General features: G+C 40.3%; 1 protein-coding gene across 1 annotated transcript; it reads right to left on the bottom strand.

The window, feature by feature from the left end:
- Positions 1-13,681: 13,681 nt before the first annotated feature.
- On the bottom strand, positions 13,682-57,160 carry LOC124619342 (molybdenum cofactor biosynthesis protein 1-like). The gene is made up of 4 exons (XM_047145659.1): positions 56,951-57,160; positions 47,606-47,751; positions 36,016-36,101; positions 13,682-13,737 (listed from the first exon to the last, which is right to left on the bottom strand). Exons 1-4 carry the CDS (start codon positions 57,158-57,160, stop codon positions 13,682-13,684), a joined length of 498 nt encoding a protein of 165 aa, XP_047001615.1.
- Between the last annotated feature and the right edge of the window lie 14,929 nt (positions 57,161-72,089).

Raw genomic sequence — 72,089 nt, 5'->3', positions numbered from 1 at the left:
AAAGGGACAATAGCTACATACGTACAAGAAGAGTGAATCTTCTAAGGGTTTGTGCATTGAGCGGCTCCTGGGAGACCAGTATTACATTCCGATGTACCAGTGTATCGGTACTGTATCCCTTGGACCTTCACATTGACCATGAAACACAGAAATTGCATCGGGATTGAATACAAAATGCACAATGCCAACTTAAGTGCAAAATGAGTGAATTTTCTAAAAGTTTGTGATTTGAGAGGCTCTTCGGAGACCAGTAATAGATTCCGATGCACCAGTGCAGGTTTACCGTATCCCTTGGATCTTCACATTGACCATGAAACACCGAAATTGCTTCAGGAGGGAATACATAAGGGACAATGACGACTCAAGTAGAAGAAGGGTGAATTTTTAAGAGTTTGTGATTTGGGCGGCTCCTGGGAGACCAGTATTAAATTCCGATGCACCAGTGCAGGTGTACTGTATCCCTTGGACCTTCCCAATGACCATGAAACACAGGAATAGTATTGGCATTGAATGCAAAAGGGACTACCGACTTAAGTACAAGAAGAGTTAATCATCTAAGAGTTTGTGCTCTGAGCGGCTCCTGAGAGACCAGTACTTGATTCCGATGCAACAGTGCAGGTTTACTCTATCCCTTGGACCTTCACATTGACCATGAAACACAGAAACTTCGTCGGGATTGCATACAAATTGGACAATGCCGACATAAGTACAAGATGAGAGAATTTTCTAAGAGTTTGTGGTTTGAGCTGCTCCTGGGAGACCAGTATTAGATTCCGATGAACCAGTGCAGGTTTATTGTATCCCTTGGACCTTCACATTGACCAAGAATACACGGAAATCGCATCGGGATTGAATACAAAATGCACAATGCCGACTTGGGTACAAGAAGAGTGAATCTTCTAGGAGTTTGTGCTTTCAGCGACTCCTGGGAGACCAGTATTAGATTCCGATGCACCAGTACAGGTTTACTGTATCCCTTGGACCTTCACATTGACCATGAAACACACAAATTGCATTCGGACCAATACAAAAGATACAATGTCGACTTAAGTACAAGAAGACTGAATCTTCTAATAGTTTGTGCTTTGAGTGGCTCATGGGAGACCAGTATAAGATTCCGATGCACCAGTACTGGTAAACTGTATCCCTTGGCCCTTCACAATGACCATGAAACACAGAAATTGCATCGGGATTAGAACATAAGGCACAGTGCTGTTTTAAGTACAAGAAGAGTGAATCTTCTAAGAGTTTCTGCTCTGAGCGGCCCCTGGAAGACCAGTATTAGATTCCGTTGCACCAGTGCAGGTTTCCTCTATCCCTTGGACCTTCACATTGACCATGAAACACAGAAACTGCATTGGGGGATGAATCCAAAGAGGACAATGCCGACCTAAGTACAATAAGAGTTTTTTTCTAAGAGGTAGTGGTTTGAGCGGCTCGTGGTGGGCCAGTGATAGATACCATGGCACCAGTGCAGGTTTACTATATCCCTTGGACCTTTACATTGACCATGAAACACAGAGATTGCATCGGGATTGAATACAAAAGGGACAATGCCGACTTAAGTACAAGATGGGTGATTCTTATAAGAGATTGTGCTTTGAGCGGCTCCTGGGAGACGAGTATAAAATTCCGATGCACAAGTACTAGTTAACTGTAGTCCTTGGACCTCCATATTGACCATGAAACACAGAAATTGCATCAGGATTGAATACAAAAGAGACAATGCCGACTTAAGCACAAGAAGCCTGAATCTTCTAACAGTTTGTGCTTTGAGCGGCTCCTGTGGGACCAGTATTAGGTTCCAAAGCACCGGTGAGGTTTTACCGTATCCCTTGGTCCTTCACATTGACGATGAAACACAGATATTGATTCGGGATTGAATACAAAAGGGACAATGCCGACGTAAGTTCAAGAAGAGTGAATCACTTCAGAGTTTGTGCTTTGAGCGGCCCCTGGGATACCAGTATTAGATTCCGATGCACAAGTGCAGGTTTACTGTATCCCTTGGAACTTCACATTGACCATGAAACACAGAAATTGCATCGGGATTTAATACAAAAGGGACTGCCGACTTAAGTACAAGAAGAGTTATTCATCTAAGAGTTTGTACTTTGAGCGGCTCTTGGGAGACCAGTATTAGATTCCGATGCACCAGTGCAGGTTTAGTGCATCCCTTGGCCCTCAACATTGACCATGTAACACAGAAATTGCATCGGGATTGAATACAAAATGCACAATGCCGATAAGTACAAGAAGAGTGAATCTTCTAATAGTTTGTGATTTGGGCGGCTCCTGGGAGACTAGTATTAAATTCCAATGCACCAGTGAAGGTTTACAGTATCCCTTGGACCGCCACATTCACCATGAAATTCAGAATTCGAATCAGGAATGAATACAAGGGGAACAATGCCGTCTTAAGTACTAGAAGAGTGAATCTTCTAAGAGTTTGTGATTTGCGCGGCTCCTGGGAGACCAGTATTAGATTCCGATGCACCAGTGCAGGTTTACTGTATCCCTCGGACCTTCACAATGACCATCAAACTCAGATATTGCATCGGGATAGAATACAAAAGGCACAATTCCGCCTTAAGTACAAGAGGAGTTAATCTTCTAACAGTTTGTGCTTTCAGCGGCGCCTGGGAGACCAGTATCAGATTCCGATGCTCCAGTGTAGGTTTACTGTATCGCTTGGACCTTCACATAGACCATGAAACACAGAAATTGCAACGGGATTAAATACAATAGGCACAATGCCGTCTTTAGTACAAGAAGAGTGAATCTTCTAAGATATTGTGCTTTGAGCGGCTCCTAGGAGACCTGTATTAGATTCCGATGCACCTGTGTTGATTTGTTGTATCCCTTGGACCCTCACATGGACCATCAAACACAGATATTGCATGGGGATTGAAAACAAAATGCACAATGCCCACTTAAGTATAAGAAGAGTGAATCTTGTAAGAGTTTGTGCTTTGAGCGGGTCCTGGGAGACCAGTAGTAGATTCCGAAACACCAGTGCAGGGCTACTGTATCCCTTGAACCTTCACATTGACCATGAAACACAGAAATTGCATCGGGATTGAATACAAAAGGGACAATGCCGACTTAAGTACAAGAAAAGTTAATCATCTAAGAGTTTGTGCTTTGAGCGGCTCCTGGGAGACCAGTATTAGATTCCGATGCTCCAGTGCAGGTGTACCGTATCCCTTGGACCTTCACATTGACCATGAAACGCAGAAATTGCGTCGGGATTGAATACAAAATGCACAATGCCGACTTACGTACAAGAAGAGTAAATCATCTAAGAGTTTGTGCTTTGAGCGGCTCATGGGAGACCAGTATTAGATTCCGATGCACCAGGGCAGGTTTACTGTATCCCTTCAACATTCACATTGACCATGAAACACAGAAATTGCATCGGGATTGAATTCAAATGGGACAATGCCGACTTAAGTACAAGAAGAGTGAATCTTACAAGAGTTTAAGATTTGAGTGGCTCCTGGGTGTCCAGTATTAGATTTTGATGCACCTGTGCAGATTTACTGTATCCCTTACACCTTCACATTGACCATGAAACACAGCAATTGCATTGGGATTGAATACAAAGGGAACAATAACTACATAAGTACAAGAAGAGTGAATCTTGTAAGGGTTTGTGCTTTGAGCGGCTCCTGGGAGACCAGTATTACATTCCGATGTACCAGTGCAGGTTTACTGTATCCCTTGGACCTTCACATTGACCATGAAACACAGAAATTGCATCGGGATTGAATACAAAAGAGACAATGCCAACTTAAGTACAAGAGGAGAGAATCTTATAAGAGTTTGTGGATTGAGCGGCCGCCGGGAGACCAGTACTAGATTCCGATGCACCAATGCAAGTTTACCGTGTCACGTGGACCTTCACATTGACCATGAAACACAGAAATTGCATCGGGATTGAATACAAAAGGCACAATGCCTACATAAGTACAAGGAGAGTGATTCTTCTAAGAGTTTGTGCTTTGAGCGGCTCATGGGAGACCAGTATTAGTTTCTGATGCACCAGTGCAGGTTTACTGTACCCCTTCAACATTCACATTGACAATGAAACACAGAAATTGCATCGGGATTGAATTCAAATGGGACAATGCCGACTTAAGTACAAGAAGAGTGAATTTTACAAGTATATAAGATTTGTGTGGCTCCTGGGCGTCCAGTATTAGATTTCGATGCACCTGTGCAGATTTACTGTATCCCTTAGACCTTCACATTGACCATGAAACACAGAAATTGCATTGGGATTGAATACAAAGGGAACAATAACTACATAAGTACAAGAAGAGTGAATCTTGTAAGGGTTTGTGCTTCGAGCGGCTCGTGGGAGACCAGTATTACATTCCAATGTACCAGTGCAGGTTTACTGTATCCCGTGGACCTTCACATTGACCATGAAACACAGAAATTGCATCGGGATTGATTACAAAATGCACAATGCCCATTACGTACAAGAAGAGTAAATCTTCTAAGAGTTTGTGCTTTAGCGACTCATGGGAGACCTGTATTAGATTCCGATGCACTAGTGCAGGTTTACCGTATCCTTTGGACCTTCACATTGACCATGAAACACCGAAATTGCTTCGGGAGGGAATACATTAGGGACAATGCCAACTCAAGTAGAAGAAAAGTGAATTTTTAAGAGTTTGTGCTTTGAGCGGCTCCTAGGAGACCAGTATTAAATTTCGATGTACCAGTGCAGGTTTACTGTATCCCTTGGACCTTCACATTGACCAAGAAACACAGAAATTGCACCGGGATTGAATTCAAAACGGACAATGCCGACTTAAGTACAATAAGAGTGAATTTTCTAAGAGTTTGTGGTTTGAGCGGCACCTGCTAGACCAGTATTAGGTTCCGATGCACCAGTGCAGGTTTACTGTACCCCTTGGTCCTTCACATTGACCATGAAACACAGATATTGCATCGGGATTGAATACAAAAAGGACAATGCCGACTTAAGTACAAGAATAGTGAATCACTTCAGAGTTTGTGCTTTGAGCGGCTCCTGGGATACCAGTATTAGATTCCGATGCACCAGTGCAGGTTTACTGTATCCCTTGGAATTTCACATTGATCATGAAACACAGAAATTGCATCGGGATTGAATACAAAACGCACAATGCCTACGTAAATACAAGAAGAGTGAATCTTTTAAGAGTTTGTGATTTGAGCGGCTCCTGAAAGACCAGTATTAGATTCCGATGCACCAGCGCAGGTTTACTGTTTCCCTTGGACCTTCACATTGTCCATGAAACACAGAAATTTCATCGGGATTGAGTACAAAATGGTCAATGCCGACATAAGTACAGGATGAGAGAATTTTCCAAGCGTTTGTGGTTTGAGCTGCTCCTGGGAGACCAGTAGTAGATTCCGTTGAACCAGTGCAGGTTTATTGTATCCCTTGACCTTCACATTGACCATGAAACACAGAAATCACATCGGGATTGAATAAAAAACGCACAATGCCGACTTGAGTACAAGAAGAGTGAATCTTCTAAGAGTTGTGCTTTCAGCGGCTCCTGGGAGGCCAGTATTAGATTGGGATGCACCAGTACAGGTTTACTGTATCCCTTGGACCTTCACATTGACCATGAAACACACAAATTGCCTTCGGACCAATACGAAAGATACAATGTCGACTTAAGTACAAGAAGAGTTAATCTTCTAGTAATTTGTGAATTGAGCGGCTCCTGGGAGACCAGTATTGAAGTCCGATGCACCAGTGCAGGTTTACTGTATCCCTTGGACCATCACATTGACCATGAAACACAGAAATCGCATCGGCATTGAATACAAGGGGCACAATGCCGACTTAAGAACAAGAGGAGTGAATCTTCTAAGAGTTTGTACTTTGAACGGCTTCAGAAAGTCCTGAATTAGTTTCCGATTCACCAGCGATGGTTTACTGTAACCCTTAGACCTTCACATTGAGCATGAAACAGAGATATTGCTTCGGGATTGAATACAAAAGGGACAATGTCGACCTAAGTACAAGAAGAGTGATTCATCTAAGAGTTTGTGCTTTGAACGGCACCTGGGGGCCAGTGTGAGATTCCGATGCCCCAGTGTAGGTTTGCTGTATCCCTTGGACCTTCACATTGACCATGAAACATAGAAATTACATCGGGATTGAATACAAAGGGACAACCGAACTTAAGTACAAGAAGAGATAATCTTCTAACAGTTTGTGCTTTGAGCGGCTCCTGGGAGTCTAGTGTTAGATTCTGATGCACTAGTGCAGGATTACTATATACCCTTGGACTTCCACATTGACCATGAATGACAGATATCGCATCGGGATTGAATACAAAAGGCACAATGCCGACTTAAGTACCAGAAGAGCGAATCTTCTAAGATTTTGTGCTTTGAGCAACTCCTGGGGGAACAGTACTAGATTCCAATGCACCAGTGCAGGTTTACTATATCCCTTGGACCTTCACATTAACCCGGAAACACAGAAATTGCATCGACATTGTATACAAAAAGGACAATTCTGACTAATGTACAAGAACAGTGAGTTTTCTAAGAGATTGTGGTTTGAGCGGTACCTGCGAGACCAGTATTAGAATCCGATGCACCAGTGCAGGTTTACTGTATCCAATGGACATTCACATTGACCATGAAACGCAGAAATCGCATCGGGATTGGATACAAACGGTACAATTCCGACTTAAGTACCAGAAGTGCGAATCTTCTAAGAATTTAAGCGGCTCCTGGGAGATCAGTATTAGATTCCGATGCTCCTGTGCAGGTTTACTGTATCCCTTTTGTCCTTCACATTGACCATGAAACACAGAAATTGCATGGGGATTGAATACAAAAGGGACAATGCCGACTTAAGTATAAGAAGAGTGAATTTTCTAAGATATTGTGGTTTGAGCGGCTCCTGCGAGACCAGAATTAGAGTCCGATGCACCAGTGCAGGTTTACTGTATCCCTTGGACCTTCACATTGAACATGAAACACAGAAATCGCATCGGGATTGAATACTAAATGCACAATGCCGACTTAAGTACAAGAAGAGTGAATCTTCTAAGAGTTTGTGGTTTGAGCGGCTCATGGGAGACCAGTATTAGATTCCGATGAACCAGTGCCAGTTTACTGTATCCCTTGGACGATCATATTGACCATGAAACACAGAAATTTCATCGGGATTGAATACAAAATGGACAATGCCGACTGAAGTACAAGATGAGAAAATTTTCTAAGATTTTGCGGTTTGAGCTGCTCCTGGGAGACCAGTATTAGATTCCGATGCACCAGTGCAGGTTTACTGTATTCCTTGAACCTTCACATTGACCATGAACCACAGAAATGGCATCGGGGTGAATACAAAACTCACAATGCCATCTTTAGTACAAAAAGAGTGGATCTTCGAAGAGTTTGTGATTTGAGCGCCTCCTGGGAGACCAGTATTAGATTCCGATGCACCAGTGCACGTTTACTGTATCCCTTTTGACCTTCACATTGACCATGAAACACAGATATTGCATGGGGATTGAATACAAAAGGGACAATGCCGACTTAAGTATAAGAAGAGTGAGTTTTCTAAGAGATTGTGGTTTGAGCGGCTCCTGCGAGACCAGTATTAGATTCCGATGCACCAGTGCAGGTTTACTGTATCCCTTGGACCTTCGCATTGACCATGAAACACAGAAATAGCATCGGGATTGAATACTAAATGCACAATGCCGACTTAAGTACAAGAAGAGTGAATCTTCTAAGAGTTTGTGGTTTGAGCGGCTCATGGGAGACCAGTATTAGATTCCGATGAACCAGTGCAGGTTTACAGTATCCCTTGGAACTTCTCAATGACCATGAAACACAGAAATTGCATCGGCATTGAATACAAATGCACAATGCCTACTTAAGTACAAGAAGAGTGAGTCTTCTAAGAGTATGTGCTTTGAGCGGCTCCTGGGAGACCAGTATTAGATTCCAATTCACCAGTGCAGGTTTACTGTATCCCTTGGAGCTTCACATTGATCATGAAACACAGAATTGGCATCGGGATTGAATTCAAAAGGCACAATGACGACTTAAGTACAAGAAGAGTGATCGTGTAAGAGTTTGTGTTTTGAACGGCACCTGGGGGCCAGTATGCGATTCCGATGCACCAGTGCAGGTACACTGTATCCCTTGGACCTTCACATTGACCATGAAACACAGAAATTTCATCGGGATTGAATACAAAAGGCACAAAGCCAAAGTAAGTACAAGAAGAGTGAATCTTAAAGAGTTTGTGGTATGAGCGGCTCCTGGGCGACCAGTATTATATCCCGATGACCCAATGCGGGTTTACTGTATCCATCGGGCCTTCACATGGACCATCAAACACAGAAATTGCATCGGGATTGAAAACAAAAACCACAATGCCGACTTAAGTACAAGAAGAGTGAATCTTCTAAGAGTTTGGGCTTTGAGCGATTCCTGGGAGACCAGTATTAGATTCCAATGCACCAGTGCAGGTTTACTGTATCCCTTGGACATTCACATTGACCATAAAACACAGAAATTGCATTGGGATTGAATAGAAAAGGGACTACCAACTTAAGTACAAGAAGAGTTAATCATCTAAGAAATTGATTTGAGCGGCTCCTTGGAGACCAGTATTGGATTCTGATGCTCCAGTGCAGGTGTACTGTATCCCTTGGACCTTCACATTGACCATGAAAGGCAGAAATTGGATTGGGATTGAATACCAAATGCACAATGCCGACTTACATACAAGAAGAGTAAATCTTCTAAGAGTTTGTTATTTGAGCGGCTCCTAGAAGACCAGTATTAGATTCCGATTCACCAGTGCAGGTTTACTGTATCTCTTGGACCTTCACATTGACTATGAAACACAGAAATCGCATCGGGATTGAATACTAAATGCACAATGCCGACTTAAGTACAAGAAGAGTGAATCTTCTAAGAGTTTGTGGTTTGAGCGGCTCATGGGAGACCAGTATTGGATTCCGATGAACCAGTGCAGGTTTACTGTATCCCTTGGAACTTCTCAATGACCATGAAACACAGAAATTGCATCGCGATTGAAATCAAATGCACAATGCCAACTTAAGTACAAGAAGAGTGAATCTTCTAAGAGTTTGTGCTTTGAGCGGCTCCTGGGAAACCAGTATTACATTCCCATTCACCAGTGCAGGTTGACTCTATCATTTGGACCTTCACATTGACCATGAAACACAGTAATTGCATCGGGATTAAATACAAAATGGACAATGCCAATTTAAGTACAAGAAGAATGAATCTTCTAGGAATTTGTGCTTTCAGCGGCTCCTGGGAGAATAGTATTAGATTCCGATGCACCAGTGTAAGTTTACTGTATCCCTTGGATCTCCACATTGACCATGAAACACAGAAATTGCATCGGGATTGTGTACAAAAGGCACAATGCTGACTTAAGTACAAGGAGAGTGAATCTTCTAAGAGTTTGTCGTTTGAGCGGCTCCTGGGAGACCAGTATTAGATTCTGATGCACCAGTGCACGTTAAATGTATCCCTTTGACCTTCACATTGACCATGAAACACAGAAATCGCATCGGGATTGAATACTTAATGCACAATGCTGACTTACGTACAAGAAGATTGAATCTTCTAAGAGTTTGTGCTTTGAGCGGCTCCTGGGAGACCAGTATTAGATTCCGATGTACCAGCGCAGGTTCACTGTATCCCTTCGACCTTCACATTGAAGATGAAACACAGAAATTGCATCGAGATTGAATAGAAACGGGACAAAGCCGACTTAAGTACAAGAAGAGTGAATTTTCTAAGCGGTTGTGGGTTGAGCAGCTCCATGGAGACCAGTATTATATTCTGATGCACCAGTACTGGTTTACTGTATCCCTTGGACCTTTACATTGCCCATGAAACACAGAAATTTCATCGGGATTGAATACAAAAGGGACAATGCCGACTTAAGTACAAGAAGAGTGAATCTTCTAACTGTTTGTGTTTTGAGCGGCTCCTGGGAGACCAGTATTAGATTCCGATTCACCAGTGCAGGTTTACTGTATCCCTTGGACCTTCACATTGACCATGAAACACAGAAATTGCATCAGGATTGAATACAAGAGGGACAATGCCGACTTAAGTACAAGAAGAGTGAATCTTCTAAGAGTTAGTGCTTTGAGCCGCGCTTGGGAGACCAGTATCAAATTCCAATGCAGCAGTGCGGGTTTACTGTATCCCTTGGATCTTCACATTACCATGAAACACAAAAATTGCACCGGGATTGAATACAAAAGGGACTGCCGACTTAAGTACAAGAAGAGTTAATCTTCTAAGAGTTTGTGCTTTGAGCGGCTCCTGGGAAACCAGTATTACATTCCCATTCACCAGTGCAGGTTGACTCTATCATTTGGACCTTCACATTGACCATGAAATACAGATATTGCATCGGGATTGAATGCAAATAGGACAATGATGACTTAAGTACAAGAAGAGTGAATCCTCTAGGAGTTTGTGCTTTCAGCGGCTCCTGGGAGACCAGTATTGGATTCGGATGCACCAGCGCAGGTTTACTGTATCCCTTGGACCTTCTCATTGACCATGAATCACAGAAATCGCAACGGGATTGAATACAAAAGGCACAATGACGACTTAAGTACAAGAAGAGTGATCGTCTAAGAGTTTGTGCTTTGAGCGGCTCCTGGGAGGCCGGTACTACATTCCGATGCACCAGTGCAAGTTTACTGTATCCCTTGGATCTTCACATTGACCATGAAACACAGATATTGCATCGGGATTGTGTACAAAAGGCACAATGCCAACTTAAGTGCAAGGAGAGTGAATCTTCTAAGAGTTTGTGGTTTGAGCGGCTCCTGGGAGACCAGTATTAGATTCTGATGCACCAGTGCACGTTAAATGTATCCCTTTGACCTTCACATTGACCATGAAATACAGAAATTGCATCGGGATTGAATACAAAAGGAACAATGCCGACTTAAGTACAAGAAGAGTGAATTTTCTAAGAGTTTGTGGTTTGAGCGGCTCCTGGGAGACCAGTATTAGTTTCCGATGCACCAGTGCAGGTTTACTGTATCCCTTGGTCCTTCACATTGACCATGAATCATAGAAATTGCATCGGGATTGAATACAAAAGGCACAATGCCAATTAAGTAAAAGAAGAGTGAATCTTCTAAGCGTTTGTGGTTTGAGCGGCTCCTGGGAGACCTGTATTAGATTCCGATGCACCAGTGAACGTTAAATGTATCCCTTTGACCTTCACATTGACCATGAAACACAGAAATCGCATCGGGATTGAATACTTAATGCACAATGCTGACTTACGTACAAGAAGATTGAATCTTCTAAGAGTTTGTGCTTTCAGCGGCTCCTATGAGACCAGTATTAGATTCCGATGCACCAGTGCTGGTTTACTGTATTACTTGGACCTTCACATTGACCATGAAACACAGTAATTGCATCGGGATTGAATACAAATGAGACAATGTAGCCTTAAGTACAAGAAGAGTGAATCTTCTTATAGTTTGTGCTTTCAGTGGCTCCTGGGAGACCAGTATTGGATTCTGATGCACCAGTGCAGGTTTTCTGTATCCCTTGGACCTTCACATTGACTATGAAACACAGAAATTGCATTGGGATTGAATACAAAAGTGACAATGCTGACTTAAGTACAAGAAGAGTGAATCTTCTAAGAGTTTGTGGTTTGAGAGGTTCCTGGGAGCTAACTCGTTACAATACACCCAGGAAGTGGAGAGGAACCCGCACTGGACACCTCAAAAGGCTGAACATTGGGAATAATTGTAGATGTAGCTAAATGGAATATCTGAAGGGAAGTAACAAAATAATGTGTACTAGGATATGACAAACCTGCCCAAGTCCTCTACAAAGGATACCAAGGGTCTAAATAATTTTTTGATAACATTTTGTATTTAAAAATATTTGTGTGTATAAATTGTTCATGTTGATGTAAATTTGACAATTTAAGAAATGGTCATGCTTAGGAACAATATAAGAAATAGGCGTTATGTAAAAGCCAGTGTGCTTTTGTTTGAAACGAAAATGGCTATGGAGAGTGGAAAAGGTTCGGAAGGCGAATTGGCGTGCTACCTTGAGCAAGTGCGGGAAGTAAGTCACACAGTCTGTAGGCAGCAGTGATTGAGGTAACTCCTTTGTGGAGCAGAAGCTTTGCCTGCAAATTTTCATAAAAATGCCTCGGTTGAAGACTGCAAACAGCTTGCAGCATAGCTGCGAGTTGTTGAGCTACTGTATGTAGAACTGAATGAAGCCAAGTAGAGAAATTGAGCCCATACAGCAAGAAACTTGCAGGCTGTTATGTGGGTAGTTTAGCCGTCATAACTGTTCGCCACACCCAAGCCTACAGCCCACAGATAAGATTTTTTTCTATTTTTACCTTTGTAGGGCATGAACCATTAATTTAAACTGTGTTTTAATAATCATTCTTGAACTTTACGGAAACTGGTTCACCCTGTTATTTCATCCTAATCATACATCTGTATAGGGTTCCTTCCTGGTGTTTGATTAATCCGAGTGTCCTGTTTTACAGACTTATGAAGTTCCAAGTTAATATAAAGAGGCACCATTTAAATAGCTTTAGTGTAAATAATAAAAATGTTTTCTTAACTATTGCAAAGTGTTGTAGTTTGGTTACATAAAATTCAATCACAGTGAAGCCAAGTTACTAAAACCTGTTAGATGGCTATACAGAATTAGTTCAAAGAATAATAGCTTTTGAAAGTTAATTCCACCATGAAAGAGGTTTTCTTTAAGTGAAATGTTCAGTTAAAAAGTGTGTGCTTTAGTGTCTAAGTATTTAAGTTTCTTGATTATGGAAAGTGCTTTTCTAAAGGTTGTCCCCCCCACCCCGGCTAATTTTTTTTACCTTCCTCGAAGTTATCTACTGGGCTTTTTCTTTTTTAAAAACATAATGCATAAAGATGTAGCCCAAAATTGTTTAAGTGGGGTAATTTATTTGAAGAGCCAAACTAAACAGTAGCAAGAAAGTAGGCAAAATTCACATTTCTGCTTCTCCAATACTTCACTATTTCATTGCCAGGATAGGTTGGTGACCATTAAGTACATGTTTCATACCACTAAATGAACTTGGAAATGAGTTGTCCTAGCTTCAGTATATTATTATTCATACTGTGTTTCTATCTAGCCACTGGGTAAGATCTTAGGAAAAGAAGTGAATAGTCAAATTTTCTTATCCATTAGATGCAACACATGGTAAATCCTGTAAGAAGGATAACTCTATTGATTATCTTTTCCTATAAACAGGACTATCCTTCCATAGTGTATTTTATTTGGAAACTAAATTAAATTTTAGTAAGAGGGTTATACGTGGCAACATAGAGACAGGGTTTCTGTTATTTACGTAAAAGCATGCTAATATCATAATGGTAGTGTTATAAGGTCCTATTAATGTGTGGTCATGACATTTGTTAAATGTCTCACCACATTCCTATTGAAACTATTTACTCTTCTTGTAAATAACACCTATGACAATTTTATACAAAAGACCACTAAGACTTTGCTCGTCAACTTTCATTTAGGTAACAGCGATCTTTAGATGTATTTAAATCAGTACTGTTAAGAAATACTGACTAGCTTTATTTTCAAGAATCTCAAGTTTAAGTTATACATACTGTTATCCTCCAATAAGAATCATTGGCCGATTCTTCATCTTTGACAGGTTTAGCATGCCTGCAATGCAAAACATTATCTTTTGTATTAACAGATGAAATCCAACTTTTTAAATTTAATAAATGCTTATACAAACATAAAGTTTCTTCAAAAAATGTATTTCTGACAACTTCCTGTCACAGATAATTTTCACTGAATGTTGCAACCCAGTTATATTGCTGATGAGAAGCAAATGTTGATCTTTTCCCTCTCTTCCTTCACCATCTCCTGTTTTCAGAATGAGATTTTCACTCTGCAGCGGAAACGAGGTACTGGCAGAAGTAAAGCTGTGAGTACCGGACGTGAGTCGTGCTTTGGTAGAGCACTTGCCTGCGAAAGGCAAAGGTCCCGAGTTCGAGTCTCGGTCGGGCAAACAGTTTTAATCTGCCAGGAAGTTTCATCTCCTGTTTTGTTCACCTTGACATATTTCTACCAAAAAGACTACCCCAATGGATCCACTGCTTATATTTAACACACAGTAAATTCAGTTCAAATATTTCCTTAACACAGGATGTGCATTGACGAGCTTGAATTAATCAGAAAAATATAAACAGATACTAACCATTCCACAGCTCTTACAAAATACTTGCATTAAGTAATCATCAAAGCTACTTTTTGTACAGCAAGAGGACTAACAGTCAAAATGGTGCTACATGCTACAGGCAGTGCAATACAATTTATTTTACTCATTGCTACAGCAATAAATGTACTTATAAAAATATTCAGACTTAGACTATAATCAAATACAGAGAGAGAAAATATTCTAACTAAAGAGATATAGCAGCCATAGGCAGAAACAAATAAAAAAACTGATACTAATCTTAGCTTTGAGGACCAAAAGTTTCTTCATCTGGAAAATGTAAAAAGAGAAATGAGACTGTTCAAGAATTAAGGATGAAAATTCAGGATCTTGAGTCAAGGAAGATGGATGGTTAAATGAATGAAAAAACTAGACTGGACATGATGAAATTGAGTTGCGAAAGAGCAGCAGATGATGTAATTTTAAATGCTGAGAAATAAGATCTCTTCAAGAGGAGCCACCAAAAGGTCAAATAAGTGAAAAACAAGCTGAAAATACCGGTAAATGGGCTAAAATGGCGGCAAATAGATAAACGAAACAGAAAGATAGTGCTGAAGAACAGGCAACCAAACAACCACAACAACAACAACAATAATAATAACAGCACATTGTAGCAATATATAATAGCAGTCCCACAACATCTGGAGGAAGATTTTCCACTAACAGAACAATAAATTCATGAAGCCATCAAATCATTCCAACACTTCAAAGCAAAAAATGAAGACTCCACTACAGAAAAATTATTGAAATAGTCAGAAGACACAAATGATCTACGACTGCTGTTTGAGAACATTTGGAAAGCTGAAGAGATTATGGAAAGCATTAATCCACAGCTATGAAAAAAAGGGGACACACAAAATGTCAACAATTGCAGAGATGCCTCACTTCTGCCAGTGGTATACAAAATATTATCAAAAATTCTCTGGACAGAGTTGTAGAAACTTTAGACAAATAACTGGGAGAATCTCAAGGAGCTCTAGAAAGGGAAGACCCTGCACAGAGCAGATGTTTATTAGAAAATTGATAATTCTCCACATACTGTTAATCACCAAACCTATAATAGTATCATGTATTGGTTTCAAGAAAACATTTGATTTGGTAGGCAGAGAAATTATAGGTAAAATCATCAAAGAATTTTGTGTTAAAGCAAACATAATCCTCAAAACACTAGCAAATAGGATGGCAGAAGCTAAATTTATGGGAGAAGTATCTCAACCATTTGAAATAAAAACTGATGTTAGACAAGGGGACAGTTTATCACCTTTACTGTACACTGCATTCTAGAAAAAATAGAAAGTATCTGGAATTTGGAGAAAAAAAAATCACAAAATTGAACCAATAATTTTAGGATGAAAAACAAATGGAATTAAGGTAAACTGCCTGGCTTCTGCAGATGATTCTGATATACTTTCAAAAAATCTGGCAGACAGTTATTGAAAGAAATCTTTTGGAAGAAATAGCAAAGGGAGCTGGTCCCAAAATTTCAGCCGAAAAAACAACATTGATGACAATTTCAAACAATGCATCAACACTCTTAGAAAAACAAAAATGTAAAATAGCATTAGGAAGTAAATTTAAATATATTGGACAAACTGTACAACAAAATGGACTAGAAGAATTAACAGTAGATGCAAGAGTCAGAAAACTGGAGAGAGTAAATTGTTTGACAAAGGATATTTACAACAAGAAATGTACAACTAAAAAAACAAAACTAAGACACTATCCCACAGTGGTATGACCAGGATGTTTATATGGTTGAGGATGCCTAATGATGAACTATAAGCTGGACAGAACAGAGGTTCCTCAAAGGAGCATTATTAGAAAATAATGGTTGCAATACAAGCTACAGATGGCTGGAAAATGAGAAGTAATGAGGAGATCTACAAAAATTTTGAGAAAATATCAGAAGTAATGGCTAAAAGAAGATTAATCTTTTTTAGAGACCTCTACTGAATGAGTAGTTCTGGAAGAAGGAATCAATGATAGCATGGATTACAGAAATAAGAAAGAAACAACATCAAACAATCAGAAATAATAGAAAGAAACCTTTTTACAGATAAAATACTGAATTTAAAAGGATCATCACCTCTCCAAGATCAAAATTAATTTCATCCCTCTCAATAAGACCATGAAAACCGGAAATAAAATTCATAAATATGATATTGCGAAGCTCAAAATCAATCAAAACATATTGGAACAATGCCACCAGTAACTGACAGTTGAATCCCATAAATGGGCAGACATTGACTCCATGATCCAACAAGCAGCTAATACTAAAATCCTGACAGCTAAAAAGAGGAATCATACATGGTGGAATGAGGTTTGTGGTGAGGTGGTGGGCCAAACAGCAAGTGCATGGAAAAAGTGGAACTCTACCAGGAGACCTGATGATTTTGATGTATTCCATGAAGTTCGAAAATATGCAGCCAGAACTCTACGAAGGGCTAAGCAGTTGCATGAGAAACAGCAGTTATAACAGATCGATCAGCGTTTCCAGATAAACAATGTCAGAGACTTCTATCAGACGTTCAAATCGAATTTGAAAGGATAGCAAGCCCCTAGTTTTTGTTTTAGAGACGAAAATGGAAAGCTCAGTGTTGTGTACATAGTTCCACATATTCAGCGCGTACACAAATTTCCCACTAGAGTGAGCCCCGCTAAGCACAACAGCGCAGGCGCAGCACTCGTCCATCTCCGCACTACGAGATGGCGCTGCCACAGAGACGGACCAAATTCTGCTTCCGCCGATCCGCGTATTAATATGTAACACAGCCAATGAGATTGCTGCTAAGATAGAACACTTTCTCCTCGCGCATCACACTCGCGCAGTGATACATGAACGTGCGAGGTATTATAACGAGTGTAAAGACCTTCGACCAGTCAGTCTGCATTTGTCTGCACCAGTCTGCATTAGTCTGTACCAGTCTGCATAGTCTGTACCAGTCTGTACGAGTTCTACAATTGTCTGTACCAGTCCATAGTCAAGATTCAGTCTGCGCCTAATAAGATTACCATATTCCTGTACATTGCCATGAAGATAAATGTATAGACACTTTCGTCAAGTACCCGAGATATATGTGAGAATAAGATTAATGTATCAATACCAAAGGAACTTCAGATTGTCAATTGTAAATAGCATCCAGAACCAAGTTAAGTAATTTTTATATTTGTTATTATTTTAATAAATGTATGTGAAAATTAATCAAGTTCTGTTTAAAGTTGGTCACCGTCAATCTGCTACTCTCAGCGTGCAAGTGGCATTTCTATCGTCTGACCTAATGGCAGAAGATAAATACGCCATGATAAGACCACGAGACATATTGCTGACACTCGCTTACTTTGTTAGAGCAACAAGTCAAATAATCTGATGGTGTGTGCACTGAAGGTCTTACAGCACACACACCACACTCGGCCTGACCAACAAAAAAACTGCAAGATAATGTCTCGTTACTTTGAAAACCTACTTAATTGTGATGAACCGAAAGAAAGATTCCCTGTATGTGCCCCAATCCACAAACTACCCCTCATCTCCATCTAGTAAAGAGGAGACCAAAGAGATCATCAACAACTTTAAGAATAATAAGGCAGCTGGAGAGGATTCAATAGTCGTGGAACTACTAAAGCTGGCAAATAATGAAACTCTAGATATACTAGTCCAACTTTTTGAGGAGATCTGGAGAGCTAGGATGATACCAACTGAATGGCAGTCAGCTTTAATCCATCGTCTACACAAAAAAGGTGATAAATAGAATGTCAATAACTATAGGGGTACCTCTTTAGTATCTGTTCCATATAAGATTCTCTCGAAAGTGATACAGAATAGAATAGAAGATCATTGTAACCAACTGATTGGGGACTATCAAGCTGGTTTCCAAAAGGGTGATTCTTGCGCAGAACAGATCTTTAACCTGAAGAACATCATGAGGTACAAAAAAAAATTGGAAGAAATAACTATGTGGTCATGTTTGTTGATTTTCAGAAAGTATATGACTCCATCGACTGACATGCATTAATGAATATTTTGGAAAAGTTTGGGGTGGATAATACATCAAGAAAGCTGATCAAACAAACTCTTGCTAACACAGTGTCGAAAATTAAACTTATGGGTGAGGTATCTGAACCCTTTACAATCAGAACGGACATAAGACGAGGAGATGGACTATCCCTCTCCTTTTCAATTGTGTCTTGGAAAAGGTCATTCGAGAGTGGAGAAAGTTATTAGCCCAAGAAGAAACAAATGAAGAGTGGTTCAGACTTGGTCCTAAGAACAAAGGGGTGTGCATTGACTGCTTAGATTTTGCGGCTGACCTGGCCATTTTTGCTAACAACATAGAGTCAGCAATCAACAAGATAAATAGGCTGTCAGAAATTGATGAAAAAAGTTAGACTCCAGATCTCTATTCAAAAGACAAAATATATGACGAACATCTGTGACGGACCTGAATGGAAGATAACCAACCTGGGAAAAAATCGGATGAGTTAAGAATTTCAGGTATCTCGGGGAAGTCATCCACCAGGAGAATGGATTAAAAGAAGAAGCAATTGTCGGGATGAGGAAGTTAGACCAAGCATACCAACTGACAAAGAATACTTACAACAAAAAGTCTATGAGTATATGGGCCAAGTTCCAACATTATAATACAGTTGTACAACCTGAGGGCTTATAAGCATCCAAAACTTTGACCACGAATAGACAAGGTCAAGCTGAGTGGCTGGAAAAGCGTGAGTGTAGGATATTAAGGAAAATCCTAAGGTAATAGATGGGTCGATGGACAATGACGAATGAGAGCAAATGAGGACACGTGCAGTGAGACAGAACCTATCACAGCATCCATTACAAAGAAATGATTGTTATTTTATGGTCATCTCATGAAAATGGACGGTGATTGACTAACAAAAAGAATACGGAGTTTCATCCTATCTAAGAAAACGAGGCCGAGATGGTTCAAAGAATGTGAAAAAGATCTTAAGCAGATTGGTATCTCAGAGAGAAATTCCTGAAAGGAACAAATTTAGAAGATTGGTGACCAACTACCAAGGTTTTAACATGGCATCAACATCCGAAAGACAGTGAGGACCATTATCTGAAGAGCATAAAAAGGCACTTCTTGCAGGGGCTCAGAAGATACTGGCAGGAAGTCAAAGCTGGAGCAAGAACAAGACCTGGACACTAGAGTGAAGTCGGTTGTTACCACGCAGTCCGTAGAGACTCACCTCAATAAAAAAAATAAGTAAATAAAAATAAAAGGCTTTCAATGCAGAAGAAATAGGGGATTGAGAACAACACGAATAGAATAAAGGGGGAAAAACATGAGGAGGAGATGGACGAGTACTGGAAAAACAGGAGACGACAAGGGAAGAAGAAGAAGTGAAGTTATTACATGACGAGAGATGGTGATTGGATTTGATTTGATTCAGTTTTCATTACATACACTGAAAAAATGAGATGATTCTCGAGGGTGTGGAACATGTCAGAATGTATAACACAAAACATTTTAATATAATGAATACTTCCCTGATCATTTGTCACGAGATTGTCAAAATAGGTGAATACAATACAGTAAACTGGAAAAGCTAATATTTACAGAATTAATACACTGTCAGAATGAAACATTGTTATGCACTATTAATAAATTTATCATACACAAAATACTTAATATTGACTGTTGCAACCAAGTGCTGTCAAATCTTAAATCTAACATATTTTTACTTAAGCTGGCCTTTCAGTCTCTGTTAGGATATTCATCTATAGAGTAGAAGGCATTGCCTATCAAAAAGTCATTCAAACTCTGTTTAAACTGTGCTTTATCTGAAACCAAGTTTTTAATGGGTGCTGGTAATTTATTGAAAATGTGTGTTCCTGAATATTGGACCCCCTTTTGGACCAACATAAGTGATTTTAGGTCTTTATGTAGATTGTTCTTATTCCTAGTATTGATAATATGTATTGAGCTATTTGTTGGAAATATAGATATGTAACTTGCAACAAATTTCATTAAGGAGTAAGTATACTGAGAAGCAATGGTCGGAATTCAAAGTTCCTTGAATAGGTTCTACACAATGTTCTTCAAAGACTGGTCCCAGATACTCCATTGCACCATTCACCGAACCTGATAACCCCGAGCCGTCAGTAATAAAAATTAAGTCTTGCTTAAGAGATTTACAACACTACATGCACTTGTTACCAAAGCCTCATCTACTTTTAGAGCTATCTGTTCCACTTCCTTTTTGGCCCCACTTCTATCTGTCTTCACTATATCCCATACAGTTCTTATTTTGTTGATACAATTATCTTTTTCTCTTAATAAAGCTACTTCAATTTCTGGATTACTTGATTCAATATTTTGCAGTATTCTTTGTAATGCATTACAATGCTAATATCAGAAATGTTCCTAGATAGTAGATACAGTCTCCTTTTTCCCCACATGATATCTTTATTCCTTGTGTAATCCATGGTTTATCTTTTGACTTCTGTGTGATTTGAGTTACGTTTAGGGGAAAACAATTTTCAAAAGAGGAGGTAACTTTATTAATAAATGCTTTGTATTTTCCATTTGAGTCAGGTAAACATCTCTCCAGTTCATGTCTTTGAGCAATTTCCTGAATTCCTCAATTTCTGGCTTATTTATTATCCTCCTGTACTCAGATTTAATATTTTTTTTATCCTGACAAGTTTCAACATTTAACACAGGATGCTGCACGTTGTGATCAGATAGTCCATTTACTATTGGTTTTGTGATATGACTTTTTTCCCCTAGATTTGTTCATAAAGATATTATCAATAGCAGTCTCAGAGCATTTACATATCCTAGCTGCAAAGTTCACAATAGGAACTAAATTGAATGATAGTGTTAAAAACACCAGCAACCACTATTTCCTTTTTTTTTTTTTTTTTTTTTTTTTTTTTTTTTTTTTTTTTTTTTTTTTTTTACACACACAAGCCATTCCTTTCGCTTTGTGAAATGAAGCACTGCCTAGTTCCAAAACACAGGACTACTATGACAAGGTGAAATGTTCTCAGAGTGCTACATGTATGATAGTAAATGTAATCAGCACTATAGTTGTTTTCTGAGTAGTTATGCTGTGTGTGTTTCATTCAATCAGATGAAATGGAATAAAATCATCTATTTATTTATTTGGGCTCTTTATCACCAAGATACATTCAATGTTGGTTGAGGTTTATCTTTTGAATTCACTCCAGTGTAGATTGTCAAAATTTTATCAGTTGTCAAAGTACTTGTAACACAGTTTTCGAATTTACTGCCATCCAGGAAAGTCTCGCACTCAAATTATTCTCAGAGACTGAGAGCTGGCTGAAACCCAGAGTTGAAAGCTCTGACATATTTAGTGATTAATGGAATATATATCGGAAAGGCAGGTTAGACACTGTAGGAGAGGGAGTGTCCATTGTCTCTATTGAGGTCAAAGCTGATTGTGACAGTGAAGTTATCTGGTTGCATATAACAAGTCTACGTGAAATCAAGTTAATTAATGAATGTTTTAATCAGCCACCCGGTTCTGCTATGACAGTTTTGGAGCCATTCACAGAAAGTCTACAGACAGTAGCACGTCAATACCTAGATCATGCAATACTAGTTGGAGGTTAATTTAGCCTACTGAGTATAGATGGTAGCCTATGGCTTCATTGCAGGGGGTGCAGTCAATCTTGTGAAGCACTTTTGAATGTGGTTTTCAAAAATTGTCTTGAGCACCTAGTTTGGCATGCCACATGCAATGGAAATATCTTAGACCTTGTAGTTACAAACAGGCCAGATATCATCAATGACTTCAGCATAGAAATGGGGATTAATAATCATGATAACATCATAATAACTAAGGTTACAAAAATTAATAAATCAGTCAAAAAGGCTAGGAAAACGTTCATGCCAGAAAGAGCAGATAAGCAGATGTTAGCATCTCACTTAGACAGAACTGACATCACTTAGTTCCATTAAGATGGACGTAGAGAGATTATGGTCAAAGCTTAAACAGATCGTGAATTGCACTCTCAACAAGTCTGTACCTAGTAAATGAATTAAGGATGCAAAAGAGCCACTGTGGTTTAACAATGAAATTCGGAAAATACTGAGGAAGGAAAAGCTACTGCACTCTTGGTTCAAAAGAGAATGCCAAATGGCAACAAGGAAAGGTTACTACCACTGTCATACCTCAGCAAAAGATCTGGCTGAGAAGCAGGGGAAATTATTGTCCTATGTAAAATCACTAAGTGAGTCAAAGGTTTCCATCATGTCACTTGACCAGTCTGGTGTGGCAGTAGGAGATAAATGTTTTAAATTTTACATTTAAGAAATAATTCATGCAAGAGAATCATATAAACATACCGTCATTTGACAATAGCACAAAGACACCTAACAACAATCACCTGTAAACATGTGCCATGTCAGTGCTCTTGGAAGAGAGCTGTGGCAGTGACACGGCTCTGTTGTTGTTCCTGTGTAGTGATCTGCAAAGACGGGGGGGGGGGGGGGGGGGGACGGGTAGAGATTCAAGCAGTGATGAAGTACTTCATAAAGATAGGTATAAAAGCGAAGGACATTCATGCCGATTTCCAGAATACACCAGGGGCTCTGCTCCTTTGTCTTCAACTGTTGCCAAGTGGATAAATGAATTTAAATTTGGTCAGGAGAGCTTAGATGATGATCATCCATGAATAGGTCAGCCAAGATGTGTCACTACTCTAGAAATCATCGCAAAAGTGCGCATAATGATCAAGGAGGATAACCAATTTAGAGTGCATGAAATTGCTCACGCTTGCCAGATGTCATCTGAAAGGTATTCACAAGATGGGTGCCGCGACTCTTGATGCTGGGTCAAAAACACATGAGAATGGACATATCACAACAATGTTTGGCCTGTTTTAGGAGAAACAAACAAGAACTTTTGTGCTGGTTTGTGACCACGAGGAAACTTTGGTTTACTACTATACCCCAGAGACAAAGCAACAATCAAAGCATTGGAAACATGCTGAATCTCCGCCGCCAAACTCCTTCAGCGGGGAAGGACATGGCGTCAGTGTTCTGGGATGCGCCACCAAATTCCTTCAGCGGGGAAGATCATGGCATCAGTGTTCTGGGATGAGAAGGGGATTCTGTTTGTACTTTATCTCCCCACTGGGCAAACAATTACTGGAGAATACTATGCTAACCTTCTGGACAAATTGCAACAAAAGATATGAGAAAAAGGCCAGGTTTAATAAGGAAGAAAGTCATCTAGCATCAAGCCAATGCACGCTCGCACGCATGTGCCATCGCCATGGTAAAATTACACAAACTAAGGTATGAATTGTTGCCACACGTGCCTCTTCCCTAAACTGAAAATTTTTCTTTGTGGATGAAGATTCACTTAAATTAAGAATTGATAGCCTGAGTTGACAACTATTTTGTAGGCCTGGAGGAAAATCATTGTCGAGATGGGATCAAGGTATTGGAACACTGTTGGACCAAGTGAATTAATCTACAAGCAGGGTACATTGAAAAACAAAAAAGTTTCAGTGACATAAGTACTTTTTTTCTATTCTGTTTCAAGAACTTTTCAAACCACCCTCGTAAGCATCCCTGACACCTGAAATAATTAAAAACAAATAAGTCACCAGTTGCAGATGGAATCTCAATTTGGTTTTACAAACAGTGCTATATGGCACTAGACCCTTACTTAGCTTGTATTTATTGTGAATCTCTCACCCAGCAGAAAGACCTAAGCAACTGGGGAAAAAATACAGAGGCGTCTCCTGTATGTACGAAGGGCGAAAGAACAGACCCGCGAAATTACAGACCAATACCCGTAACATCAGTTTGCTGCAGAATTCTTGAACATATTCTGGGTTTGAATCTAATCAGTTTCACAGAGACCAATAAGTTTATGTCCACAAATCAGTACAAAGCATCACTCATGGGCAACTCAGCATGCCCTTTTGTCATACAATGTCTGTTCAAAAAATTCCAGAACTTTGTCCACAAAATTTTCTATGCTTATCTTTTAGTTACTATGGATTGTCTCCTTCAAAATACTCTACTCCAAAATTGATACACTGCTCCCAATATCATTTCCACTTCCAGGAGCAGTCTTGACACACATCTTGCTGGGTCGCATAAAGTGCCGTCTGCGAATTTTCTTTTATCTCATCTACCATTGCAAAACTTCATCCTTTTCACCTTTGGAAATAAAAAGAAGTCTGCAGGGGTCATACTATTCTCACAAGGAACATCTCAGTCTCATTTGTAAGATCCAAAAAGTTTTTTTGGTCTTGACTCATGAGTGTGGAATGAACTTGACGGCAACACAATGCATTCCAAGATGCTGTGTCATTTCATAACATGATCCAATTGAAATGTTACATTCTTCTACAATCTCTCGGACAGTGAATCTTCGACTGGCACACACAATTTCGTTGACGTTCCTGACACAAGCATCATCAGTGGACATCTAAGAGCGTCCTGAACAAGGATCATGTTTGACTTTTGTAAAGCCATTTTTAAAACGTGTGAATAATATGTAACACCGAGTATGGCTTAAGTACTCATCGCTATAGGCTCCCAGCATCATTTGGTGTGTCTCTGTAAAGGTTTTCTTGAGTTTCACACAAAATTTAATGCAGATGCATTGCTCCTCTAACTTTGCCATCACAAAATTCACAAACCCAGATTCCATATTTCTTGATTTCCGAGAAGCATTTGACATAATGACTCAATGCAGACTTTTAACAAAGGTACAAGCACATGGAATACATTCCCAGACATGTGAGTGGCTCAAAGACTTCTGAAGTAATAGAACCCACTACATTATCCCGACGGTGAGTGTCCATCAGTGACTGGGGTATCATTAGGATCGTTCCAGGGATGTGTGATAGGAGCACTATTACTCATATTTTCTATGTGCATAACTGATTTGATGGACAAAGTGGACAGTAATCTATGGTTGTTTGCTGATGATGTTGTGGTGTATGGAAGGTGTCATCGTTGAGTGATTTAGGAGGATAAAAGATGACCTGGACAAAGTTCCCAGTTGGTGTGATAAATGACAGCTAACCCTAAATGTAGAAAAATATAAGTTACTGCAGAGGAGTTGGAAAAACAAATCCATAATGCCAGAATCCAGCATTAGTAGTGTCATGAATGAAGAAGTCACATTGTTTCAATATCTGGACGTAACATTGCAATGCGATATGAAATGGAACAAACGTGTGAGGGTCATGGTAGGGAAGGCGAATAATCATCTTTTGTTTGTTGGGTGGATTTTACTACAGTGTGGCTCAGCTGTGATGGACATCACATATAGGATGCTAGTGTGATCTCTTCTTGAGTACAGTTTGAGTGTCTGGTATCCGCAAGGGGTCGAATTAAAGCAGGCATTGAGGTAATTCAGAGGCAGGATACTAGATTTGTTAACAGTAGGTTGAAACAACAACATACAAGTATTATGGAGATGTTTCTGGAACTCAAATGGGAATCCCTGGAGGGATTTTGAGGAACACTGTGCTGACTGCAGAACAATTCTGCTTGCACCAACATACATTATGCGTAAGGACCACAAAGATAAGAGACAACAAATTAGGACTCCTAGAGAGGCATATAGACATTCACTTTTTCCTCACTCAATTGGCAGATGGAACGGGAAAGGAACTGACTACAGTTGAAATAAAATTACTTGATAGTTGGCACTTCAAACGCCAATAAGAGTAGTCAGCGTCACGCTTGAACTGTCTGCTGTTGCCAAACTCCACCAAAATTGGCCAGTCACTTCCAATTCCTGGTTCAGCATTCTTTCTTGATGTATTTGTATCCCGAATTACGAGCCCGACACTTTTATTATGTATTTCATGACACGCGATAGCTACACCAAAAACAACACACATTAACAATGCTAATGAAAGACACACATTTCATTCATAGCACTAACCAAACACTACTGAATAACTCAGCACAAGGTGTGATTCAGTATCATACATATAGTTATCATATTCACAGAGATCATCTTACATTAGATAAGCTTTTCACTACACTGCGTGAAACTGAAATTTTTAAGGTTGCAATTCATAGTTGCAACTGGGTCACTACATTCACATATATAAATACTTCATGCAGTGCTGTGGCATAGCACAATGGTTGGCAGATTAATCTAATATGTAGCATGTTGTAGGTTTGAATCTCATCAATGTAGCAAAATTTTTATTTTTAAATCTAACCAAAAGAGTGTGATTATTATTTTCATTCAATTAATTGGTTTAAATATATTTTTTTCTATTTTTAATAATTTGCTGCATCATTTTTCATCATTGTTTTGACTGTTCTATTTGGTCTTATTTTTCTTCCTGTCATTATTTCTTCATTTGGAATCTGCCTCAGTCATCTATAATCCACGACCAAGTGCCCACATGGACTGTTCACTGGTTTCTAACATGGCAGCATGTGCAGCTAGTGTAAGGATAGTTACAGGTAACAAATGACATGGAGAAATTTCAATTTGCTTTCAGCCCTGAAATTGAGTTTTTGTTGTCGTGAGTTTACCCTTAAGGGTTAGCTTTAATTGCCATGAACAAAGCGATCATGATATTAGTACTGCTGCAGACTGTTGACCACAATTTTCTCGGCTGGGTTAGGACACAAGTTTACAGTCAGGGATACAAAACGGGTCGTCTGCCCCAGTTCAGTCACTGGTCACTTTAAATCAATAATCGACAGAGTATCCAACATTTCTGACATACCTTGCACCAGCCACTAGAAAAATTGCTCTGTGTTAAACATTTAACATAATTTGTGAAGTGAGCTGCTTGTTTGTTGTCACCTGTAACCAAACGGTAGCTGGTAGCCAATGTGGCAACATTGTTGCAGCAAGTGATTGATGTCAACTATCAAGTAATTTTATTTAGACTATTGTAGTGAGACAGGGTACCTTCTGCCATGCACCATATGGTGGCTAGTGGAGTATGTATGTAGATGTGGAATCACATCCCATCTGGAAAGTCAGCCCTTGATCTGCAGTTCTGGGTAACTTTCTCAAAATCTACCCTTTTTCCTAGACCTATCCTTCACCCCTCTTCCTTCCACTTCAACCCTTCTGCCTGAAGAATGAGCTACTGGCTCTGAAGCTCGCCTAATTATAATCTTCTTTTATGTGTGTGTTCTGCCGCCACTTAGCAAGTAGGTTGTTTATCTATCCAATTCAATTATCATGTAAACAAAAGCTGCATTTAACACACCAAGTCTCTTTTACCAATCACTTTTAATATGTCCTACAGAATGTACTGTCTATCCTGTCCTTTTTTGAGATTACTGTTTTGTTGTACTTTTCTACAGGCATCATCTTACTTATTAGGAGTCAGTTCCTTCATGTTGTTGTTGTTGTTGTGGTCTTCAGTCCTGAGACTGGTTTGATGCAGCTCTCCATGCTACTCTATCCTGTGCAAGCTTCTTCATCTCCCAGTACCTACTGCAACCTACATCCTTCTGAATCTGCTTAGTGTATTCATCTCTTGGTCTCCCTCTACGATTTTTACCCTCCACGCTGCCCTCCAATGCTAAATTTGTGATCCCTTGATGCCTCAAAACATGTCCTACCAACCGATCTCTTCTTCTAGTCAAGTTGAAGAGCTGCATGTCCTCGGGAAAAATTATGGCTGTAGTTTCCCCTTGCTTTCAGCCGTTCGCAGTACCAGCACAGCAAGGTGTTTTGGTTAATGTTACATGGCCAGATCAGTCAATCATCCAGACTGTTGCCCCTGCAACTACTGAAAAGGCTGCTGCCCCTCTTCAGGAACCACATGTTTATCTGGCCTCTCAACAGAAACCCCTCCGTTGTGGTTGCACCTACGGTACGGCCATCTGTATCGCTGAGGCACGCAAGCCTCCCCACCAACGGTAAGGTCCATGGTTCATGGGGGGAGTTCCTTCATAGTCAACAGTTAAGTAATGGGTGGCTGAATTCATATGTGGCATATGTCTCTGTAAGATGACTCATGAACTACTTCCTAGAATTACAATCAAATATGAAAATGCTGAGAAAGAACACAGTGTGATATTGCAAGATCAGTAATTAAAAAGATGTGCAAAACAGTTGATGCCGTGGCCATACCAGAAAGTGAGTGGCATGTCTGTTGAAGCCTGACTACAACCTAATGTGAAAAACAATTTGGGACAATCTGACACACAACTGATTCTATGCACCAATCTGTTCCCGTGGATGAAATGGAACAGCAGTTGCACAAAAATAGCCAAGGTGACTTAATCGGAGAGAAAGAGTGGTCATTGTTTTCTAGGATGCAAAAGGGATTGTATTTTAGATTAGCTTGCAAGACTGAAACAATACCTCACAAATACTATGCAAGTATTCTGACTCAACCGGATGAAAAAATATGGAGCCAAGACCCAGGGGGAAAAAAAAGTTTATCATCAGTGAAATGCATATGGTCACAAAGGCACTTTCACAATAGGAAAACTGGGAGTTTCAAGTGTGAAGTCTTCAAATATCTATTCCATTCTCCAATTTTTTCACATTCTGACTTTAGCTTCCTCTTCTTTTCTTTTTGTATGAATGATTCACTTAAGACTACATGCGTCACAGCTCAAAACCGCTTTGTGAGTCAACAACTGGATATGTTTTCACTGCTCTGTCTCTTGTAACTCCGTTGGACATGGAGGTAGCAAATGAGGATGCTGTGCTGTCAGAGTGACCTGAAGTCATATCCGATGCTGCCCCAAACGCCCTCTCCCTATGTCGTTGTCATACTCACTGACAACTGTCATCGCGGGTCTTGTAGAATGTGACTCACTTCTGATCACATGACAGGTGCAGGTGTGAAAGGGTTACAATGTGCTCGGCGTACTTGCAGCAATTCTCCCATGGGCTCGTCAGACACGGTCAACCGGAAGCTTGCTGACAAGCAAACCGCCCTTACGTACCCAAGCAGTCCAACATGGGGACACTACCACATCTGAATGTCTCACAAATCTGCATACTGCATAATTCAATCAGCCTGGCAAATGGAGACACACAATTAGGCCCCTTCAAATTTTGTTACGTGCTGATAATGCTGACTCACAGAAGTACAGGGCATCTGTGTCCTTAACAGGGATCACTCGACATCTTACGCTCTTCACATCTCTTATAGCTCCTACCAGTCACGGTAACAATCCGAGACACAAACAAAGCTAATGCAAGCTGGTGACCTTTTTATCCATTTCAGAGAGTTGCGACTCTCATAATTTACCACTGGTATGCACACTCGTGAAACTACGTTGCTTCAGGGAGCTTCCCTTTTTTTTCTTCAAGCAGTTTAGTTCTTTGAATCCATTTTTCTTGTAGCTCAGAATAATTATTTTATTGTGTAGCAAACTTACAGGCTAGCATTCTGGCCTGAGCTGTCTGAGTTGGTGGTCATGTGTGTGTGTGGTGTGCTTGCTTGTGTGAATGAATGGTGTGTATTTCTATTTCTTTTTCTGATGAAGGTTGTGGCCAAAAGCTTATGTGTAAGTGTCTTAACTGTGCCTGTCTGCATTTTAACGTGCCATCTTTATGGTAATTAGCACTCTATCTTTTCCTACACTGCTGATATTCCAACCTGTAGTTTCCATTGTTTGAACTTACGGTCTACTGTTTTATGTTGCAGTGCACTTCTACAAGTGTAATACACAAATGTTGCCTTAGGAAAGTGTCACAATAACATCCATGTCTACCGTTTGCTATTTTTTACGAAATAGCATGTCACACTCGAAATTTAACTTAGCCAATGAAATAAGTTTGAAGATTTATTGTGTGTAAGAGACACGAGGGCCCACTGTGTGGGAAATGTGGGAAGTTCTGTGCAGAGACGGAGTTATCCACAGACGCAGTAAGTCTTGGGAGCTATACAGGTGTTTAAACATCGCCACCTGCTGGGATGAGGGGCCACTTACTCTGAGGTGGCGCTGTGCCAGCAACGAGCTCGACCCATTGATTAGCACCACAGATGACAATGAGCAACCAGCTGCTTCTCTGTGCAGAGATATAAAATTTATCGATTTTGGACATCGGGTGACAATCTGTCACATGGAGAACAATGTTTACTCTGGCAATTTTAACACTAATCTAGTGTTCTGCAACATATTAATGTGAAATGTTGTCTATGATGTTGAAGAGTTTAAGTTAAACTGATATCTGAGAATTTGTTGTTTTTGTGGCACTATCCGGAAAATGGCCTCTCTTGCAGCTCCAAGCATAAATGTATAGTGAAGAAGAATAATTAGCACAGCACACTGGAACCGAGTAGGGATCCGGTTTACTGCTCGGCCATAAATTAGCATATTGTGAGTACACCAGAAGAGACGCTGTACACACTTGCATATACTACATGCACAAGTACAAGCATCGATCAAGCTACTGTGAAACTGCACTCTGTGTGACTCATCACTACATCAGAATACTGTAAATGTGGTGATTCCAATTTCGTAAGGTCTCTTCCTGTTTGTTTTCATCAGTTGGATCTTATTTTTCAAGTATGTGGGAATCCAATGAGCTGCCTGTTTGGATACATTCTTTCTGTATGTCCCACAAGTTGGATTCTTTGGAGACACATTGTAACAAGAGTTTTTAGGAATTTGCCTGGAGATTTCACACTGGGTTCTGTGTGATGTATTCCATCTTTTATTCTTGGACCTAAGATTTTTACTACAATTTTACATTCTTCTAATTCAGTTTGCTGTTTTCATGTCTTGTGTTGGACAAAGAGTCTCTCTCATGCATAAAGAAATTCTAATTTGATCACTGTTGTGCAATGTTAGATTTTAGAGTTCCAGGAAAAATACTTTTAGTTAACTGAGAGACAGTTTGTATTTTCTGAAGTCTGGATTCTATGCCTTCTTTTCATTATGATGTTCAGTGGTCTTTTTCACCTAATTATTTAAACTCTTTATCACCGAATACTATGTTGTTGCCTATATAAGTTCACCCAGTGCCATTTTGGTATCGTCCATTAATTTTTTATCCAGGTGAAATTATTAGTCCAATTTTCCTAGATTGCTCCCTTAATATTTCAATTTGCTTTAGCACATCAGTGATGTTTTTGTCAATTAGTATTACATCATCGGTATAGGTTACACAATATAATTCTATCTTTAAGTTTACGTTCTAGTCAGTGTAATAGTGCACCTGCTCTTCTCCATTATCTTACAATTTTCTTAGGGGCATAGTTGAATAGCAATGTGTTATGCCATCCCATTTTCATATACTTATGTCTGTCTTAAATTACACTGCTTGAAAAAAAGTGAGACACTCAGAAGGTGGGGAGAAAACAAATTGAAACATAGCTAATTTAGAGGGTATGTGATGTTATTTCAGTGATAAGAAAACAGAGTCAAATTTACACAGAACTTATCAGTTTGAGCCCACTTATCAACACAGCAATGCACCCTGTCTGGCCTGGACAGTGCGGGAGGATGTCGTAAAGCTGCTGCATACCCTCCTGAGAAAGGTGATCCACAACTGTTGTAACTGGACATTGCAATCATGGATACAGGCAGTGGGATGGAGTTGACGTCCATGTTGGTCCCATAATGTTCTATCGGGGACAGATATGGGGATTTTTCTGGCCACAGGAGTATATCAACATCACGCAGACAACTTAAAGAGACACACACTACATGTGGACAAGCACTGGCCTGTTGAAAAATAGCACCACAATACTATTACACACTGCTGTACCATCAGAGTTCCCTCGGCCATTACAAGCCGTGACCTGAAGTCATACCCAATGGCTCCCCACACCATGGGACTGCTTTGTGACCCCCCCCCCCCCCCCCAAAATGTGGAAGAATGGGACCTCTCCCCATCTCCCCGGGTCACTGTCGAACTTCTCCACGATAGTCATTTGGAGCAGTGCAGGACTGGGACTCATTAGTGAACATAATGTGACACCATTCATTAGCAGTCCGTACTTCTCGATCATGGCACCACTTCACATGCAGTCATTTGCTTGGGTGTTAATGGCAGCCTATGTGCAGGACGGCAATTCCATAGTCTGGCTGCTCCTAGCTGTATGACACAGCATGTTGCAAGGAGTCTATTACAGTGAACTCCTGTTTATCCTAAATGATCGGGACGGTGGCCGGTTCCGATAACAAAAATTTCAGATAAATCAAAGTCCCCCTGTTTTCACATGTGAACACTCCAAATTGCATCAATATTGCGAAATACGATCGTAAAACGTGCGTAGGGTATGTAAAACGTTACTGATATGGTTGCAAATAACCCTGCACTTTTTTACTGAAAAAATTGTGTTGACATGTTAAAAAGGCACCAAACTATGATTGAAAACTCAAAGTTTTTAAGTGCTGTATAACAAAGCTCGTTTATTTTGCATTCTTACAGAAAAAATCTCCCTTATTTGGCAGCAGGAAATAACAGGAGTTTTAATTTTATTACCTACTCTTTTGAGTAAAAAATAAACTACTGAACAAAATTATGAAACAAATCTAAAGATTACTCAAAGGAACAAAAAGTCTGTCTAGAGGAACTTTCAAGAAAATTAAAAAAAAAAAAAAACTTTTTAAGTTATGGACATAGAAGTTCTAGGATGCTTCATTAGAGTTTATTTTTTGGTAACGAAGTCACAAACGTCTTTTTTTTTTTGTTTTTTTGCTTGAGAAACTATTGCTGCAACAATACATCTCCAACGTTGAAATCAAACTATTTCAAGATAAATCGTCTCCGCCTGTTGGCTGATGTACTCCAGGGCAGTTTGGATCACTTCGTAACAGAATGTGTGAGGAATATTTTTCTCTGATTCATCATCAGAAACATAGTCTTCTGACACTTTATGATCGGTCACAATTTGGACGATTTCATCCTCAGTCACATGAAAAAATGCCATTTTCTATCCACTCTTCAATGTCTTCGAAGTGTGTGTCTTTACAACCAGCTTCTCCAGTAAATTCACCAAAATTATGTCAGCTTGAGTTTCGGTGTTGCCTCCTCCTTCCCACCACTTAGGTTGCCTTACGATCTAAGAGTTTTTTCCAAGACCTAACAAGAGGAACTGGAGGAATTAGATTCCAAGCTTCAGCAATCAATGAATGACACTTAAAACATCGATTTTTTTAAGAGCTTCCACAAAATCATCTGCAGCATCAATCACACCTATTAATTATTCCAGCATCTTGCGTCTGTAATGTTTTTCCATCGCCTCAAGAATACCTTGGTCCATTGGTTGACATAGAGATGTGACATTTTGTGGGAGAAATACAACTTTGATATCCCCATCTTGCAGATCACCTGGGTGAGAAGGAGCATTGTCCACAAGAAGTAGCACTTTTCAAGGAAGTCCTTTTCCTTCCATGTAATTTACTACAGTTGGAACAAACTCTGCCTGGAACCACTCTCTGAAGATGGCACTGTTCATACATGCCTTAAGACTGACTCGTGTACCTCAGTGGCAAACTGGTTGGTTGGTGTCTAAATGCTCTTGGTGTTTTGGATTTGCCAATTAAAGTAAGACACAGTTTATGATTGCCAGTGGCATTACTGCAAGCGAGGACAGTAAATCTTTCTTTGATTTTTTTGTATCTGGAAGCCATTTCTTCTTCTTTAGAGGCAAGGGTTTTCGTTGGCAGCACTTTGTAATTCAACCCAGTTTCATCACATTTGTAAAGTTGATTGTCAGTATAACCTCCTTTGTCAATGATTGTGTGCAGTTTCTTCTTAAAATCAGCATAGCAGCTTCATCCCCAGATAATGATTTGGCACTGATGGCAATTTCATGGATGCCATGCTGCTTCTTGAAATGATCCTGCCAGCCATTACTTCCGAGGAATTCTTGCTTCTTTCCTTCTATCAGCTCATTAGCTCATTTTGACAAATTAGAGGACCTGAAACTGACACACCTTTGGCTCTTATTTATTCGTGCCACAAAAATAATGCCTCTTCTAACTGAGGATGTGCACCTTTTCTCATTGCTTTTCAAGATTTCACTGCGCTGCCCAATGCTTGGATGGAACAAAATTTTTAAATTCCTGATCAATTTGTCTTCCAATCAGTAATTGTACTCCTACTCTGCAGCAACTTTTGTGGGTGGCTCACCAGCATCAATTCTCTGCAAAGTGTGAAGCTCTTTTTCCAACAAGATCGCATTCATTTTATGTTTCGTGCCTGTAGTCACGTTCAGTGTTCTTTCTACAGACACTCGACTGAGTCCTTTATGGTTTTTGGCCCCTTTTATCTCTGGACACTTTAAGGCACATAGTGGGAGCACGAAACCTCAAATCAGAAACACACAGATGCACAACTTGACAACACTCGAGATGCACTAGACAAACTTTTGACTTTTGAAACCAGGCTGTGGCAGCCATCAAATGAAAGCATTCGATACATCTATGCCATTTCCTCTGTTCTACCCAAGCCCACGTGGCAACACAACAGGGTGTTGTACATTCACTGTTAAACACTCAGCTTTGATGTACCGACAACAAGTGGAAAGTGTTAGGGGGCGCACTCTAATTGTCGGTTTTGACAGGGCTACGTTGCGCTGCATAGAACAATACTGTATGTACTGTACTACCAAGGAGTTCCAATAGATGGCAGTGGCATGAAACCATGCAATATGAATAAGAAACACACTAGAGCTTCAACCAACACACGCACGAATTGACGATACTTGGACTTTTGACACGCACCAGTGCACTGATTAGCAGTAGATTGCCAAAAAACACCAGCAAATGCTTGGCTCCAGGTGCACGCAAACTGAAACTTGTCAAGTGTCAATCTAGCTAGCCAAAAGTGTAGCTGCACGAGAGTTTACTGTACTTGTTCTCAGATGGCAGTCACAGATGTGAACAGGTTACAATGTACTCAGTACACTACACAGTGATGCTCCCTTGTAGTGGTCTCATGTAGTCAACTGGAACATTGATGATGAGTATGCCCTTACTTTCCAACATCAGGCCACTGTCAGATCCAAATATTCCAAAAATACAGATGTTGCAAGGTTTAACCAGGCGACCAAATGGACATCCACAATGAGGTTTCTTTCAAACTCTCATCAGATAATGCTGTCTCACACCAATATGCAGCACCTTCATATCCTCCAGAGTGATGATTCATCTGACGCTATTTGCATCCCTTATATACCACATGATGCTTGCTAAACAGCAATAAAAACAAAGAACACTAATGAATAATGAAGGAAAAGACAGACTGTTACTTACCATAAAGAAGATACCTTAGGCTGCAGATGGGCAGAATTAAAAGACACTTACATAAAGCTTTCAGCCACAGCCTTCACCAGTAAGTAGTAATCTGCCTTTTCCAATATTGTTGATATTCCTACTGGAGTTTCCATTGTTTCAAGGACACTGATGCTTTTCTGTGAGTGTTTGCTTTATGATGTTTTCTGCATTTTAGCTTTTTTTTAAAAAAAGAAAAAAAAAGAAAGAAAGAAAGAAAAAAAAAGGATTTGTTGCTGGAAAACTTCTGAAGTCCAATAAAGGAGTTACAACAGCCATATATGGTTATCTGGTGGACCTTGCAGAACCAAATTCTAGGGCTGAAATATCTTGTTGACCAATGGGCATTAATCAGAATGAATACTAAATAAAAATTAAATCCAAGTTTACACAAAAAACACAGGTTCTATCACTGTTGTTTTTCGTTCTATTTTGCTCTTATGTTTGCTATGACTTGTTAAACAGAAATTTTCTTTCTATCTATAGAGTTACATTTGCTGTAATGTATCTTACCTCGATGTTGTTTCTTCCTTCTTCTCACTGCTGCCCCAATCATGGCAAGCAAGTCATCCTCACTGCATTTGCTTCGTATTGCATCTCTGAAACAACTGTTAAAACACCCGTTAAACAGTACCAGGCAATTACCACACAGTGAAATGTTGGTACACTAAAAAGGAAGAAAAACTTTGCAGAAATCTTCAACAGTAATCTTGTAGTCTGCAGTAGGCAACAGCAGGATAACAAACCCACTGGACAAGAATGGGAAAGTCATGATAGAAGTTACTTTTATTTTTATAAATAAACAGGTATCTTACACAAATGCTCAAGAGTGTACATAGGATCTTGGGCTGAAGAGGTGGAGCAGAAACTGACATTAGTTTTGTTGAAGAGGGAGTACTGGAACACAGCACAATTTCTTGCAAAATGAAGCCAAATTTATTGATAAACTCTTAATTAATTGCCAAGCTCACTAATGTGATCATTTTACGACAGGTACTTACTGCTTGGAGTATATGTGACTTTTCAGGCTTGCCTGATAGATCTGTTGCAAAAACACTTTGGGTTCCCCACCAGATAACATTATGCAAGTCCCTCCCTCAATATTTAAGTGACACAACGTTTTGGCATCTACAGGTGGTGGTGATTTCCACCATCACTGCTGCAAGATGCAACTGGCAATTTCCACATGACAGCTTTGAAATTTATCATGTGGATGACTATGACCATCATACACTCCGGGAAATGGAAAAAAGAACACATTGACACCGGTGTGTCAGACCCACCATACTTGCTCCGGACACTGCGAGAGGGCTGTACAAGCAATGATCACACGCACGGCACAGCGGACACACCAGGAACCGCGGTGTTGGCCGTCGAATGGCGCTAGCTGCGCAGCATTTGTGCACCGCCGCCGTCAGTGTCAGCCAGTTTGCCGTGGCATACGGAGCTCCATCGCAGCCTTTAACACTGGTAGCATGCCGCGACAGCGTGGACGTGAACCGTATGTGCAGTTGACGGACTTTGAGCGAGGGCGTATAGTGGGCATGTGGGAGGCCGGGTGGACGTACCGCCGAATTGCTCAACACGTGGGGCGTGAGGTCTCCACAGTACATCGATGTTGTCACCAGTGGTCGGCGGAATGTGCACGTGCCCGTCGACCTGGGACTGGACCGCAGCGACGCACGGATGCACGCCAAGACCGTAGGATCCTACGCAGTGCCGTAGGTAACCGCACCGCCACTTCCCAGCAAATTAGGGACACTGTTGCTCCTGGGGTATCGGCGAGGACCATTCGCAACCGTCTCCATGAAGCTGGGCTACGGTCCTGCACACCGTTAGGCCGTCTTCCGCTCACGCCCCAACATCGTGCAGCCCGCCTCCAGTGGTGTCGCGACAGGCGTGAATGGAGGGACGAATGGAGACGTGTCGTCTTCAGCGATGAGAGTCGCTTCTGCCTTGGTGCCAATGATGGTCGTATGCGTGTTTGGCGCCGTGCAGGTGAGCACCACAATCAGGACGGCATACGACCGAGGCACACAGGGCCAACACCCGGCATCATGGTGTGGGGAGCGATCTCCTACACTGGCCGTACACCACTGGTGACCGTCGAGGGGACACTGAATAGTGCACGGTACATCCAAACCGTCATCGAACCCATCGTTCTACCATTCCTAGACCGGCAAGGTAACTTGCTGTTCCAACAGGACAATGCACGTCCGCATGTATCTCGTGCCACCCAACGTGCTCTAGAAGGTGTAAGTCAACTACCCTGGCCAGCAAGATCTCCGGATCTGTCCCCCATTGAGCATGTTTGGGACTGGATGAAGTGCCGTCTCACGCGGTCTGCACGTCCAGCACGAACGCTGGTCCAACTGAGGCGCCAGGTGGAAATGGCATGGCAAGCCGTTCCACAGGACTACATCCAGCATCTCTACGATCGTCTCCATGGGAGAATAGCAGCCTGCATTGCTGCGAAAGGTGGATATACACTGTACTAGTGCCGACATTGTGCATGCTCTGTTGCTTGTGTCTATGTGCCTGTGGTTCTGTCAGTGTGATCATGTGATGTATCTGACCCCAGGAATGTGTCCATAAAGTTTCCCCTTCCTGGGACAATGAATTCACGGTGTTCTTATTTCAATTTCCAGGAGTGTATTTAGAATTCAGAGGATTTCATAGAATACCTGAAGATGCTTAAACTAGAACTTTCAGATCTTTTAGTTAGCTCAAATGTTATATCATTACTTACAAAAGTGCCCCTGCAGCCCTCATTAGAGGTTATTAACAGCAAGTTTGAGAAAGAAATTGTGGTGCTGTTTAAACATGTGCATACCTCATCCTATTTCTTATGTAACACCAACTACTTTAATCAAGTGGACAGTGTTCCCATGGGAGATCCTCTATTTCCCTTAGTAAATATCCAACATTCCTCCTTCTGGCAGAATGCTGAAGAGACATTTGTGGTGTGGCCCACATAATACAGACACTACCTATGTCCCTGCAGCATTTGCACTCGCTCCATCTGAATATTCAGTTCACTGTGGAAGTACAAAAAGATAGCAGCTTACCATTCCTGGATGTCACAGTTAGAAGAAAAGCTGACAGAACACTGGGGCATAGTCTCTACTGCAAACTGATACACGCAGAGTTATATTTGCGGTCCAAAAGTTGCCATCACCCTGCACAATGTGGTAGTGTCTTACACTCCCTGGCACATAGAGCACACGTGATCTCAGATACCAACAGTCTGCCTGGTGAACTGTAAAACCTAATAACAGTGTTGCAGCAGAACGTTTATTCTTGTAAATAGATTTGCAATGTGTTCTGAGCAAAGCAAGTTCAGTGTAGGGATGTAAATGAAGATACTTAGACAAGCATTGCAAATGGCTTTCTTACCATATTTCAGTGGCATGTTTTCAAAAATAGAAAGAATCGCTAGGAGAAACAGAATCAAGTGTGTTTTTCGTCTACCAGCGAAACTAAGGAAGTGTTTGTGTTAAGTTAAAGACAATCTTGACCCTAGAAAACATAGATCATATATAAGATCTGATGCCATTATGGGAAATCTTATATAGGGCAGACACCTCACATTGTGCAAGAACACTGTGTTCAACAGCACTGACAAAAATGCCACCCAGTAAATTAGTGGTAGCAGAGCACTGCCTGAATACAGGGCACCACACGTTTCCCAAGAGGCCATACGGTGGGCAATCTTACCAACAGGAATATGGAATTTTGACTAAGCACTGCCCAGAATCCAGCACTGACTGCCATGAAATTAAAACAGTAGAAACCAGATCCTCCGATGTATGACCTGATGCAGCACCTTGCAGAGAGTTAATTCAGCTTTTAACCACACGAGTGTCCAGAAGTGCAGTCATTGCCCACAACACATAAGCAGAAGGCTACTATGAATGGCATTTCCATCCAACTGGGAGTGCCTGTCCACACATTCGTACTCCTGCTTCTAGCCTGACAAATTTCAATTCTGCTGTGCGAATATCACCAGTCACATCTTGCAGCAGTGATGACAGGACCCACCACTACCTGAAGATGACGAACAGTTGTGTTGGTGAAATATTGCGAGGCTTGCACAAAGTTATTCAGTGGCCAATCTGAGAAGATTTGTATACATTATTTTTCTGTGACACAGGTATTGTGCAGCAAAATGTGATAACTTTCTGCATTTGCCTTTTTGTAAATTTCAAAATACCCCAAAAATTGGTGAGAAACACTGAACATATGACGTAACCAGATGACATACCCCACAGCATGTGCAGCAGTCGGGGTTGAGTGTAAAGGAATGATTGAGCAGTGCAATACTTTCATTTGAGAAAACAGAGCAAATTTCAAAACATTTTGTAAATATGATCTGTTGTAAATGTAGATGTTACAAAATTACTGTCCTTGCTGTAATCAAGCAAAAGCAGTTCTGATTTTGTGTTTTTTGCTTCTGTCACTTCTCTTTTTGTTTACAGACATTAGTTAGTAAAGAAAACAAAGGTCATTTAATGGCGATGATGCTATTCTGAAGTTTACACTCATCTACTTATGGTAGGTTTTCATTGTACTGTACTTTGCAAGAAATCAAGGAAACTGCAAGACCGGTAAATAAAATAATAAACTTCAATATAAATACATAATTGTTTAACACAATGAAAAAATACTGCCTGCCAGATGCAAGACGCAAATCCTGAACGCCATCACTAAAGTCGCACACATGTATCCGTAGCCACAACGATATGAATACTTGACTTGGGTTGGGATGATCAAGTGTGACAGACCAAGAGGCTCAACCACTGCAAGCATGGCAAGGTACATCATCTGGTGACATTTGTCATTCGCTTTTGACACATTTCCCAACATTTGTATCGTATCCAACATTTGTGATCCACTGTGTCTTGTATTAAATTACTTGTCTCAGGGTCATCTACAGTGCTTTGGAGGTTTTTAAATGTTAATACGCATCACCCTGTGTGTGTGTGTGTGTGTGTGTGTGTGAGTGTGAGTATGTGTGTGTATGTGTGTGTTTATATATATGAAACAAATACTAACAAAGAGATAGAGGGCCTGGTGAGTACTTACCTCAGCTCAGTACAGCCGATAGATACACAAAACAGAACAGAAAATTGACGCTTTCGGAAATTCGTTCCTTCATCAGGGAGGACAGAGGGGAAAAAAGGGGAAGAAGGGAAAGTGGATTCAGTTATTCACAACCCAGGTTATGAAGCAACAGGGGAAAGGTAAACAGGGAGGGTAGCAAAGATGGAGGCATGGATGTCAGAGGGAAGCCAAAGATATTCTACTGTAATTACTGTGCCAGCTTCAAACCAAGGAGGATGAATACAGAAGTAAAGAGGTACATAGTATAAAGATAAACACAACTATGTAGGATAAAAAGATGTGTGAATGGCTAAAGTGGAAAGGGAAAGAGGAGAAGACTAAAGAGTAAATGGGAGTGAGGTTGGTTAACATAGGTTCAGTCCAGGGGGATGGCGGGATGAAAGGATGTGTTGGAGTGCAAGTTCCCATCTCCGCAGTTCCGAGGTACTGGTGTTGGGTGGGAGAAGCCAAATGGCACATATGGTGTAGCAGGTTCCTAGGTCCCTAGAATTATGCTGGAGGGCATGCTCCGCTACTGGGTATTGGACATCTCCTAGGTGGACAGTTCGTCTGTGCCCATTCATGCGCTCAGCCAGTTTAGTTGTCGTCATACCAATGTAAAAGGCTGTGCAGTGCAGGCATGTCAGCTGATAAATGACGTGCTGTCTCACATGTGGCCCTGCCTTGAGTTGTGTATGTTATACCAGTAGCGGGGCTGGAGTAGTTGGTTGTGGGGGGATGCATGGGGCAGGTTTTGCATCGGGGTCGGTTACAGGGGTAGGAACCGCTGGGTAGAGAAGGTGGTCTGGGAATATTGTAGGGTTTGACAAGGATGTTACGGAGGTTAGGGGGTCGGCAAAAGGCAACTCTGGGTGGTGTGGGGAGAATATTGTCAAGGGATGATCTCACTTCAGGGCTTGACTTGAGAAATTCATATCCGTGGCGGAGTAATTAGTTGATGTATTCGAGGCCAGGATAATATTTTGTGACAAGGGGGATGCTTCTGTGTGGTCTGGGGGTAGTAACATTGTTGTTGGGTGGGGAGGAATGTATTGTTTGGGAGATCTGTTTGTGGACAAGGTCTGCAGGATAGTTGTGGGAGAGGAAAGCACTGATATATAATATAATACAGGGAAACATTCCAAATGGGAAAAATATATCTAAAAACAAAGATGATGTAACTTACCAAACGAAAGCGTTGGTATGTTGATAGACACACAAACAAACACACACACAAAATTCAAGCTTTCGCAACCCACAGTTGCTTCATCAGGAAAGAGGGAAGGAGAGGGAAAGACGAAAGGATGTGGGTTTTAAGGGAGAGGGTAAGGAGTCATTCCAACCCTGGGAGTGGAAAGACTTACCTTAGGGGGGAAAAAGGACAGGTATACACTCGCACACACACACACACACACACACACACACACACATATATCCATCCGCACATATACAGACACAAGCAGGGTATATGTGCGGATGGATATGTGTGTGTGTGTGTGTGTGTGTGTGTGTGTGTGTGTGTGTGTGTGTGCGAGTGTGTGTGTGTGTGTGTGTGTGTGTGTGGCATACTGGTCTGAACTATGCAGTCTTCAAATGGAAGTTTTTTGATCACTCCTTATTTTGCACCCTGCCACCTTGGCAATATGTACCGCAAATCATCAGACAGACGACCTTCCTGCATGCTTCGAGCATCCCCCGGTGCTGTTCCAAACCAATGCTAATCTTTGTAACTGTGACGAGCAGTGTGCAGATTGCATCTTTGTATCCCACAAAGAGGTGACAGTTCCCAGTGGCATGAATGGTTACTGTTTATTGACTGTCACTGAGTTGGTGAGTCATTTGCTACATTGTGGCCCACCTGTTCGCTGCTAAAGCCATGCTAGTCAGTGGTAACCCCTGTCAATGATATCCTGTTGCCCATAGCAGTTCACTCTGCTGATTGTGGTAGTATTTTCCTTGAATAAATCTGCTCACAGTACACCTTTGACACTGTGGTACAAGAAAGCCCAATGACTACACACCCATATAGAATAAGTGTCTCGAGCCATGGTTACCCACGATATGGCAGTGATAAAATCACCCTGTGATCAACCGTCACACTGCAGCTGTAAGCTGCACCTCCTTTTTCAGAATACTCAGGATTATTAATTTGAAGTAAATCAGATCTTTTGCAGGAAGGTTTAACAAAAAGAGCACATCCACGAAAGGATGAAACCATGTCTAATTAACTGGAACACAAAATTAATAATTAGTGGTGACAAAGATCCTCTGCAATAAAAAATAATGTCCACTTACTTCATGTATTAGTCTTCAAGTGACAGAATATATGTAACTGTGTCCTTCTTATTTACACTGATTAAACAATGGAAATTCCAGGTAGGAATATCAACAGTGCAGAGAAAGATAGATCACTATTTACCATAAAGAAAACAAAGTTGCACACAGGCACAACACACAAGCAAGCACTCCACGCGCGCACGCACGCACACACACACAGAGAAAAAAAAACTGCCAAGTCCAGCAGCTAGGGGCAAGCTACTGGAGTTGTCAGTCATATGTGTGTGACACGTGCTTGCCTGTGTGTATGAATGTGTGTGTTTCTCTGTATCTCTTTTGCTGATGAAGGCTGTGACCGAAAGCTTTGTGTAAGTGCCTTTTTAATTGTGCCTGTCTACAATGTAACATGTCTCCTTTACAGTAAGCAGCAATCTATGTTTTCCTATATTTTTCATTTACACAGATGTAATTAACAAATCAGAGTCTATTTATTCCAGAGAAGTGACAGTTTGTTCATGACAGTTCAGCACAAATCTGATTTTTTATATACAGCAAGGCTACCTATAAATTATTCTGTGTGCCAGTGTTCATGCTGACTATAGGGATTCACACGGATCATGTGTAATTTGACATCTGGTCCTGTAAACTTACTTCTGCTCAACGTGAAAAATTCTCCAATCCACATTTTATAATTAACCTTAGCATATCAAATAATGCACCCTTCGATATAACTGCTTATTGTCCACTTCCCATCACTCTATTCCCAATGTCAACCCAGTTGACCTCTTCTTCTAATCCAAAAACCATGGTTGACTCAATGTTTGCTATTGCAAGCTATTGCTATTGCAGCACAAAAGTGCCAGAGGCACCAGTAATGATATATAATTAAAAATACTAGAAAGTAAGGCTCACTGGTCCGTACATGCTAAGACAAACACTACAAGTGTGTAAGACACCGCGCTCTCACACAACAAGTACAAGGTCTGAATACATTCCATTTACGATACACTAAACTGTTTCATTCACGGTGCAATATACATACTCTCTCCCCAATAAACAGAATAGTTATAACTCAATTGTTCACAAGTGTATATTACGACTCTTGCCACAGCTATGCAGTCAGTATGCCACAGGGGTGCCATAGAAAGGGATCAGGTTCAATTCCTTGTAGAGCCGGGAAATTCTGCTCGGTGGACGGACTGGAATAGGGTACACTCTGCTTGTAGTTCCAGCTGAGGAGCTACTCAAGTGAGAAGCAGTGTCTTCAACTTCTGGAAGTTGATAACAGCCTGGAGAGTTGTATACTGACCCCCTAACTCTCCATAGATACGAGGGTCGGTCAAAAAGTAATGCCTCCCATTTTTTTTCTACTTAAAGAAATTAAGTTAAGTGAAAAATTTGAATTTGGCGCCATTCCTCAAACCTTCTTCTGCAATCCACTGCAGTAGTAACTTTCTGTGTCAACAGGTGGCAGCACAGCAGAAGTTTGTAAGATGGGTGACATCAATGTTCGTTTGAGACAGCGTTGTGTGATTGAATTCTTGAATGCAGAAGGTGAAACGCCCATACGCATTCATGAAAGACTGAAGAAGGTGTATGGTGTTGTGACAGTGGATGTCAGCACTGTTAGACGATGGGTTCGTCGTAAGGAAGCTGAAGGGCAAACACCGTTGACTGACGAAAAGCGGAGCGGCAGGCCGGTGAGTGCAGTGACTCCAAACAACATTCAGCAAGTTGATGACATCATTCGTGGTGACCGTCGGGTGACTGCAGATGAAGTGTGTCGCATTATTTCTCTTAGTAAAGGCAGTGTGATCACGATTATTAAACAATTGGGGTACTCAAAAGTTTGTGCACTGTGGGTTCCAAGAATGTTAACCGATCAGAATAAAGAGGCAAGGAAAACAATAGCCTCCCAACACTTGCAGCGCTTCCATTTGGAGGGAGATGAGTTTCTGAAAAAAATTGTGACCGGGGACGAAACATGGGTGCATTTTTTTGAGCCCGAATCAAAGAGGCAGTCAATGGAGTGGCGTCACACAAGCTCGCCGAGGAAGAAAAAATTCACAACTGTGCGATCGGCAGGGAAAGTTATGGCAACAGTTTTCTGGGATACAGAGGGTGTGATTCTGGTTGATTTTTTGGAGCAGGGATGCACAATAAATTCTGTTCAATACGTCACAACCCTCAACAAACTTAAAGCACGTCTTCAGCGAGTTCGCCCAACAAAATCAATGGCAGATGTTCTTCTTTTGCATGACAATGCAAGACCACACACCAGTCGTCACACCTCTGACGAGACTGTCAAAATTGGATGCGAAGTTTTGCCTCATCCCCCATACAGCCCTGACCTGGCACCATCAGACTTCCATCTGTTCGGGCCACTAAAAGAAGCTCATCATGGGATTCATTTTGAAGATGAGGAGGCCATCAAAACATCCGTGCGTCAATGGCTTAGGAAGCAGAGCTGTGATTTTTACCGTGCTGGGATACATGCCCTTGTTCAAAGATGGACCAAAACTGTAGAGATGGGTGGAGATTACATTGAAAAATGACAAAATGATCCTCAATGTTGTGGTTTTCAACCCATGTAATTGCATTTAAATTTCCTGACAATTAAACGTAGAAAAAAAAATAGGAGGCATTACTTTTTGACTGACCCTCGTATATAGTAGAGGACATCTCTCGAAGGGCATTGCGTGGTCTTCTGGGCCCAATGCAGAGTTCCTTTATCAATGTATATTGTATATCACCACTTGTACACACTCATCAGCACAGTACTATATTGTCTCTTCGCGTGGCAAATTTTTATTCCCTTGTTTCCAGATCAAGATTTTTCCACTTCCTCTTCTTCTTCTTCTTCTTCTTCTTCTTCTCCTTCTTTTTTTTTTTTTTTTTTCTTTTTTTTTTTTTTTTTTTTTTTTTTTATCTTGTACCACACATATTCCACACGGTTTATGCTCACTCCTTCAATGATACTTCCTATCCTCCTCTAGTGTCCGAGTTGTCCCTGCTTTCCTGCGTGTTTGTTGGTTTAAACACCCTTGTTTCAAAAGAGTCTTGTCAACATTTTGTATTTTTATTTAGCAATTATTGTTTGAGCCTTATAGGCGAATGTCACAAGATATTGTCAACCACTGCATTCACTAGATTGGAATGGGGTTCATGGTAACTTATCAATTCATTTTTTAAGTTGCTGTTATCTTTTTCATCTTATCTTGGACTAGCTTTTCCATACTCCCACTCTATTTTACGTAGTCAAACAGTTATCTGCCCTTGCAAACTTGCTCCTTTACTACCAAGTTAACTAATACTGGGCAGCCTAACAGAAGTTCCAATATCCAGTCTTTCACCACAATTCACCTACACACACTTTTCACTCACTGATTTTCTTTTTTCAATGTCATAAATATTTTGCTTTCACAGACTGCTGTGCTATGAACATAAAATTGTAGGAACATCTGCCTCACAGGTCATTTTTTTTTTTTTATTAAAGAATATGTTCCTTGCTTATTCCTATTTGCTTCTGATACATTTCCATTCTCACTTTTATTTTGTTTTGATCCATTTCTTTTTTCTTTGATAGACAAGTCAAACAACAATGGCAATATGTTGCAGCCCCTTGTGTTTCACCCTACTTACTACGAACTTACTTTTCTTAGCTTCCAATTTTATTAGTCATTTGGTTTTTAAGATACTTAAATTAATTGTTTGTCCCTGTATTTTTATATCTTATTTTACCTTCGGTTGATAAAGGATTTCTGGTATGCTCACAAAGAGAGAGCTGATTCTTCCCACCCCTCACCCCCCTTACCTTGTCCTGAAGCAAACTTATCGCCAAGTATCTTGCAGTTTTTTTCCTATTATTAATCTCTTAGTCTAGTCATCAATTTAAAAGTGTCAGTTGTTGGTCCCATTGTCTAATAATTTGTACATTTATACACATGAAGTTCCAATTTTTATTTGGAACATATAGACTCTGATAATCATGAATCACAGTTCAAATGGCTCTGGGCACTATAGGACTTAACATCTGAGCCAAGGCAGGATTCAAACCTGCGACCGTAGCAGTCACGCAGTTCTGGACTGAAGCGCCTAGAACCGCTCGGCAACAGTGGCTGACGAATCATAGTTACCATCACATGGACAGAAATATTGTGTTAACTTTATTACAACATAGGGACATAACTAAAAATGTCTTTACATAATTTCCAGTTCTGATTACTTTCCTTTAATTTAATCTCACAAATAGGTTAGTGTAACATGATGTTGACAGAGGCAAATTATATATACTCACAAATTATTTAGCTAGAGGTATCTGGTTTGTATGTCTGGGAGGGAGGAGGGTGCAAGCTGAAAACTTCAAGAAAAGATTACTCATTTCATACCTGCTGGATTTAACTGCAGTTTATCTCTTCCATATACCAACCACATACCTAATGTGCATGGCAAACAGTTTGAAAGTATTATTCTATACTCAGCATTTGGAACTATCAGTTCCTTAATGAGAGAGGAAAGAGGGATAAGTTTCTGAAGGTCTCAAAGGTCACTCGGACTCCATGACTAATGTGAGGACAAGAGGAACAAATGTGTCTATAAGAAGTTTTGGAATTTCACCTCCTGGAGGTAAAATACTGATCAGTCTGTCAGTCTTCTAGTAATTTTATGGTTTCCTCACATGAATTTTCACTTGGACACGATTATTCTATGTTTCATCACTCACCTGAGAGATATCTCTGAATTCCCAAAGAGACACACCTTCAAATTGCCATCAGCTGTTATCCGTAAACGGTTGCACGTGCCACAGAAGTGTTCACTCATTGAGGTAATAAATCCCACATGTCCCTTGAAGCCCGGCACATGGTATGCCTGCAAAAAGAAATTGTAAGAAAATAGCTACTGCTGTTGTGAAAATACTATAAATGTGTTGCTCACCAAGTGGAGGAAGGAGAAAATGTGCATTAAGGGGAGTTTGAACGCCATATCCTGACAATGTTAAATTTAGTGACTTAACTTCCCCGTATTTCAGGAACAACTGTAGCCATTGACAAGAAACTTTTACAGGACATTAAACTATATGTTCTGAGTCTTACAATAATTGCATTTCAGCCACTGCTTTTGGAAATACAATTTTTTAATTACACAGTTAAAATTTTGTGTACTTTTTTGTATGTTATTCTAAATAATTTTATTTATACATAACATTATGTTCTTCTTTTAGTTCAGAAGGCTCAGGATACATACTTAAAATTTGAATTCGCTATTCGAATTAGTTACTGAGATTTAGGGAAAAATGCAAGACAAAATGTAAATTTTCAGGAAGAGTTTTTAAAGTTTTAATAGACTGTAACTCAATATATGCTTAACATTTTATTTTTAGTCACTCAGAAGCACCCTGCACCATACTGTATATCATCCTCTTGATCTTTTTTAAGTTTTTTCTTGTTTTCTTCTTTCTGGACTCTGTAGTGGCCAACTGTGCTGCATACTCTGCTATACCAGTGCAAACCTTGTCCATCCATTCAAATTCTCTGATGCAGTTTGCTCCAGAATTAATTCCCATATGTTGTAGCACTTTCACGCTACCAATGTTGCCATCAGTAAAAGCAATAACAGCATGACTGACCCCCACTTTAGTGTCTTCATTACAAGAAAAACATTTTTTGGTCTACATCTACATCCATACTCCTCAAGCCACCTGATGGTGTAGGGTACCTTGAGTACCTCTATTGGTTCTCCCTTCTATTCCAGTCTCGTATTGTTCGTGGAAAGAAGCATTGTCGGTATGCCTATGTGCGGGCTCTAATCTCTCTCATTTTATCCTCATGGTCTCTTTGCGAGATATACGTAGGAGGGAGCAATATACTGCTTGACTCCTCGGTGAAAGTATGTTCTTGAAACTTCAACAAAAGCCCGTACCGAGCTACTGAGCGTCCCCCCTGCAGAGTCTTCCACTGGAGTTTATCTAACACCTCTGTAACTCTTTCCCGATTACTAAATGATCCTATAACGAAGCATGCTGCTCTCTGTTGGATCTTCTCTATCTCTTCTATCAACCCTATCTGGTACGGATCCCACACTGCTGAGCAGTATTCAAACAGTGGGCGAACAAGTGTACTGTAACCTAATTCCTTTGTTTTCGGATTGCATTTCCTTAGGATTCTTCCAATGAATCTCAGTCTGGCATCTGATTTACCCACGATCAACTTTATATGATCATTCCATTTTAAATCACTCCTAATGCATACTCCCAGATAATTTATGGAATTAACTGCTTCCAATTGCTGACCTGCTATATTGTAGCTAAATGATATGGGATCTTTCTTTCTATGTATTCGCAGCACATTACACTTGTCTACATTGAGATTCAATTGCCATTCCCTAAACCATGCATCAATTCGTAGCAGATCATCCTGCATTTCAGTACCATTTTCCATTGTTGCAACCTCTCGATATACCACAGCATCATCCGCAAAAAGCCTCAGTGAACTTCCGATGTCATTCACAAGGTCATTTATGTATATTGTGAATAGCAACGGTCCTACGACACTCCCCTGCAGCACACCTGAAATCACTCTTACTTCGGAAGACTTCTCTCCATTGAGAATGACATGCTACGTTCTGTTATCTAGCAACTCTTCAATCCAATCACATAATTGGTCTGATAGTCCATATGCTTTTATTTTGTTCATTAAACGATTGCGGAGAACTGTATCGAACGCCTTGTGGAAGTCAAGAAACACAGCATCTACCTGGGAACCCGTGTCCATGGCCCTCTGATTCTCGTGGACGAATAGCGCGAGCTGGGTTTCACACGATCGTCTTTTTCGAAACCCATGCTGATTCCTACAGAGTAGATTTCTAGTTTACAGAAAAGTCATAATATTCAAACATAATACATGTTCTAAAATTCTACAACTGATCGATGTTAGAGATATAGGTCTACAGTTCTGCACATCTGTTCGACGTCCCTTCTTGAAAACGGGGATGACCTGTGCCCTTTTCCAATTCTTTGGAACGCTACACTCTTGTAGAGGCCTACGGCACATTACTGCAAGAAGGGGGGCAAGTTCCTTCACATACTCTGTGTAAAACTGAACTGGTATCCCATCAGGTCCAGCGGCCTTTCCTCTTTTGAGTGATTTTAATTGTTTCTCTATCCCTCAATTTCAATATCTACCATTTTGTCATCTGTGCGACAATCTAGAGAAGGAACTACAGTGCAGTCTTCCTCTGTGAAACAGCTTTGGAAAAAGACATTTAGTATTTCGGCTTTAGTCCACCATCCTCTGTTTCAGTACCTTTTTGGTCACAGAGTGTCTGGAGATTTTGTTTTGATCCACCTACCGCTTTGACATAAGAGCAAAATTTCTTAGGATTTTCTGCCAAGTCAGTACATAGAACTTTACTTTCGAATTCATTTAACGCCTCTCGCATGGCCCTCCTCACATTACATTTCGCTTTGCGTAATTTTTGTTTGTCTGCAAGGTGTTGGCTATGTTTATGTTTGCTGTGAAGTTCCCTTTGCTTCCTCAGCAGTTTTCTAACTCGGTTGTTGTACCACGCTGGCTCTTTTCCATCTCTTATGAGCTTGATTGGCACATACTCATCTAACGCATATTGTACGATGGTTTTGAACTTTGTCCACTGATCCTCAACACTATCTGTACTTAAAACAAAACTTTTGTGTTGAGCCATCAGGTACTCTGAAATCAGATTTTTGTCACTTTTGCTAACCAGAAAGATTTTCGTACCTTTTTTAATATTTCTATTTATGGCTGAAATCATCGATGCAGTAACCGCTTTATGATCACTGATTCCCTGTTCTGCGTTAACCGTTTCAAATAGTTCGGGTCTGTTTGTCACTAATATGTTATCGCCATGCATCAGTTCTCTGTTTAACTGCTCAAGGTAGTTTTCAGATAAAGCTCTTAAAAAATTTCACTGGATTCTTTGTCCCTGCCACCCATTATGAAAGTTTGAGTCTCCCAGTCCATATCGGGCAAATTAAAATCTCCACCCAGAACTATAACATGTTGGGCAAATCTAATCGAAATATTTTCCAAATTATCCTTCAGGTGCTCAGCTACAACAGCTGCTGAGCCAGGGGGCCTATAGAGACATCCAATTACTATGTCTGAGCCTGGTTTAACCGTGACCTTCACCTAAATTATTTCACATTTCGGATCTCCGTCAACTTCCTTCGATACTATTGCACTTCTTATCACTTTAAACGTGCCTCCCCCTTCACTTTCCAGCCTGTCTCTGCGGTATACATTCCAATCTGAGTTTAGAATTTATTATTGTTTACATAGGGTTTCAGCCAACTTTCTGTCCCTAGTACTATGTGGGCATTGTGACCGCTTATTAATGAGAGCAGTTCTGGGACCTTTCTATAGACGCTCCTGCAGTTTACTATTAGCACATTAATATTGTTATTCCCTGTTGCATTTTGTCTACTCCTACCTTGCCGCATCTCAGGAGGTGTCTTGTCGGGCCTAGGGAGGGAATTCTCTAACCTAAAAAACCCACATGTGCACTCCACACATACTCCGCTACACTTGTAGCCACTTCCTGCATGTAGTGCACGCGTGACCTATTCAGGGGGACCCTACATTTCTCCACCCGATAGCGGATGTCGAGAAATTTGCACCCCAGATCTCCGCAGAATCGTCTGAGCCCCTGGTTTAAGCCTTCCACTCGGCTCCAAACCAGAGGACCACTATCGGTTCTCGGAACGATACTACAAATAGCTAGCTCAGATTCCACCCCGCGAGGCTTTCCGCCTTCACCAACTCCACTAACCACCTGTATGAACTGAGGATGACCTCTGAACCCAGACGGCAGGAGTCATTGGTGCCGACATGAGCAACAATTTGCAGTCGGGTGCACCCAGTGCTCTCTATCACTGCCGGCACGGCCTCCTCCACATCTCGGATGAGACCCCCGGCAAGCAGACAGAGTGAACACTGTCCTTCTTCCCCGACCTTTCCGCTATTTCCCTAAGGTGCTCCATCACCCGCCTAACGTTGGAGCTCCCAATAACTAATAAACCCCTCCCCCCATGTGCCTGCTCAGACCTTGCTGAAGGAGTGGCCACATGTCCACTCACAGGCAGAACAGGCGATGCCACACAGCCAGCCTCCACACTGACCCTCCGCCTCGTGCGCCGCGAATGCTGCTGAACCCGCCACTCCCCTTGGGAAGAGGGTGGCCCAACCGCGCCCGGTACCCGCAAAGATGTGTCGACAGAAGGGTCAGTGGGTGAAGCATGTATCACCTGGGGTGTACCATGCAAAGCACCAGACTCCCCACTGCCGCTACACTCCAAGGCAGCAGCCTGAAGATGGGTAACCGCGGCCATCAACACGTTCAGCTGTTCGCGAACAGTGGCCAGCTCCACCTGTGTCCATACACAGCAGTCACACATCCTATCCATCCTAAGAAATCAATTTACTGTAGAGAGTTAATCAACTTATAACTAGACTGCTAATTCACTAAAGGTGGCTGATAGTTGACTAAACTGTGGTTACTAGACACTTCCTGTAGAAAACAATGAAAATAGCCCTACCTGTCTCTGGACTGTATTGAAAACAAACACTAGCACTACTGGCACTATGGCTTACTAAACGGACTCTCTCTGACTGTATTCAAAACAAACACAAAATCTATGGAACACTATTACTAGCACTCGACAATAAAAAGCTTCCTAAAAGCAAAAACACATGGAAGAAGAAGTGACAAGTAAGAAAAATAGAGTTAATACTTAAATTAGCGTAGCTCGCTGCACAGCAGACATGACGCAGACGGCAGTTACGACAACACTGACACTATAAGATTATTGAACGACTCATTGGGATTTTGAGTCTGACAATGCAGACACTTCTTCAATAATTCCAGATTGCCAGGTCTCTGTAAACAGGTTTTATGATATCCACAACTGCTGCTGGGATAGAATGTTTATGGCTGTATGACCTGTTTAAGTACTGGGCATTGGGGTAATTGCACCATGAACCAGATCCAGGAGGGCAAAGATGGTGTACTGGTTTATCATCAGCTGACAGTCTCTGGAAGAAGGTAGCCCGTACTGCCTGCTTCAATTTCAACAAATCCTCAGTATTATTTCTAATGGCAATCTTATAATACTGTTGTAATTGATCAATCATTTTGTCTGTCAGCCTGCTTCTTATGGTCTTACCACCTGAAAGTTTCTTGTCTCTCAAACTTTGTTTCAACTTCCTCAATCTGGTACCCATCCTCTTCTGGACATGACCAACACATTCCAGTTCTGTGATAGGCTTCTCACCATAAGGCTGAGTGGCTACTACACTGTTATATGCATTTGAGTCTGCATAACCTAAGAACTTAGTGTAACACACTCGCCTTTAGTTTACAGATCGATTATAAATTTCAACAGCTGCACAGGCCTCCGTACGACTAGTTGTCCTTCATAATTTCTGTCACAGATATGCCCTTCTTCATGCCCTGATTTATACTTATAACAATGTTTGGTTAAAATCTGGAAATCTATTAGCTTTCCAGTATCCACACTGGTCACTGTAGCAACAGAATTCTTAGAAATGCAGCTGCGCTTCTACCAAGTGCCCCAAAAGCTACGGATATGTCAATCATACCATCGTTTATTTCAGCAGCTTCATTTGCAGCACACTTAATTGACTCACATGCAGCAGATTTCACAGCAGCTCCAATAAATCCTGCATACTTGTCCATTTTACAAAGTGGGCGTGGCATATACATCATGACACACATTGTTTCTGCTGCAGTGTAACCTTTGCCAATAGCTCTCAATCCATAAAACCACCTAACATTTATTTCAAAATAATTATCTTTACACTTATCAGAATTCCAAAATGAATGAGTATATTTACAACTGGCAGAATTAATGATACGTTTCCTGGCTAGTCCATTTGATACCTCAATGTCTTCATGTAAACTAACTGGCCCTCCACATACATACAGCACGCACATTCACATAACACCCCTGTTAGGTTGTGTAAATGTATCAGAATATAACCTAACCTACCGTTTACATGAGTTTTGTTTTGAGATAACTGTGTTATCACTATGTTTCATTTTAATCTTCGAAGCACTAATGGGTGTTTCGCTAGATACTCATGAGTTTGCCAGTATTTCGTTGTCTGTAACTTCACACACCACATGCTGAACGCAAAGTTTCTCTTTATACAAAAATTTATTACCATGAAACCCACATTTCTTAAAAACACTTCATTTTGGAGTCATACTTTTTGAGAGATTTACCAGTCTATTCGTCACTTTTCCTCGGAAGAACGTTAGCACTTCGATATACAAAGCATGTTTATACTATGAAAAGATACGATACTATTTTTGACAGTGCTACCAATACAAACACATAATTTAACATTTGTAACACAGTAATCCACAGCATTCTACAGGGTGGTCCATTGATAGTGACCGGGCCAAATATCTCACGAAATAAGCATCAAATGAAAAAACTACAAAGAATGAAATTCGTCTAGCTTGAAGGGAGAAACCAGATGGCGCTATGGTTGGCCTGCTAGATGGCACTGCCATAGGTCAAACTCATATCAACTGCATTTTTTTAAAATAGGAACCCCCATTTTTTATTACATACTCATGTAGTACGTAAAGAAATATGAATGTTTTAGCTGGACCACTTTTTTCGCTTTGTGATAGATGGGGCTGTAATAGTCAAAAATGGTTCAAATGGCTCTGAGCACTATGGGACTTAACTTCTGAGGTCATCAGTCCCCTAGAACTTAGAACTACTTAAACCTAACTAACCTAAGGACATCACACACATCCATGCCCGAGGCAGGATTCGAACCTGCGAACGTAGCGGTCGCACGTTTCCAGACTGTAGCGCCTAGCACCGCTTGGCAACTCCGGCCAGCTGCTGTAATAGTCACAAACATATAAGTATGTGGTATCACATAACATTCCGCCAGTGCGGACGGTATTTGCTTCATGATACATTACCCGTTTTAAAATGGACCGTTTACCAATTGCGGAAAAGGTCGATATCATGTTGATGTATGGCTATTGTGATCAAAATGCCCAAGGGGCGTGTGCTATGTTTGCTGCTCGGTATCCTGGACGACATCATCGAAGTGTCCGAACCATTCGCCGGATAGTTACATTATTTAAGGAAACAGGAAGTGTCCAGCCACATGTGGAACACCAACCACAACCTGCAACAAATGATGATGCCCTAGTAGATGTCTTAGCTGCTGGGGCAGCTAATCCTCACATCAGTAGCAGACAAATTGCGCGAGAATTGGGAATCTCAAAAACGTCGGTGTTGAGAATGCTACATCAACATCGATTGCACCCGTACCATATTTCTATGCACTATGAATTGCATGATGATGACTTTGAACGTCATGTACAGTTCTGCCACAGGGCACAAGAGAAATTACGGGACGATGAAAGATTTTTTGCATGCGTTCTATTTAGCGATGAAGCATCATTCACCAACAGCGGTAACCTAAACCGCCATAATATGCACTATTGGGCAACGGAAAATCTACGATGGCAGCGACAAGTGGAACAGCAGCGACCTTGGCAGGTTAATGTATGGTGTGGCATTAAGAGAGGAAGGATAATTGGCCCCCATTTTATCGATGGCAATCTAAATGGTGCAATGTATGCTGATTTTCTGCGTAATGTTCTACCAATGTTACTACAAGATGTTTCACTGCATGACAGAATGGCGATGTACTTCCAACATGATGGATGTCCGGCACATAGTTTGCGTGCGGTTGAAGCAGTATTGAATAGCATATTTCATGAAAGGTGGATTGGTCGTCAAAGCACCATACCATGGCCCGCACGTTCACTGGATCTGACATCCCCGGATTTCTTTCTGTGGGGAAAGTTGAAGGATATTTGATATCGTGATCCACCGACAATGCCTGACAACATGCGTCAGTGCATTGTCAATGCATGTGCGAACATTACGGAAGGCGAGCTACTCACTGTTGAGAGGAATGTCATTACACATATTGCCAAAGGCATTGAGGTTGACAGAAATCATTTTGAGCATTTATTGCATTAATGTGGTATTCACAGGTAATCACGCCATAACAGCATGCGTTCTCAGAAATGATAAGTTCACAAAGGTACATGTATCACATTGGAACAACCGAAATAAAATGTTCAAATGTACCTACATTCTGTATTTTAATTTAAAAAACCTACCTGTTACCAACTGTTCGTCTAAAATTATGAAACATATGTTTGTGACTATTACAGCGACATCTATCACAAAGCGAAGAAAGTGGTCCAACTAAAACATTCATATTTCTTTACGTATTACACGAATATGTAATAAAAAATGGGGTTCCTATTTAAAAAAAAACACAGATGATATCAGTTTGAGCTATGGCAGCGCCTTATAGCAGGCCAACCATTGCGCCAGCTGGTTTCCCCCTTCGAGCTAGACAAATTTCTTTCTTTGTAGTTTTTTCGTTTGACACTTATTTCGTGAGATATTTGGCCCGGTCACAATCAATGGACTACCCTGTATATAAAAAATTACCGATTTTATTAGGTCTTGACGTAATGCATGTAAAAATTTTAACATTTTCAACTGGTGTAGATTATATTTTAGAAAATAAAATAAAATACTTCCCACACAAGTTTATAAGTAATATACATATCATTTTAGTTGGAGAATTGCAAATTTTATAATCAGATAAAAACCCAAAAAAGTGAAAAAGAATGTTTTCCCCTTCTAACTCCCCTTAAAGTTATGGAAATGTGCAAGCTTTTGGAGTCAGTGGCTTCTTCTTCTGGCAGAAACAATGAAGGGGAAGGAAAAGGGAAGAAATAAAAGGATTGTCAAGGTTTAGGAAATGGGGAGAGTTGCAAAGAAGCTGCAGAGAAACCCAGGCCAGGACAGACTTACTGAATGGGATGAGAAATATGTAACTAAACCAGTCCATCTCTCATACCACCAGCAGATGTGAAGTATTCTTGTGATCGGTAGTAAGTCATAAACATTAAATTATTTTCAATGTATGTTCATATGTAATACTGCACGTACCTTTGAGGTATCATTGGGCCCATTGGGAAGAGGATCAAAATCAGGCCACTGCTTTCTAATTATTTGGAGCATTTCACTAAAGGAGACCATTATCCCATCATTCCATTTGTTGCCGCTGAAAGGCATGTACTCGATAAATCTTACATCAACATTTTTCTCTTTTGTTAACTCCACAAAACTGCACACTTCATCTTCATTAAAACCTTGCATTACAACACAAATTATCTGTGGAAGAAAGACACCATTAAAAACTTGGTATCAGATAAAGCATGGTTTAAACAGAGTTTGAAAGACTTTTTGATAGGCAACTCATCCTACTCTATACATGAATATCTTAACAGTGGCTGTTAGGCCAGCTTAAATAAGAATGTCTGTTAGATTTCAGTTCTGAGAGCACTTTGTCATAACAGTCAAGATTATGTACTTTTTGTTTGATAAATTTATGAATAGTGCATAACAATGTTTCGGTCTGACAGCGTATCAATTCTGAAAATATTAGCTGTTACAGTTTGTATTGTATTCACCTAGTTTGACAATCTCCTGACAAATGATCAGGGTATTCAAATGTTTTATATTTTTTATGTTATACTTTCTGGCATGTTACTCACCCATGAGAATCATCTCATGTTTTGGGTCTTGGAACAAAAGCTGAATCTAATCTAATCTAACCTACAAAATAATGGTTCTACAAGTCTGTTGTTATATTTGTATACCTCACTGATTCTGTTAAATTAATCTTTTTCTCTCTTTTTAGAGAATGTGGGAATTTATCTTAGCATGCCAAACTGTTAACCTTCTTAACAATTTAAGAAAATTAAACTACATACGTCTCCAATCCTTTTTCCCACTCCAACGCACACATCTTTTGCTGAAGGTATTATTTTAACTATTACATTAAATTATGAAGCTTTCTTGAAACTGTGCTGTCATTTGTGAAACAAAGTTAAAAGTGTTCTCAAGATAAAAGGTCTTCACAAAAGGAGCATTTAGTATCTGTGCAGGTAGTAACACTGACAACCTTCATATAAACAAGCCCATATGGTAGAACATCCTGCTTTACACATACACGCAATGGCAGAAAAAAGGAAAAGAGCACACCTTTCATTCAAGCATTGAATATATAAACTGATGAGACAAAACACTATGACATCCTGTTTGATAATGTGTTTGTCCACTGTTGGAACACAATACAGCAGTGATTTTGTGTGGGACAAGTTCAATAAATTTCAGGTATGTTCCCAACATTATGTGAGGTATGTTCCCAGCATTATGCAGCACCGCATGTCTAAGCACAGGTCATGTAATTCCCATAAATTGGAGATCAGTGGTTTCTGGGTGCAGAACTGGTATCTGATATCATCGCAGATGTATTCCATCAGATTCAGAAGGGGTGAATTTGATTCTGGCCTCGTGACACTGAAAGTCATATTGTTGAAACATGTCACCTTCATTAGGGACAGAGTGCGGACAGTGCACAATAATGTTCACACAGAACAAAGCTGTTATGGAGCCTTCAGTTCCTACCACAGGACCCATAGAAGACCAGGTGAATGTCCTCCATAGCATAATATTGCTCCCACTGGCCTAAGTCTGTAGCAAAGTGCACCTTTCAAGCACCAATTCACTCTGTTGACAGTGTATGTGCACAAAACCGTCAAGCAGGTGTAATGCGAAACACGAATGATTCAACCAGATGACACATTTCTATTGATTCACTGCCCAATCTCAATGCTCCTGAGCCACAGAAATTGTAATTCAACAGTGTTGTCAACATGGGAACATACAGGGGTTGTCTACAGCAGAGCCCTATGTTTAACAATGTGCAATGATTGGTGTGCTCTGAAATACTCGTGCTTCCACCAGCACTGTGTCATCAGACCTGCCACAGAAATTAGTTTCCTCAACCGAATGTCATCTTTTTCAAAGGAACCATCCCAGCATTTGCCTTAAATCAATTAGGGAAATCAAGGGAAACCCAAATTTTGGTGGCCCGATGGGTCTCGGGTCCGTTGTTCTCTCGAAGGCAAGTCCACTGTCTGACCACTGTGGTGGCATGACCTAGTCTTAATTAAGCCAGAAAATCCTGGGAAATGCTGACATACTTATTGATTTAAGATATAACAATTTAAAACAATCCTTTCATGAATTTCACTACAATTTTCTGCTCTTTTGAAAAAAAATTTCTTTTGACTGTTTTGATGTTGTTTAGTATGTTTAAATAATGATGGCAGTCTCTATAAAAGGGCAGTTTGACTTTTAAGTTTAGTTATACTGTTTTAAACTACATCCTTCATCTATTTGTCCACCCAGAAGTGCTATAGGATATAACTTGAAGACTATGGTGAGATGGTGGGGGACAGTCATGTGTTGAGAAGGAGGTGCTGCCAGAAACGAAGTGTGTGAGGTGACGTTATTGACACTGCATACAGGGAGAATAAAAATACTCTATTCCATATTCATTTACAATCTACGTCTGGCCCCCATATGGTTTTACTTTTCTCCAATAAGAAAAAAAGAAATTGTCAGTAACTGTCTTTATAAGGTCTTAAAAGGAAACAAACAATAGAAAATCTAGGCTGGAATAATGACCATATTATAAAAAAGATACATTGCTATTCACTGTATACAGGAAATGTTAGGTCACAGACAAGCACAACAAAAAGACTACTAAACAAGTAAGCTTTCGATCAGAAAGTCTTCTTCCAAAGTGGACAACACACACACACACACACACACACACACACACACACACACACACACACCCATGACCGTTGTTTCTCCCATTATGCGCAGTTGCTCCCAGTGTGGCCCTAGCAGCCAGAGACAGTGGTCATGTATGTGTGATCTGCATTTGCGCGTGTGTGTGTGTGTGTGTGTGTGTGTGTGTGTGTGTGTGTGTGTGGGAATGGGGGGGGGGGGGCGTTTGCACCAAAAGCTTACGTGTTTAATAGGTGGTGTTTCCCCCCCCCCCCCCCCCTGCCAGCAACACAACATCTACACTATACAGTGAGTGCCAATCTATCCTTTTCATAATACTGTCGTTACCACCTTGCCAAGAGGCATATTGTGGAGTAATCCGAAGGGCTCTACTAATTTGTACAAGAGGAAGGAGAGCACAATCTCAATGTAAGTTTTTAGAAAACTGGTATGTGCGTTACTTCTCCAAACCTTTCAGAAAAGACACGGTATGCTCTTCATTCAGCAAGATGCGTAATAAACAATATTAGCAATACTGCATCAAACTTGTTCACTTTCATCTTTGGATTAAACATTCGATTTCAGAGAGTACAGAATTTGGCAGAATCAAATTTTGGGGATATGTGGAACTGGGACAATGGCAAATTTTTTACCCATTCAACAAACTAAGCACTGCTGATTGCTACTTTTATTGTGTCTGCTGCTGCAATGCATATATGAAACTGTAAGTGCAGCATCTATGATGGAATAAAATGTTATACAAATGAAACAAACAGGCACAGTGAAATAGAGTAGTATGGCTCATCATTTCGGTCTCACAGATTAGCAGGTGTTGACTTGAAAGATAATACTTAAGAAGTATTTACTCAAATCCAAGCCGCACTTTTTTTCCGGTTTTTGTAATCCAAAAAACCGCCTGCGGCTTAGAATCGAGTGCAAAGCAAGTGGAAGTTCTGAAAAATGTCAGTAGGTGCTGAAACAACTAACTTCTGCCGTCGAATATATGTAGCGCTACACAGGCATGCTTCATACGCACAAAGATAAATACTGGCGCCAAAACCTCTGCGTCAGTAAATAAATTAAAAAAAAAAGGTGGAAGACAATTTTCATACATTATCCAAAGAAGTAAATACAAATTCCGTATTGTTCATCTTCGAATGTAGCAGAACTTCAATGTATTACGAAAATCCGACTGGCAAGACTGTTTGGGATGTTTGTCAATATGGCCAACTCTACGTTCTGAATGTTTTCCTACCTGTGAGAAGAGATGGTTGCTAATAGGAACCTGATGAAATGTGAATCACATGCAGTATTCTCTTCATCATAAGAGTAATACGAATATAAACATTTTGCCACATATTCTTTCGTGTTTGCTGCTATCTTATTTAAATCCTGTCTGCCTAATAAACTACGAAACTAGAGTGAGACAACAGCAAATGCGGAAGAATATACGTATCGTGTCATGTTTATATTCGTATTATTCTTATGCCTAATAGTGATACAGTCAGAAATGAAGCATGGCAACTGACTAGATTTTTATATCTAAGATGACTCTAATTTCTGTTCAGAATTTGATGTACTAAAGAAGCGGCCGCAAAGATTTTCAAATGGAGAAAAATTTTCGCCTAACTCTCGTTCAGAACATGTTCTATCATACGCAGTCTATTATTTGGTTCTTGTTGATCATTATCAAAGAAAGCAGCAGTGTAAGTAACAAGAAATAGTAGTCTCTTGCCATTGTTCTGCTAATGAGACAATTTCTCTCTCTCATTGTTTTTTAAAAAAATTGTAAGCGGCGGTAGCGTGCACAAAAGCAAGCCATGCCGCGAGCGACGAAAGGCTGCAAACACGCACTATCAGAATGCGACAAACAATGCATGACACAGTACAGTAATGCATTTTCAGCTTAGAGTGACATAAACGCCTATAACAAGGAAAATGGCACTTATCAGATCAAAGCAAAATAAGCAATCGATTCAAACCAGATGAAGCACGTGAAAAAGGAAGGGTACCAGTATAAATACGGACGGAGCGCCTGACGCATAGCAATGGCTACCTGGTAAAGCTTAAGTGCTACGCTTACGACTCGAACCAAACTACTGTAGCTGTATCGTCATTCACTCGAACTAAATTGTGTCTCATATTACAATGGACTGACTTTGTTTCGATTTGGAGGTGCGGCCTAAAACTTTTCTCTCCCCTTCAACTTCGAGTCTCAAATTTCAGGTGCGGCTTAGATTCGGGAAATTTTTTTTTTCCTTCCTTTATTTCGAGTCTCATTTTTCAGGTTTGAGTGCGGCTTAGATTTGAGTAAATACGATAGGTGGTATTTCAACTAATTCTGACTATGAAATAAAACAAAGTACAGCAGGGAGCTCTGACGAATTAAAGAGCAGCGATGAAGATTCTGATGAATAGTAAAGTATGAGTTAAGAAATAAGATGCTACTGAGATCATAAATTTTTCTTGTGTTGATGAATCTGTTAACAAACATATTCAAAAATGCACTGAAACATTGGCACATGTAGTGTTGGGAGGTGATAAACTGTCATTACTGTTAGAGGAGCTACGTATTTCTTGCTGTTCTACTCCTACATGACACTGTATCTGAAGGTATAGAATGAATCTTCACTGGCTAGAGAAATGGGTAACACAATTTTACAAGTCTCTGCTGTCATGTAATCTCTTCAGGGAAATCATGACTGTACTACGATTCGGTTTGTGGTTGACAAGGTCAGAGTCATTAAGAAATGCAAGGCAGGTACCATATCAGTCCTAGAAGAAAGAGACGTAGCAAACTGTCAAAGCATGTACATCCCTGGTCCTTATGTTTGTGGTGATGTACTAACCAAGTAATACTGAAGTGTGATATAAGTCGCACAAATATGGCTTTAATAATAACCTCCGAACAATATGCCTCTAAGGACTCAACAAGACACAGAACGCTGATGTGCACATTACAAACTAGAATCACACAGAGAGTCAGTCAGCACTGTTCCACACTTACATATGTGCAAGTCGCCAGCAGATGGCATGGCAGGGACCACACGGCACGCTTGGCTCCCAGAGACGGCCTCCAGCAGCCAGCCTGCAATGATCAGTCGGTGACCAATTTAAAGACGCAAGTACGGCAACACCACTCTCGGTGCACTCACACAGACACGTACTAGTAGCACGATACAGCAGTGATGAGCAGTAGTACCCCTCCTGTCTTGCGCGCCTTTTATCTGGCCCTACAATTTACTTTCCTAGACCCACACAAATGCCTGATCCTCCTAATTCAATTTGCTCTGCAGACTATTTAAAATTCATAAAGAAAAAGGAGCCACAATTGCACTTTGTGTGCCAGTTACTTTCCAATACATTGGCACCAGCTGATCTTATTTAAGAATACTCAACTTTCGTAGCCATACTTACAGCACATCCTTTGCTTCCTGGTCTAAATCCAAGTTAACTCCCAGCCCCCTCCCCCCCCCCCCCCACACACACACGTCCCTCCCCCCCCCTCTCCCCCCCCCCTCGCAATCAGCTAGTTGTGTGCTGTTATCTCACGTCACACCCTAGTCTATGAGTACCCAGCTGTCTGTCACCTGACCCCTCTACCTGCACCCCTAGCTAGCCCACAGATGGCTCCCCACTCTCCCACGAGCCACTAAATGCTTCCCTCCAAACCCCTCCCATCTCTCTCCATCCCTCACATTGCCTCAACCCACCCCATCCTACCCCACTCTAAAGCCCCACCTCACTCCAGAACACTCACTGTGGGCCAGTAAAGAGCTGGCAGTTGAGCGACCACAAAATAAGGAGACGTGCATGCGCATGTGAGTGTGTGTGTGTGAGTGTGTGTGTGTGTGTGTGTGTGTGTGTGAAAGTGTGCTCGTGCTCATGTTTTCCCTACAGCTAGAAAAAGAAAGTGCATTCTGGAAGCTCGCCAAGCAACGTACCTTTTAGTTTGGAAGGTAGAAGACGAGGTACTGGTGGAAGTAAAGCTGTGAGTACGGGTTGTGAGTCGTGCATGGATAGCTCAGATGGTAGAGCACTTGCGCATGAAAGGCAAAGGTCCCAAGTTCGACTCTTGGTCCGGCACACAGTTTTAATCTGCCAGGAAATTTTCATATCAGTGCACACTCCACCGCACAATGAAAATCTCATTCTACATACCTTTTGTTCATGTGCCTATCGATGAGACAGTGCTTCTGCCTTTTGGTGAGCCATCTCCTTTATTCCTAAATAATTCGTAATTTTCAACAGAAACTTTCCGTACGTTATTATTGTATCCTACATTACAATATGCAATTTCCACAATATGTGGTCCTCTGTGAATATAATGGGGGTAACAACTGTAGGAGACCAAAAACTGACTGCAGTAAGCAAGTTCAAGTTATTGTACGCTGCAGTAGTTATGCAGAGGTGAAGAGGGTCACACAGGATAGGCTAGCATGGTCAACTCCATGAAACCAATCTTCAGATGGAAGATCACAACAATAAAAACATTTGATTCAGCATACACCAGACTCCAAACAGCGTACACAACCTGTATGCTCAGAAACACAGAAAATCATATTGGTTCCATCAGCAGGAAACTTCAGCCCGTAATTGTTATGGAACACTGTGGCGATTTTGTTCATTAATAAAACCCAAAACTGGGGAGTAATAAGAGAGGATTGTTGTAACTTCTTATCAACCTGGTTACCAAAATACATATTAAGAACACTGGTAAAGTGTTATTTTAAAGGGGTCACTCCAAAGCGCCACGAAAGTATTTGAGCAATGTATAAAATTAGAGAATCAGTGCACAATATTGAAAGCCTATCTACATAATCTATATCTGCATGACTAGTCTGTAATTCACAATTAAATGCTGGCAGAGGGTTCAGAGAACCACCCTCAACCTATTTATCTACCATTCCACTCCCCTACAGCATTTGAGGAAAAACAAACACTTCAATATTTCCGTACAAGCTCTGATTTCTCTATTTTATTACAATGATCATTTCTCCCTATGTAAGAGGGCTCTAACAAAATATTTTCACATTCGGAGGAGAAAGTTGATGATTGAAATTTTAAGAACCTGCTCCAGCAAATTGCTTTTGCTTTAATGACTGCTACCCCAATTCACATGTGATATCTGTGGCATGCACTTTCCTGTTTGCCAATAATACAAAATGAGCTGCCCTTCTTTGAACTTTTAAATGATGTCCTCTGTCAGTCCTATCTGGTAAGGATCCCACACCATGCAGAATACTCCAAAAGAGGACAGACAAGTATAGTTGTAGATAGTCTCTTTAGTAATCCTAATCTTCTAAATGTTTTACTATTAAATCACAGTCTTTTGTTTGCTTTCCCACCGCATTATCTATGTGAGCATTCCAATTTAAGTTATTTGTAAATGTAATTCCTAAGTATTCAGTAGACTTCACAGCCTTTAGATCTGCGTGAATTATCACGTAACCAAAATTTAGTAGATGCCTTTTACTACTCATGCGGATGACATAACAATTTTTATTATTTAAGGTCAGTTACCACTTTTTGCATCATATGGATACGTAGCCTAAATCATTTTGCAGTTCATTTTGATCATCTGATCACTTTACAAGACAGTAAATGATTTGCAAGACTGTAAATGATAGCATCATCTAAGAGGACTGCTCAGATTCTCTCTTAAATTGTTAATGTAGATCGGCAACAGCAGGTGGTCTATAACACTTCCTTGAGGAATTTCAGATATCACTTCTGTTTTACTTGATGATTTTCCTTCAACTACTATGAACTGTGACCTTTCTGACAGGAAACCACACATCCAGTTGCACAACTGAGACAATACGCCATAGGCACACAATATGATTAGAAAATGCTTGTGAGGAACTGTTTCAAAAAGTCTTCTGGAAATCTACAAATATGGAATAAATTTGAGATCCCCAGACGACAGCACTTATTACTTTGTGTGACTAAAGAGCTAGCTGTGTTTTAAAAGGTCGATATTTCTGAATCTATCTTGGCTATTTATCAATGAATCATTATCTTTGAGATAATTCATAATATTCAAACACAATATATGTTCCAAAATCCTAATGCAAATCAACATTAGTGATATGAGTCTGTTATTTAATAGATTACTCCTCTTTTCTTTCTTGAGCATTGGTGTGACCTGTGCAACTTTTCAGTCTCTAGGTATGGATCTTTATCAAATGAGCAGCTATATATGATTTCTAAAGGAGCTATTGTATCAGCATTCTCTGAAAGAAACATAACCGCTTTATTACACTGAGGAGAGCTACTACTAAGTTACTCACAGTTGCAGTTGTTCTTGATTTGAATACTGCAATATTTACTTTGTTGTCTTTGGTGAAGAAATTTCAGAAATCCGTGTTTAGTAACCCTGCTTTAGTAGCACTGTCATCAGTAACATTACCACAGCTATTGAGCAGTGAAGGTATTGGTTGTGTCTTGCCATTGGTGTACTACACATGCAACCAGAACCTCTTTGGATTTTCTTCCAGATTTCAAAATGAAGTTTCACTATGGGAACTATTAAACACATCTTGCACTGAAACCCACCCTAAGTTTCGAGCTTCAGTAAAACATTGCTAATCTTGGAGATTTTGCATTCTTTTAAATTTTGACATGCTTTTTTTCATTGCTTCTGCAGCTGAGTTTTGACATATTTTGTGCACCACCCTTTTAATTTATTTGGTATCCTTTCAATTGCACAAACAGAATGTGCAAAGTAAGTGGAAATTACTCGTCTCTTCCCTGATTACAGTGCAATAGAAGATACTACAAGATGTTGACAGATTGCCATATCTCGGTAGCTTTATATGTAATAATGAGGTCACAGATGCAGAAATCACCAGCAGAACTGGAAAATCAGTCCATATGGTAATTAGGTCTGTAATATGTCAACAAAGCTTTGACTGTACTCCTTTATCATTTATATGTGTGAGACTTGGAAAATATCAGTAAAATCAGCACACAGTCTCCATATTTTTCACCAACAATGCTAGAGACGAATTCTGAAGATGTTAACCCAACCAAGTTACAAACGATGAAGTGCTGAGAATACGAGGTCTACACAGCCTGCACGTAATTATTGTTGAAAGAAGACTGAAGATTGCAGGTTATGTTCTACGCATGTAAGGTGGAAGAATCCCAAAATCAACACTGTTGTGGAAATCAATGGACAGATACAGATGTACAGGAAGACCTTTTAACACCTGGAACTTTTGCAATGAATCTTCAATGCATGGACACAAACTTGGAGGAAGGTGAGAACTTGGCAGCTGATCGAGTGAACTCTGTGAAACCAGTTCCTTGTATGGTACACAGCAAATCTGAGTAAGTTAGTAAGTAAGTAAGTAAGTAAGTAAAGTAAGTACAACTGGGGATTTTGCAAAACTGCTGGATGATCGATATTATTGTCTAGATTTGTCACTGTTGGACTTCTACCTTTTCCTTGATGTGTATTCTTCAAATTGTGAGTTTTATGAGAAAGCTGATAGGTACTTACCAATCAACCTTCCCTCACATGAACTGACATTGTCTCTTTATAAATTCTACTGTGCTAACAGTTATCTACTGAGAATCCTCAACTAGGTCTCCGCAGCTCAAATGAGCCAGTTTCTTTTAAATTTCTGTCTTTGGCTATAATTGTCTTCCAAGTATGGTGACACAACATCCTGTCATGAAACTTTTGCCTTTACACTTGTTTTTTTTTTCTGGACACTGCCTTTTTCTGCACTGTGCACTAAATACACTATGTGAGTAACGCCCAATCTCCAACAACCAATCGTGAACTGTAATCAGTTGTGAACTCTACCAGGGCACATAACAAACAATTAACATTTGCGTTTTAGTGTTCTAAGCTGTGAAGTCATCAGCGGACAAATAATTTAGTACCTATTCCTGGACAGCCGGAGTGGCCGTGTGGTTCTAGGCGCTACAGTCTGGAACTGAGTGACCGCTACGTTCGCAGGTTCGAATCCTGCCTCGGGCATGGATGTGTGTGATGTCCTTAGGTTAGTTAGGTTTAATTAGTTCTAAGTTCTAGGTGACTGATGACCTCAGAAGTTAAGTCGCATAGTGCTCAGAGCCATTTCAACCTATTTCTGACATGCTGTTGTTTGGAACAACAACTGACATGATCCAAAATATTACTTTTTTTTATTATAGCTTCACTTTTATTTTGTCTAATGATTACTAATTTCAGTATCAAATTCCATCATCAAGCCACTATATGATTGGAAAGCAAAGTGTATCGTTAAAATATTGTTTATTAAACAGATTACCATTATATCATCATTCCTTAAAGTAATGTCCAAAGTGGAAGGACAGATGATTGATTTTGAGTACATACAAAAGTCAGAGTACTGAACCGGATATGAAAGAAGGAAAACCAGAAGGGCAGTGAGAGACGGGTGCCTTCTATCACCTTACTTCCTTAATATTTTCATCAAGGAAGTAATAACAACAACAAAGAAAAGATGACAAGAATCAAAAGGTAATTTCTGGAATACTCCAAGGAAATGTGATAGGACCGTTACATTTACAATGAATATAAATGATCCAGTAGAAAGTGTCAGAGGCTCCTTAATATTGTTCACAGGTACTCTCACTTGTCCATCAGAAAGTAGCAACAACAGAAGGCAGTATCAATTTGCACAATGACCTGCAGAGGATTGGTGAATGATGCAGGCTCTGGCAGTTGACCCTGCACATAAATAAATGTAACATATCACTCACACACACACACACACACACACACACACACACAGGAAAAGAAATCCAATACTGTACAACTACACTATTAATGACAAATTGCTGGAAACAGAATCTACCATAAAATATCTAGAAGTAACTATCCAGAGCAACCTTAAAGTGGAATGACCACATACAACTGCAATAGAAAAGCAGATGCCAGACTAACATCCACAGGAAGAATCTTAAGTGAATGTAAATTACCCCTGTGTCCTTACCCAGTAGGACTGACAGAAGAGAGAAAGAAGATCCAACGAAGTGCGGAGTGTTTTGTCGCAGGATCATTTAGTCACTGTGAGATCATTACAGAGATGCTCAGCAACTCCAGTGGTAGATGCCATAAGAGAGCAGTTGTGCATCACGGAAAGATTTACTACCCAAATTTCGAGAGAGTAGTTTCCGAGAAGAGTCTGACAACATAATAGTTTCTCTCATATACAATTCACGAAATGATCACGTGAAGAAAATTTGAGAAGTTAGAGATAATACAGAAGTGTACTGACAGTCACTCTTCTCAGGCACTGTTCACAAGTGGAACAAGGCAGAGGGGATCAGTTGGTGGCATGAGACGTACCCCCTGCCACACACAGTTAGGTGGATTTTGGAGCATGATGTCGATATGGAAACTTAATTGCATGCATATACACTGCAGATTGATGACATCACAATAGTAAATCAAAGTAGGAACTAAATAAAATGTTTCAGGCCTTAAATCTAGAAATGGTAAAACTAAAGCTAAAAATGAATACAAAGAAGACAAAAGTTATGGCTACAGACAAGAAAGGAGGTGGAGGTAGGACTGACACAAGAACAGGCAATGAGCAACTCAAGAAAGCAACTGAAATTCAATATCTCAGTAGCTTTTTGAAAGAAAACAATCAATATTTCAAGACATTCAAGAAAAGAATAGCACAGGTGAAGAATTCCTTCCAAAATAAGAAGAAGCTGCAACTGAATAACCATATCAGCTTCCACATTAACAAAATATTTGTAAAGACCTTTGTGTGGAGTGTTCTGACACACAGATGCAAAATCTGTACATTAGAAAAGCCAAAGGAAGCTCGCCTCAAACCTGCTGAAATGTGGTTCTGGAGGAGAAGTACAAGAACTAGCTGCATTGACAGAAAAATTAAAGGAAATAGGAGAGAAGAAAAAACCACTGAAAGTTATAGGCCAGGGCAAAGCAAAATACACTGGACACTTAACTGGAGACGATAATCTTTTAAAAAACATTTCTGAAGGCAAGATCGTAGGTAAGAAAACAAGGGGATGACTGAGAACATCCTACTTAAACAATGTGATCAATGAATGGGATTTTCTTCACACATGGAGATGAAGACAACTGCTGAAGAGAGGAAGCTGTGGCTGCAGAGACAAGGTTTAACCTTTTGGAAGAGTAAGGACAAACAAATACGAAAAAAGTGAGTCTACATGGTAGCTACATACGGAATAAATGACAACTTCTTGTGTGCAGTCATCAAGTCACTTACCCCAGTAGGTGTCTTATCTACTAAAAGTAAAGGTCACTGTTGTGCTTTCAATAGATGTGAACTGCACCCTGAAAATGGTATGTCTAGTTTGTAGTTGTACAGAAGCTTTTTATTTTGCAAAATGGTTCAAATGGCTCTAAGCACTATGGGACTTAACATCTGAGGTCATCAGTCCCCCAAATTTAGAACTACTTAAACCTAACTAACCTAAGGACATCCCTGCCTGAGGCAGGATTCGAACCTGCGACCGTAGCAGCAGCACGGTTCCGGACTGAAGTGCCTAGAACCGCTTGGCCACAGTGGTCAGCTTTTATTTTGCAAAGAAATTTTTGATAATAAGATGAACTGATGCTGGTACTTGCTACTGAAACCAGTAGTACTTAGATACAACAAAAGTGTGACTATAGAATTAAGAATAATTTTTCCAAACAATCGAGTATTTTTTTCAAAATGGCACCACAATAGAGGATACTTATTTTAAACTAAAGACACAAAAGAAAAAAAGAGAAACTGTAAAGATCTTGAGTTTCATAATGCTCCCTTGGGAGGAAAATATAAGATACCAATTACAAATTATTTGTTTCAGTTGCTTTAGAATAATTTCCTGTTTCACAGGTGCCTTGAAGAAAATAAAGATCTCAAAAGTGTCTTAATGACAACCGATGGCCTCATGTTGACAATAATTGGTAAACTTGCAAGCCATACTTTTTTATGTTGTATAAACTACGAAACTGTTAGCATCGTCAGCTAAAATTTACTTCTTCTGTCTTAATATACCTTCCTTCACTTACAGCTGCAGTGTGGAGACAGCGGTGAGGGTGGGAGCGGGGATGGGGGTGAGGGTGAGGGCGTACTGCTTTAAAATGGTGATTCTTGTATTGATATTCTTAACAACAGATTTATATCTTTTGTTTATGAAAGTCTGCACGCGATGACAGCTGCACTAGTAATACCTTCACAGGTTCGTATTCAAGTTGCAAGGCTAGATCTATGCCAGCCATGACACGCTCCCAGCCTTTCCTCCTCATGATCTGGTTGTAGCGTTGGGACTGCAGGGTGTCTAAGCTGATGTTCAGACCGTCAAGCCCTGCCCTCTGCAAGGCAACCAGCTGTCTTGTCAACATGAGGCCATCGGGTGTCATTAAGACACCTTCGAGATCTTTTATTTTCTTCAAGGCACCTGTGAAACAGCAAATTATTCTAAAGAAACTGAAACAAATAATTTGTAACATTGTTGCTGCATATGAAACAAAACTCCAGTTGATAAATTGAAAATACAAATTCCTTAAAAGTTAACTGTACATTTGCCCTAATACAAAGAGATAAGAAGGGTTAATAAACTGAATTGGAGAATGCAAGTTAAGATAGCAATGAAAAAATAATTAGAGGCATAAGATCACCTACTGCAACAGGGAAATGGGAATCAATATGAACCATTACCCAGCTACTGTCAACTGATTCCATGTCTCCATGCACACTGTATAAACCACTGTGGGTTTGTCCGACAAAGTACATTGTTGTACCACACATTATGGCTTATCCTCATTCAATGCTCATGTGGAGTGTGGGAAGAATGATTCTTTAAATGGTTCTGTGCATGCTGTAATTAATCTTGCCTTCATGGTCCCTATAGGAGTGATACATATGTAGTTATTGTATAATCCCTAAATACCTCGCTTAATACAGGTTCCTGAAATTTCATAAGTTGGGTTTTGTCATATATTTGGCGTCTATCTTCACTTGTCTGGCATTTCCAATTTTTAGTAGCTTCTTGATGCTCTCCCATGCATCAAATAAATCTATGATCAATCATGCTACACTATTTTGTATACATTCAATGTCTGCCATTAGCCTTATTTGTTATGGGTCGTACTTAAGCAATATTCTAGAATGGGCCACACAAGTATTTTGTAAGCAATGTCCTCTATAGACTGATTGCATTTTCCAGTATCTTACCAATGAATTGAAGTCTGCATTCTGCTTTGCCTACAAGTGAGTCTATGTCACCATTTCATTTCATCCAGATATTTGTATGAGTTGACCAATTAAAACTGTGATTATTTGATAATGTAGTCATACAATACTGTCTTTTATTTGTTTTGTGATGTGCTCCAATGTACATTTCTGAAAACTTAAACTCAGTTGCCTATCTTTGGAGCAATTTGAAATGTTATGATCTGACTCAAATTTGTGCAGAT

The sequence above is a fragment of the Schistocerca americana genome, chromosome 6 (genome assembly GCF_021461395.2).
Source record: "Schistocerca americana isolate TAMUIC-IGC-003095 chromosome 6, iqSchAmer2.1, whole genome shotgun sequence".
NCBI lineage: Eukaryota > Metazoa > Arthropoda > Insecta > Orthoptera > Acrididae > Schistocerca > Schistocerca americana.
Note: the sequence above shows the minus strand (reverse complement) of the source record. Positions and strands in the feature narration are given on the sequence as shown.

Excerpts from the sequence above, each read along its gene's own strand:
- LOC124619342 (XM_047145659.1), bottom strand. The coding sequence starts at position 57,160 with ATGCAAGGTTTTAATGAAGATGAAGTGTGCAGTTTTGTGGAGTTAACA. Across the intron at positions 47,752-56,950 it reads GGCCCAATGATACCTCAAAG|GCATACCATGTGCCGGGCTT; the intron begins GTACGTGCAGTA and ends TTCTTTTTGCAG. Across the intron at positions 36,102-47,605 it reads AATTCAGAGATATCTCTCAG|AGATGCAATACGAAGCAAAT; the intron begins GTGAGTGATGAA and ends CAGTTGTTTCAG.